Here is a 63661-nt window from a genome sequence, read left to right on the forward strand (position 1 = left end):
GCAGGATGCCCTCCAGGGGCCAGCTTAGGGGCAGCACACCTACTGAATCACACCACAGAGCTCCACCTGTGCAGGGCACTGCCTCTGCGCGTTTTCTCCAAAAGTTCTTTGGTGTAGGCCTTTTTTGAGACCAGTGCATCAGATCACACACCAAAGAACAAAGCGGACCTCTCCTTGCTCCTCATCAGCTGGGATCACACACGCAACCTCCTCCATCATATTTGTTTTTTTCATAAGCAGAAACAGATAAGGCTCAATCTCACTGACAATGTATCAGAATAGCGCCAGCTGAGACCCAAGAGTGGGACTTCTTTACTTAGCTTAGGTAGACAATACTACTGGGTGGAAGTTTTTTGGGTGTGTTTTGCACGCCATGGGCTTTCTTAAAAAAAAAAAGGGAGACAATACTACTGTCACCCTTTAAAAAGAATATAATGACAAGCCTGCCTAATAACCACAAACATTAAACCAATACAAAACTCACCATTTCTTGCTATATTGTGCTGAGAAGCCACACGAACAATTGACAGAACATGTAACACTTGCTCCAAAAAGAGAGGATCTCAACTCAGTCTCACATTGAAGCTTGTAGGCATTATTTGTGGAAGAGTCATATTCTCTGGATCCCACCCAGTAAGGCCCATAAAACCTTCAACCAAAGTCCATAATAGTGACTAAAATTGAGTGGTCAAATGACCCCAACACACCAGGTGAGCAAAAAACTCAATAGGACACAAGAGCAGAAAAAGGACTGATTGCAGGAAGTGTTTTACAGGACCCCCAAGGACAGGTAAAACAGTTATATATGGATCATCTGTAAAGTTTCTAAACAAAGGGCCAGTTTACTGTCCTTCATGCTTTAGGGGGACCAGCCTGTAGCCTTTGGGAGTAAACAATGTCCGATCATTAGCATCAGTGGGAAGAATAGTACCGTGTCAGTGGGATCAATAGGGCTCCATCATTGGTGTCAGTTGAAGGAATAGTACCTCATTGTTGGTATGAGTGGGAGCAATAATGCCCCATTAATTGTGCCAGTTAGAGGAAAAGTGTCCCAAGGGCCACTGTTCTAGCCAACGGCTTTATGGATATCTGATGTATGGAATGGTATTGTTTTTTCAGGTTTTTTTTTATCATTTTATTTTATGCATTTATTTTGAAATGTCAGTTCTTTCTGTTCATTGTCAATTAAATCTAAACGTGGGTATCCTTGATAATTTATTAGTGTACTCTTCCTTTTTCATATATTGACTGGCCAGCCTTGTCCCTGTGCCCTTGAAACCCCTATCTGTGATAGGAATCAACCTAAGACTTGAGTAAACCTACTGTAGGTGCAGGACTGATAACTGGAGGCAAGACATAGAGCTAGTTAAAGTAGAACACCAAAACACTTGGAACTGGATATGAAAAGCACTGGACTCAAAGCATGCTTAGATTATGGCTGCGATAGGATTGCCTATGTTTTGTCTATTTAAGTGGCAATACATGATAAGTAGAATCCCATTACTGTCTATTGGGCCTATTCACATCTTTGTGGTGTCCTTCCATTTGACTTGGAAATTGGAGCACACGCTTCTTTTGGTGTGACATTTTTGGCCCCATAGACTTCAATGGAAACTCATGCATTAACATGTAAATTTAGACTTCCAGCTTGTGTCTTTTTCATACCAATAACAAAGCCACTTGTAGTTAAATAGCTTCTTATCAAAAAGAGTTGACCCTGACGTGATTTGAACACGCAACCTTCTGATCTGGAGTCAGACGCGCTACCGTTGCGCCACAGAGTCACATACAATGTAGCCTTTGCACTATTTTTAGGTATCTACTGTCTGTCCTTACCTCTTAGGTAGACACATGCTATGTAGACTGGTAGCATTTAGAAATGATTTGAGTAGTTAAACGTGCAAACTGGTATATACTCATTAAAGGTTAATAGAAAACATAACAAACTCTGGTTGGTTTGCACACAATGCTAATAACAACAAAGTGTCCAATTATATCTCCGTACAATGCATGGATATTCTTAACCACTTAAGGACCGCCGCATGCCAATGTACGTCATCACAATGGCATGTACAGGCACAAGCACGTACATGTACGTGCTTGCCTTCCAGCGGATGGGGGGTCCGATCGGACCCCCTCCCGCTGGATGCGGCGGTCCATTTCGCTTCAGGAGCAATCCGGGATGAGGGGATGGCCGTTGGTTTCTGGCCATCCCCTCTCGATCGCTCCTGGCGAATGAGAAGCTTCCTCCCACTGTGTATAGTAAACACAGGCAGGGAGGAAGTGATGTCATTCTCCTTGGGGCGGTCTTTTTGACCGGACTACGAGGAGAAGTGAAAGTAAGTGTGCACCAACACTACACTGACATGTAGGCACACACAGGCACACAACCCCCCCCCCCTCCCAGTCACAGTGTCACTGATTGCAGTGATCATTTATTTACTGATCACTGCATTCAGTGTCAGTTGTGACAGTAAAAACTGTCAGGGCAGTTAGTGTTAGGTCCAGGGTAGCCCCCTACCACCCCCCAATAAAGGTTTGACCCCCTGATTGCCCCTAGAGTTAACCCTTTCACCCCCTTTTGCCAGTGTCACTAAGCGATCGTTTTTCTGATCGCTGCATTAGTGTCGCTAGTGTCGCTAGGTAGCTAGTTATTTTTTTAGGTTCACCGCCAGGTTTTTATAGCGCTAGGTACCCCGATATACTACCCAATAATGGTTTTAACCCCCTGATTGCCCCTAGTTAACCCTTTCACCCCCTTTTGCCAGTATCACTAAGCGATCATTTTTCTGATCGCTGCATTAGTGTCACTGATGCCGCTAGGTAGCTAGTTATTTTTTTAGGTTCACCGCCAGGTTTTTATAGCACTAGGTACCCCGATATACTACCCAATAATGGTTTTAACCCCCTGATTGCCCCTAGTTAACCCTTTCACCCCCCTTTTGCCAGTGTCACTAAGCAACCATTTTTCTGATCACTGCATTAGTGTCACTAGTGTCACTAGGTAGCTAGTTATTTTTTTAGGTTCACCGCCAGGTTTTTATAGCGCTAGGTACCCCCATATACTACCCAATAATGGTTTTAACCCCCTGATTGCCCCTAGTTAACCCTTTCACCAGCGATCACAGTATAAGTGTCACTGGTGACGCTGGTTAGCCAGTTAGTTATTTAGGTTCCCCGTCAGGTTTTTATATAGCGCCAGGGACCCCCATATACTACCTAATAAAAATTTGAACCCCCTGATTGCCCCTAGTTAACCCTTTCACCAGTGATCACCGTATAAGTGTTACGGGTGACTCTGGTTAGTTTGCTTTTTATAGCATCAGGGCACCCACCATTTATTACCCAATAAAGTTTTAACCCCCTGATAACCCGGCGGGTGATATCAATTAGGTTTTAGGGTCAGGGTCTGCGTCGCCCCAGGCAGCGCTAGGTTAGGGCCAGTACCGCTAACACCCACGCGCAAAGCATACACCTCCCATAGTGGTATAGAATCTGAACAGATCAATATCTGATCTGATCAGATCTATACTAGTGTCCCCAGCAGTTTAGGGTTCCAAAAAACGCATTATTAGCAGGATCAGCCCAGGATCACCTGCTAGCACCTGCGTTTTGCCCCTCCGCCCAGCCCACCCAAGTGCAGTATCGATCGATCACTGTCACTTACAAAACACTAAACACATAACTGCAGCGTTTGCAGAGTCAGGCCTGATCCCTGCGATCGCTAACAGTTTTTTTGGTAGCGTTTTATATTTAAATCCGGAAGGCAGTGCTTGGTTTTCGGGGTCCCGTACGTAGCTAGACTCCCAAAAAGTCCCCCACATGTGGTATCCCTGTACTCAGGAGAAGCAGGGGTGTAATTTGACTTATGCCCATAGCATGTGTGAGCAATATATCATTTAGTGACAACTTTGTGCAAAAAAAAATAAAAAATTGTAATATTCCTGCAACTTGTGGCAAAATATAAAATATTTCATGGACTCAACATGCCTCTCAGTAAATAGCTTGGGGTGTCTACTTTCCAAAATGGGGTAATTTGGGGGGGGTTTGTGCTATTTTGGCATTTTATGGCCTTCGAAACTGTGATAGGTAGTGAGGAGTGAAATCAAAAATTTGCACCCTTAGAAACCCTGAAGGCAGTGATTGGTTTTCGGGGTGCCGTACGCAGCTAGACTCCCAAAAAGTCCCACATATGTGGTATCCTCGTACTCAGGAGAAGCAGCAGAATATATTTTGGGGTGCAATTCCACATATAACTATGGCATTTGTGAGCAATATATCATTTAGTGACAACTTTTTGTAAACTTTTTTTTTTGTGTCATTATTCAATCACTTGGGACAAAAAAAAAATATTCAATGGGCTCCACATGCCCCTCAGCAATTTCCTTGGGGTGTCTACTTTCCAAAATGGGGTCATTTGGGGGGGGGGGTTTGTGTTATTCTGGCATTTTATGGCCATCGAAACTGTGATAGGTAGTGAGGAGTGAAATCAAAAATTTGCACCCTTAGAAATCCTGAAGGCAGTGATTGGTTTTCGGGATGCCGTACGCGGCTAGACTCCCAAAAAGTCCCACATATGTGGTATCCCCGTACTCAGGAGAAGCAGCAGAATATATTTTGGGGTGCAATTCCACATATAACTATGGCATGTGTGAGCAATATATAATTTAGTGACAACTTTTTGTAAAATTTTTTTTATTTATTTTTTTGTGTCATTCACTTGGGACAAAAAAAATATTCAATGGGCTCAACATGCCCCTCAGCAATTTCCTTGGGGTGTCTACTTTCCAAAATGGGGTCATTTGGGGGGGCGTTTGTACTGCCCTGTCATTTTAGCACCTCAAGAATTGAGATAGGCAGTCGTAAATTAAAAGCTGTGTAAATTCCAGAAAATGTACTCTAGTTTTTAGACGCTATAACTTTTGCGCAAACCAATAAATATACGCTTATTGACATTTTTTTTACTAAAGACATGTGGCTGAATAAATTTTGCCCTAAATGTATGACTAAAATTGAGTTTATTCGATTTTTCTTATAACAAAAAGTAGAAAATATATTTTTTTCTCCAAATTTTCGGTCTTTTTCCATTTATATCGCAAAAAATTAAAATCGCAGAGGCAATCAAATACCATCAAAAGAAAGCTCTATTTGTGGGAAGAAAAGGACGCAAATTTCATTTGGTTACAACATTGCATGACCGCGCAATTACCAGTTAAAGCAGTGCAGTGCGAAATTGGTCCTTAGGCTGAAAATTGGTCCAGGGCTGAAGTGGTTAAAGCTGAATTTGTATAATATTACGGTAATATTTAATAATTTTGAACCACCTTTGTGTTTTTTTCGAATTCTTGATTTTGAAGCCTCATGAAAATACCCTCTCCTATATTGGTACATGTACCTTATGGCAGTGTCAGGGATTGCTGGTACTTATTTCTACAGTTGCTTGCCTATTAGCACTTAAAACAACCAGAATTTACAAATAGGACTAACCTCTATGCTACAGAAGTTTCAAGGGGATATACCAAGCTCTGAGTAAATCAAACCTAGGCAGATTTGACAAACCTTAATCATAATTTATATTATTCATCTACTCTTAAACATGCCATAAACACATCTCAATTATCAGTAAAAGGTCTCAGAATGCCACACTCCGAGTTGTCAATCCAGAGTTGTGGTAGAGATTAGTGTAATCACACACTCATCCTCCTCCATTCATCATGCATGTGTCTCTGTAAGGAGAAACAGGTAAGGATCAACCTCACTGACAATGTCTTATCTCAATTCCAGCTGAGACCCAAGAGTGGGACTTCCTTACTTAGGATAGGGAGACAACATTACTGTCTCCCTGTAAAAAAGAATATCATAACATAATGACAAGGCTGCCTAGTAATAACCACAAACATTAAAACAATATAAAACTCACGCTCTCACTGCTGTATTTTGACAAGAAGACATAAGAACAATAGACAGAAAATGTAAAACTTGCTCCAAAAAGACAGGAGGTTGAGGGAGGCTGAACCTCCCCTAACCGCAGCAGCTCCTAAAATATCCTAAAAGCCTATGTGTACATGGACATACAGGCTTTTGTGGAGTTGAGTTTAGGAGCTTTGGCAAAAAAAAAAAAAAAGCAGCAAAATCTCCTAAACTCAGGTTTAGGAGCTGTAATGTACACAAAAATGAAAAATGACTGAAACTGAGTGGTCAAGTGACCCCAACACACCAGGTGAGTAAAAACTTAATAGGACACAAGAGTATTGGTTATAGAAAGGATGTACAGAGTAGAGATGGCCTTGTGGTTCGTGGCAAATTTTGCTTGTTCGTGATTCGGCAGACTTCTGGCGCTGTTTGCGCAGCGGATATATGCGTTTACATTGTGAAGAACTTTGACCCATGACACATCCATCATGGGGTACAGGACAGCCAATTGAGACATTTCAGAACATGGACAATTGGACCTACCCCCTACCTTATAAATAGACCTGATCTAGGTGGCCATTTTACATTCTGTCTTTTGTCAGTGTAGGGAAAGGACGCTGTGTGGAGCAGGGACAGTCAGTTTAATCACTAGCTATTACTATTAGGTCCACAAAAGTCCTTTTAAGGACTGGTATAGGTGTACAGCATATAGGGTTGTAATACACTTAGAATATACTTTCTTTCAAATATACAAAGTATATTATGGTGCACTGCTGTGCTAACCGATTCTGCAGCTGTCTTTTATCAGTGTAGGGACTGAGGGACAGTTTGGTGTTTTGGAGCAGGGACAGTCTGCAATTCACTAGCTACTAGGTCCACAAAGGTCCTTTTTAGGACTGGTATAGGTGTACAGTATATAGGGTTGTACACGTATAATATACTTTCTTTCAAATATAGAAAGTATATTATGGTGCACTGCTGAATGCTGTGCTGCTGCTAATATATGGGGTGTCTCAGCCAATGGGGAGGGTTTTTCTTGGATCCCTTGGCCTGCTGGGAGGAGTCAGGCGATCAGTGTTCTGTGCCACCTGGATGACTGTCTGGGTGGGACATGTGTTGTATTGCCCGGGCTGCTAGGCCAGAGTTTGGGCCTATCCCGGGCACATCTGGCTGCTAGGCTGTCTGAGGGCCTATCCAGAAGCAAGAAAGCAGTGTAGGGTAGGGATTTTGGCTTGCAGTTCACCTAGAAGTGACGATTCTGCCCGCCAGAGAAGATATTGTCATGGTCGGAGGTAGAGGGGAAGCTGTTGCCAGCAAGGGACCACAGTGAGTAACTGAAGCAAGTACCAGAGCAGTATTTTCACCAACTGGGGACAGTGAGGAAAACTTCAGTGGGTATTAAGCCAGGGACCCAGCCAGCAGAGGTGATGCTTGCAGAGCAGCCTTGTGTGTCAAGCCAGGGACCAAGGGGTGAAGCTTGAGAGGTATCCGTAGTGCCAAGCTAGGGACCCAGCAGAGAAACAGGGGTAACACCTGAGGACAATACCACCATGAAGATTGGAGGAGCTCAAGGGATTCAGTGGCAGTGAATCATCTAGTCCAGTGATGGCAAACCTTGGCACCCCAGATGTTTTGGAACTAAATTTCCCATGATGCTCATGCACTCTGCATTGTAGCTGAGCATCATGGGAAATTTAGTTCCAAAACATCTGGGGTGCCAAGGTTCGCCATCACTGATCTAGTCTATTGAGAGCCTGGGTGCCCAGTGGGCTGAAGAACAACAAGATGTGATTGTGTTAGGAACGGTTAAAGACTGTTGCCATAGGAGACAGCATTCCTACACATGCAGATGTGGCGTCTCTCTGGATGCCTTTTTCTGCATGGCTATCCTCCTGTTGAAGTCTTGGAGGCTGACAATTAATCTTGCAACTACTTAAGGGTGTCCTGGCCCTAACCCTCTTTCCTAAAGTTCTGTTAAGAGAAATAAAATCTCTTTTGCATTCAAGAACTGTCTGGTGACCAATTACTCTGAATACTTTGCACCCACTATGCCTCACAACCCATCATATAACAGAAGGATGTCAGCTATCTCCGGTCCTGGAGGATCTCATTAGACAGAAGGAGGCCGGGGACCTTGCTACATATTATATTATATTATACAGTGAATATCGGAATTGTTATAACATTTTGATTTTACATGAAGCCTTTTCTGAGAAATATTGCCCATACGGAGGTTAAACCCACAAACTTCACATTATTGGCATGCCATTAATTTTTAAATAGTGGGGCACAATTGTGGGATTCAAACACATCCCATTTTATGTCAGTTGAACACCAAATAACACAAAATCTGACATAACCTCCTCAACACTATCATATGAATTCTTGTAATTTTGTTTAAACTCAACCACTCTCTTAAGTTGGTTAGTCTACTATTCTCAAATCTATTTTATGGCAAAAAATATGATAATTATATAAATCATGTACATAATTTTTACATGTAAAAATATAAAAGTAATTATATTTTTATATGTGTAACTATGATGACGTGCCACCAGTGGTCACCTGCAGATGAAGGGCCTCTTGAATAAAGGACCTGTTTAAACAGATTCAAAACGCTTCTATCCAAGACTTTTAACGTTTTAATGATTACAGACCTGCAATGGTTTGCCTATTATGTACCAAAGGCAATCAAACTCATCATCATCCTTACTAGTCCTATTAGGTATCAGTATAAGAACAGTGAGCTCCTAAAAAATTGCATCAGAATTAGTCACATGCACTGCTCACCCTTTATCCAAATCCCAAAAATAAAAGTTAGGCATGCACTGGGTAGGCCTAATATGCCTATTAAATCTTCCGGAGGTCATGTGGTTAAGGCACCCCCCCAAGCCTGTTATTTAAACGATGTGTGTATTTTCAATGTTGCTTTTAAAGCCTCATGAAAATACCTTCTCCCATATTGGTACATGTACTTTATGGCAGTGCCTGAGATATCTGTGACTTTTTTTTTTTTGCAGTTGTTTGCCTATTAGCTCTAAGAAAGGCCAGAATTTACAAATAGGTTTAACCAACAGTTGCCATCAAGCTCTCAGGAAATCAAACCTGTAGAACACCAAAACACTTGGAATTGGATATGAAAGCCACCCCAAACAAGAATGGAGCACTGGACTCACAGCATGCTTACATTATGTCTACAATAAAGGGAGTTTCCTGTAATTTGTCTTGTTAAGTGGTAATGCATGATAAGTGGCATCCTATTACTGTCTATTGGGCCTTTCACACCTATGCAATGTCCCTCCATGGGACTTGGGAATTGGTGCATGCACTTCTTTTGGTGTGATAATTTTGGCCCCATAGATTTCAATGGAAATTCATGAATAAACGCATGTAAATCTAAACTTCCAGCTTGTGTTTTTTTAGCTCCAATAACAAAGTAAATTTTAGTTTAACCTCCTCCCACCTGAGCTATAGCCGAATGCTACAGCGTGGGCCTTAATTGCCAGAAGGGTGTCAATAGACGTCCTCCCGTGCATGAGCTGCCTGCGCGCCCCCTGTCGGGCACGCTCTGTGATCACTGAGTCAATGAGACTTGGCTGATCACAGATCCTGGCCCCTTACCACATGATCAGCTGTCAGCCCATGGCAGCTGATCACTTGATATAAACAGAAGATCGTTAATCAGCACTTTTTCCCCTCACGCTAGCAACGTGAGGGAAAAAAGCCGATCACCGGCTTCTGACAGAGGGACATTGGTCCCAAACAGAGAGAGGCACTGCTGTTATGCAGTGCCCTCCAGTGTCACCTGTCAGTGCCTATCAGTGCCACCTACAGGTGCATATCAGTGCTGCCTACCAGTGCCACCTACCAGTGCCACCCACCTGTCAGTGCCTATCAGTGCCACCTACCAGTGCCACCTACTAGTGCCACCTATCAGTGCCTATCAGTGCTGCCAACCAGTGCCAATCAGTGCCACCTAAAAAGGCTGCCTATCAGTGTTACCTACCAGTGCCCATCAGTGCCACCTATCAGTGCCCTTCAGTGCCACCCATCAGTGCCCTATAGTGCTGCCCATCAGTGCCACCCATCAGTGTCACCTCTCAGTTCCACCTCTCAGTGCCCACCAGTGTCGCCTTATCAGTGCCAATGATCAGTGCCCATCAGTACAGCCTATCAGTGCCCATCACTGCTGCCTCATAAGCGCACATCAATGAAGGAGAAAAATTACCTCTTTTCAACATTTTATAACAAACCTATAGCTTTTAGCAAACAAAAAACCCAGCAGTGATTAAATGGCACCAAAAGAAAGCTCAATTTGTGTGAAAAAAATTATTGCCGGAGGGTGGTTTGCCCTATTTTTAGGCATGTATCACACTGCATGTACTTACTGCTTATGAAGACACATGCTATGTAGACTGGTAGCATTTAGAAATGGTTCCAATAGTTAAACATGCAAACTGGTATATTCTCATTAATGATTAATAAAGAACTTAACAAACTGTGGTTGGTTAGCACACAATGCTAATAACACCAAAGTGTCCAATTATATCTCCATACAATGCATGTAAGATCTTGAAGCTGAATTTGTTTACACTGTAATATTCTTAATCACTTTATGTCTATCTTTGTGTTTTTTCTAATTCTTTTGCTTTTGAAGCTTCATGAAAGTATCCTTTCCTATATTGGTACATGTACCTTATGGCAGTGCCTGGGTTTATGTGAATTTTGTTTGCAGTTGCTTACCTATTAGCTCTAAAAATGGCCAGAATTTACAAATAGGATTAAGCACTAAGCTACAGAACTTCCAACAGAAGCTATCAAGCTCTCAGTAAAACGTGGGCAAATTTGACCAACCTTAATAATCATTTATATTATTACTCTACTCTTAACACTTATGAGAATACCACACACTCTGAAATGTCCATACAGAACAGTGAGAAGATTGGCATAATCACACACTCACCCTCCTCATTTAACTATAAAGAGAAACAGATAAGAATCAACCTCATTGACAATACATTAGAACAGTGCCAGCCAAAACCCAAGAGTGGGACATCCATACTTAGATTAGGGAGACAATACTACTTTCTTCTTTTTTTGAAAAGCCAGTGGCGTGACAAAAAAAGTGCGCACACATAGTGATACAAAAAAACATGCAACGGGTGTCACACTGTCCTCCACTAGGCAAGGACCTTACCCTGACCCCCCAGGGCATTAGGCTCCAGACTGGGACTGAGGTACATCACATGGGTCCACCTGGCCGAAGCCGGACAGACCCCCGCTCTCTGGAGGGTCTGCCGAAACAGACCCACCCAAGTACTAGGTGGGGCTCCCCCGAAGGGAGACCCCATGAGAAAGGGCAAACCAAGCCAGAAGGCCTTTGTCCCCCCCCATCCATCCCAAGACCTTCAGGGTTGGCCCGAGGACCGATACCCTGCTCATCACACTGTGACAAAACGTGACGACACCAAAAAAAAAAAAATACATAAAAAAGACAACACAAGGGATAAATAAAAAGAAAGTTGGGAAAAAGGAAGTAGGAGAGTGAAAGAGTGAAAAGTGACCAAACAATGGGCGGCCCTAGCCAAAAGGCTCATCTCTAGAGCCAGGTGCAAAAAGCATGTTTTGTGGTGAAGTGACCATGGTGCCATAACTCAAAGCGATGAATCACAGTGATTATAGGGCACTCCTGAACTGCCACTTCAGGAACACATTCACCACTGGCTTTTCGTTGCAACCCTGACCACTGCAGCCCCCCCTCCACACAGGAAGGCACAACACAACACAAACACAACACAACACAACACAACACAACACAACACAACACAACACAACACAACACAACACAACACAACACAACACAACACAACACAACACAACACAACACAACACAACACAACACAACACGAAGGGTGACAACCTCTTATCTCAATTCCAGCTGAGACCCAAGAGTGGGACTTCCTTACTTAGGATAGGGAGACAACACTATTGTCCCACTGTAAAAAAGAATATCATGACATAATGACAAGACTGCCCAATAACCAAAAATATTAAAACAATATAAAATTCACCATCTCTTGCTGTGTTGTGCCAAGAAGCTACAAGAACAATTGACAGAACCTGTAAAACTTGCTCCAAAAAGACAGAATTTCAACTCAAGTCAAAGCTTGTGGCCGTTATTTGTGGAGGAGTTATATTCCCTGGAACCCACCCAGTAACATCCACAAAACATTCAACCAATAACAACAATAGTAACTATACAGGACAGAAGAGCAGAAAAGAGACTGATTATAGGAAGGGTTTTACACGACCCCCAAGGATTGACAAAGCAGTTCTATGGATCATCTATGATGATCATGCAGTGTTTGGACTTGCGTTGACAGATGTGCTAATGTCAGCTATCCTAACCCCAACCCATCAGAACCAGCTGGTCCATTTAACCCATGGCCACTTCAAGAGACCAGAATCTCTCAACCCAGCAGGTGAGGTAACACCTCCAAAGGTGATTGGCCAAAGAGGGTAAATCTGTCCTACAACTTTCCTCTATAAATTAAGTAGTCTGAAAAATGTATATTGATTCATCTTAAAAAGTATATTCTACTTAGACCAAGGGCCTCCCAACATTGGGAGCAAATAGTGCCCCATCATTAGTATAAGTGGGAGCAATGGGGCCCCATCATTGGTGTCAGTGGGAGAAATAATGACCGATCAATTGTGTCAGTTCGAGGAAAAGTGTCCCAAGGGCCACAGTTTGGAGACCACTGTACTAGACCACAGCTTTATGGATTTTATGGATGGTAATGTTTTTTCTACCATTTTAATTCATGTATTTATTTCAAAATGTCTGTTCTTTCTATTCATTGTCAATTGAATCTAGACTGCGAATGTGGGTATCCTTGATAATTTACTAGTGTGCTCCTCATTTTTCACATATTGATTGGCCTGCCTTGGCCCTGTACCCCTTGACAAGAATCAATCTAAGACTCGATAAAACCTACTGTAGGTGCTGGACTTATAACCAACTGCACAGAGAAGGTAAGTATAACATGATTATTATTTTAAAAGAAGAAAAAAAAGGGAACCTTTAGTGTCAATGCATGATAAGTGGAATCCCATTACTGTGTCTTGGGCCCATTCACACCTATACAAGGCTTTATGGATATCTGGTGTATGGAATGGTAATGTTTTTTTCTATTTTTCTATCATTTTATTTTATGTATTTTTTTTTCGAAATGTCAGTTCTTTCTATTCATTGTCAATTGAATCTAGACTGGGGAACTTGGGTATCCTTGATAATTTAATGTCCTCTTCATTTTTCACATATTGATTGGCCTGCCTTGTCACTATACCCGTGAACCTCATCTGTGATAGGAATTAAACTAAGACTTGAGAAAACCTACTGTAGGTGCAGGACTGATAACTGGAGGCAAGACATAGAGTTGGTTAAAGTAGAACAGCAAAACACTTGTAACTTGATATGAATATCACCCCAAACCGAAAAGCAGCACTGGACTCACAGCATGCATAGATTATGGTTATAACAGAAGGGTTGCTTATGATTTGTCAATTTAAGCGGCAATACATGATAAGTATACTCTCATTACTGTCTATTAGTTTAGCTCACATCTATGCAATTTCTTCTGAGTGACTTAGAAATTGGTGCATGCACTTCTTTTGGTGTGACATTTTTGGCCCCATAGACTTCAATGGAAACTCATGAATAAACACGTAAACCTAGACTTCCAGGTTGTGTTTTTTTTGGCTCCAATAGCAAAGTCACTTTTAGTTAAGGCCCCTTTCACACTGAGGCACTTTTCAGGCATTTTAGCGCTAAACATATTGCCTGAAAAGTGCCTCTCATGCCTACCCAGTGTGAAAGCCCAAGTCCTTTCACACTGGGGCGGTGCGCTTGCGGGACAGGAAAAAAAGTCCTGCAAGCAGCATCTTAGGGGTGGTTTTGGAGTGGTGTGTACACCGCTCCCAAAATGCCCTGCCCATTGAAATTAATGGGTAGTGCTGCAAAGCGATTTGGCAGCGTCGCAACACGGGTGCTTTTAACCCTTTCTTCGGCTTCTAGCAGGGGTTAAAAGCGTCCTGCTAGTGGCCGAAAAGTGCAGCGAAAACAACGGTAAAGCACCACTAAAACTAGTAGTGCTTTATATGTGAAAGTAGCCTTAACAGCTTCTTATAAAAGAGTTGACCCTGACGTGATTTGAACACGCAACCTTCTGATCTGGAGTCAGACGCGCTACCGTTGCGCCACAGAGTCAGATACAAGATGGCATGTGCACTATTTTTAGGCATCTTTCACACAGTCTGTCTTTACTCCTTAAAGTGGAGGGCCACCCTGAAAAAAAAATACATAAAAAATTAGAAAAAAATCATAATAAAAATGAAAAAAAATTTTTTTTTTAACTTACCAGAAATGCCTGTTGCTAGGCACATCATCCTAATCTGCCTCTTCCTCCTCCGCGGAGATCTTCTTTCTTCTCTCCTCCGTGCGGCGTCTTCTGGGTAATGGGTCGCGCTGTGTTCTGGGAACTGTATGTCCCAGAACACAGCGCGCCCCATTCACAAAGTGCTGCGCGACTCGCGTATGAGCAGTAGGAAACGGGCAGTGAAGCCGCAAGGCTCCACTGCCTGTTTCCCTTACCCAAAATGGCGGCGCCGGGACCCGAGAGCCGAGGGACGGGTCAGCCACGGGCGGCCGACATCGCGGGCGCCCTGGACAGATAAGTGTGCTTATTAAAAGTCAGCAGCTACAGTGTTTGCAGCTGCTGATTTTAAATTTTTTTTTTTTAAACCGGCCCTCCTCTTTAAGAAGATATGCTATGTAGACTGGTAGTATTTAGAAAGACAATACTACTGTCACCCTGTAAAAAAGAAAATCATGACATAGTAACAAGGCTGCCTAGTAATAACCACAAACATTAAAACAATATAAAACTCTCCCTCTGCTGTATTGTGACATGAAGACACAAGAACAACTGACAGAAAAGACAGGAGGTTGAACCTCCCCTAACCACAGCAGTTCCTAAATGATCCTCAAAAGCCTATGTGTACATGGACATACAATCTTTTATGGAGTCGAGTTTAGGAGCTTTGGCAAAAAAAAAACTGCAAAAGCTCTTAAACTCAGGTTTGGGAGCTATAGTATATATGAAGCCTAAAAAATTACCGAAACGGAGTGGTCAAGTGACTCCAACACACCAGGTGAGTATAAACTTAACAGGACACATGAGACTTAATTATAGAAAGGGTTGTACAGATCGCTTAGGGACAGACAAAACACTTATATGGATCCTGTCTGTGGCAATCATGCAACATATGGACTTGCTGTAAAAGGACAATACGCTGATGTTAAAAAAAATTCTAACCTCGACCCATCAGAAGCAGCTAGTTCATTTAACCTATGGGCACATCAGGAGGGCAGAACTCAACCCAGCAGGTGAGGTAACACCTTCCAAGGAGATTGGCCAAAGAGAATAAGTCTGCCCCACAGCCTGGGATTATCCTTACCTTCAGCCCAATACAGCAATGGGACCCAGTCTGCTACACATGCGTGCCATGGTCCTGTTCATTTTAATGAGTAGCTGTACTCATGGTAGTCTACAGTAGGCTTACAAAATCACTGTCATTTTCCACTTAGTCATTCACCACATACTGTATTATATTATACAGTGAAAAACCGAATTGTTATAACATTTTGATTTTATATGAAGTCCCTTCCAAGATACAAGAAATATTGTCCATATAGAGGTTGAATCCACCACCTTCACATTATTGGCAGGCAATTCATTTTTAAATAGTGGGCACCATTGTTGGGTTCAAACACATCCCATTTTACGCCAGTTGTACACCAAAGAAGACAAAATCCTTAACGCTATCGTATGAATCCTTGTAATTTTAGTTAAACTCAACCACCCCTCTTTGACGTTCTCAAGTTGGTCATTCTACTATTCTCAAATCTACCGTCATATTATTGGCATGTCATTAATTTTTAAATAGTGGGCAAACACATCCCATTTTATGCCACTTTAACACCAAAGAACACAAAATCTGACATAACCTCCGCAACACTATCATATGAATCCTTGTCATTTTAATTAAACTCAACCACCCCTCTTTGAAATTCTCAAGTTGGTCATTCTACTATTCTCAAATCTAATTTATAGCAAAAAATATGATAATTATATACATTATGTACATAATTTTTACATGTGTAAATATAATATTATATTTTTATATGTGTAACTATGATGACATACCATCAGTGGTCACCTGCAGATGAAAGGCCTCATGAATAAAGGACTTGTTTAAACAGATTCAAAACACTTCTCAGACCTCTTCTTCTATCCAAGGCTTCTGAAGTTTTGTGGAGGGCCACCCTGAAAAACAAAAGTACATAAAAATTAGCAAAAAATCAAAAAAAAATAAAATGATTTTTTTTTTAACTTACCAGAAATGCCTGTTGCTAGGCATATCGTCCTAATCTGCCTCTTCCTCCTCCGCGGTGATGTTCTGTCTTCTCTCATCCGTGCGGCGTCTTCTGGGTAATGGGTCGCGCTGTGTTCTGGGAACTGTGTGTCCCAGAACACAGTGCACCCCATTCACAAAGCGCTACGTGGCTCGCGCATGCACAGTAGGAAACGGGCAGTGAAGCCGCAAGGCTCCACTGCCTGTTTCCCTTAGTTGAAATGGCGGCGCCGGGACCCGACAGCCGAGCGACGGGTCAGCCTTGGGCGGCCGACATCGCGGGCGCCCTGGACAGGTAAGTCTGCTTATTAACCACTTGCCGACCGCCGCACGACGATGTACGTCGACAGAATGGCACGGGCAGGCATAAGGGCTTACATGTACGTCCTCGCCTGCCCGCCGGGCGGGGGCCCGATCGGGCCCCCGCCCGGTGCCTGCGGCGGTCGGTATTCGTTCGGGAGCGATCCCGGACGAGGGGACGGCCATTCATTCATGGCCACCCCCTCGCGATCGCTCCCGAAGTGATGTATTCTCTCCTCCGTGTCGGTATTTTTCGTTCCGGCACCAAGAAGAGAGGTTCGGTGAGTTGCACCAACACACCACACATACAGTAGAACATGCCAGGCACACTCACACCCCCCCCTTTACCCCCCGATCACCCCCCAATTACCCCTGCCCCCCCAGTCACAGTGACACCAATTGCTTTTTTTTTTTTTTTTGCATTGGTGTCATTTGTGACTGTAATAACTGTTAGGCCGCGTACACACGCGGGGACTGTTCGCCCAACTTTGTCCGTCAAACAGTTTCGGCAAACAGTCCGCTCAAAATTAGCATGGACGGACATGGCCACACACGACGTACGAACAGTTTGCTGAAACCGTGCGCGATGACGTGAACGGCACGTACGACGGGACGAAAAATACGACGTCCTATACACTGCATTATAACTTTCGGCGTGTAAAGCCTTTCTGAGCATGCGCGGAACTTAGTTTGTCGAACAAGCCTACACACGAGGGAACTGTTCGCTGAAACAAGGTTTCAGCGGACAGTTTTTCGGAAATTCCGAAAAACCTTGTTCAGCGGACTGTTCGCTGAAACTGTCCGCTGAACGCCCACACACGGGCGGACTGTCCGCCGAAACACTGTTCAGCGGACAAAGTTGGCCGAACAGTCCCCGCGTGTGTACGCGGCCTCAGGGCAGTTAGGGTTAGCCCCCTTTAGTTCTAATGTGCCCCCCTAACCCCCCCAATAAAGGTTTAACCCCGTGATCACCCCCCGTCGCCAGTGTCACTAAGGCTGGGTTCACATTGCAGCGGTTTATGAGAACGAATGTGATTCGCACCGCACTGCAGTGCAAATCACATCTGATCTCTGTGCGATTCGAGTTCAGCCATACAGATAGTATGGCTGAATTCGTGTCGCACCCGCCGCACCCGCCGCAATCGGCCGCAAATTCGCACGGGACCCTTTTTTTGGCCCGCAGCAGAATCGGATCGCATGGGTGTTCACACCATGCGATCCGAGTTTGCAGATCGCAATGCGATATGCGAACTGATCTGGGGGTGTCATTAACATTTCACTGAAACTCCCAGCAGTTCGCATAGGGCAGTGTGAACTGCCGCCGGGAGGCATGTGATGCGGGAACCCGCCGCGGATTCGTGGCGTTCCCGCATCGCTCCAGTGTGAACCCAGCCTAATAAGCGATCGTTTTTCTGATCACTGTATTAGTGTCACAGGTGACGCTAGTTAGGCAGGTAGGTATTTAGGTTCGCCGCAGCTTTTTATAGCGCCAGGGACCCCCATATACTACCGCATAAAGCCCCCTGATTGCCCCCTAGTTAACCCTTTCACCAGTGATCACCATATAACTGTTACAGATGACGCTGGTTGGTTAGTTATTTTTTTTATAGTTTCAGGGCACCCGCCATTTATTACCTAGTCTCACTAGTGTACCCCTAAATTTAGGGGTGTCTACTTTCCAAAATGGGGTCATTTGGGGGGGGTTTGTGCCATCTTGGCATTTTATGGCCTTCAAAACTGTAACGCCCTTAGAAAGCCTGAAGGCGGTGCTTGGTTTTCGGGGCCCCATACGCGGCTAGGCTCCCAAAAAGTCCCACATATGTGGTATCCCCGTACTCAGGAGAAGCAGAAGAATTTATTTTGGGGTGTCATTTCACATATGCCCATGGCATGCGTGAGCAATATATCATTTAGTGACAACTTTGTGAAAAAAAAAAAAAAAGTTTGTAATTTTCCCGCAACTTGTGGCAAAATATAAAATATTCCATGGACTCAACATGCCTCTCAGCAAATAGCTTGGGGTGTCTACTTTCTAAAATGGGGTCATTTGTGGGGGTTTTGTGCCATCTTGGCATTTTATGGCCTTCAAAACTGTAATAGGTAGTGAGAAGTGAAATCAAAAATTTACGCCCTTAGAAAGCCTGAAGGCGGTGCTTGGTTTTCGGGGCCCCGTACACGGCTAGGCTCACAAAAAGTCCCACATATGTGGTATCCCCGTACTTAGGAGAAGCAGCAGAATTTATTTTGGGGTGTCATTTCACATATGCCCATAGCATGTGTGAGCAATATATCATTTAGTGACAACTTTGTGTAAAAAAAAAAATTTTTTTTTGTCATTATTCAATCGCTTGAGGCAAAAAAAAAAAATATTCAATGGGCTCAACATGCCACTTATCAATTTCCTTAGGGTGTCTACTTTCCAAAATGGGGTCATTTGGGGCGGTTTTGTACTGCCCTGCCATTTTAGCACCTCAAGAAATGAGATAGGCAGTCGTAAACTAAAAGCTGCGTAAATTCCAGAAAACGTACCTTAGTTTGTAGATGTGACAACTTTTGCGCAAACCAATAAATATACAATTATTGACTTTTTTTTTACCAAAGACATGTGGCTGAATACATTTTGGCCTAAATGTATGACTAAAATTGAGTTTATTGGATTTTTCTAATAACAAAAATTAGAAAATATCATTTTTTTTCAAAATTTGCGGTCTTTTTACGTTTATATCGCAAAAAATAAAAATCGCAGAGGCAATCAAATACCATCAAAAGAAAGCTCTATTTGTGGGAAGAAAAGGACGCAAATTTTGTTTGGGTACAACATTGCATGACCGCGCAATTACCAGTTAAAGCAGCGCAGTGCCAAATTGTAAAAAGACCTCTGGTCATTTACCAGCAAAATGGTCCGGTCTGAAGGTGGTTAAAAGTCAGCAGCTACAGTGTTTGCAGCTGCTGACTTTTAAATTTTTTTTTTAAAGCTGGCTCTCCTCTTTAAAGTGGGATTCCGCTCTTTTTTTTTTTTTCTTACCTGCCTCACAGGTGGGCGAGTGCTACCTTCGATTGGCATCCACGTCCGGCGTTTATTTGACCCCCGGCGCGACGAATCTTTTCCTCAGGATGACTTATAAAAACCTGCTCTGGCGTTTTCCATTTTAACTGTGGGCGTCTGAAGCCCACAGGCATTTACTTCCTGGTATACGATGACGTCTGGCTCCCAGCATGCTCCGCTCCATCTTGCACATGCTCAGTGAGAGCAGTGTAATGGCAGATACAGCTGCCTGCCCACTTTAAAAATGGCAAATTCGTACACGTCCTCGTCACGTGACCGGCGTCCTAACGAAATCTCGCGAGATTTCGCAATTTCATTGTCCCCCATGGATTCTTGGGAAATAGCTTACAAATTTCCCAGGGACCATTGGGAGGACGATAGCCACGCCTACTCCCACGGGAGGACAACCCGGAAGTCAGCTGAAACATCAGAAATAAAAGGTAAGTAAATAATATTTTTTTTTTTTCAGGGTTCGTTTAGGTAAGTATGCTATCTGTTGATTTTAATAACATGTACTTTCATTTTTAGGTACCAAACCACTTTAATGATTACAGACCAGAACTGGCTTGCCTATTATGTATCCAAGGCAGTCAAACTTATCATCATCATCACTAGTTTTATTAGGTATAAGAACAATGGGCACTTGAATTGCCTCAAGATTAGTCACATGCCATCCCAACCCAAAAACAAAAGTTAATCATACACTGGGTAGGCCTAATATCCCTGAATAAAACTGCTACTGCTGGCAAGTTTTACACAGCTGTATCTTCTACTGTATATTTAAATCTTGTAGTAAAACCCCAGCCTGTCTTAAGCCTCATACACACAACCAGATAATCTGATTATAAAAATCGCTTTCGGTTTTATTGCACGATAGTCTGATCGTTAGTACACAGCTTTTGACAGCCGATCACGACAGTTCGTCCAACAATATCCGAAGGGATAAACATGAAAACTTTGCTCGGACGATAGCCCAGTGAACGACAATCATTTAATCAGTACAGTATGCGTCCACTAAAAATCGATAGACAAACACCACGCATGATCGGTAACACAAAAATAATCCAGAAGGAGATGGGAGAATATAAATCATGTTAGTACAGCAAAACTGCTCCAACATACGAACAAAAAATTGTTTGCAGCCTATCACAATTTACGTGAATATGCTTCTACAATATGAACAGAAATTTCCAAAAGGTGTGACAGACACAGGGGTCACACATATTTGACATAATTTCCGATACATATCTACAGGAAGATTTTCCAGAATCGTGTGAAAAAAATCGTACATTTCGTAGCGTGCAAAATGCATTGTTGTATTGGATATTAGTGTACCTCCACCAGCTCTTCACTCGCTATTCTTGTCTAGGGGTTCCCAGGGTTGATAACCCAGTAATTGTAGAGACCGACACTTGAGTTCCTTTTTAGGATTTTTATTTGCATAAAACAGTTGAACAAACTCAGTCTCTTTGTTGGGAATAGAGGGTATAAGGATAAGGTTTAGCTCAGATGCTTGGAACTGCTAACTTCAAGAAAAGTCTATCTGTATATAATCCAGAGAATAGCCACTCACAACTGGATCCTTTAACTGCTGGATAAATCCTTGACCTTGGATCTAGCAGCCAAGTGATTCTAGCTTTGCAAAGTCTCTCTCTCAGACTTGGTTGAAAAACTTAGCTGCAAACGGAAGGATAGAGGTAGGAACTTTTCTTACTGTACCAGAATCTTGCATCCGACGATACCATAAGAAATGTGGATTCAAGCAATGTCCATAGCAGCTCAGCTTCCAGGTTCTTACCGAGCAGCCAGCCTCGCGCGTGGCTCTCTTACTGAAGAGTCCTCCCCTGGTTGCATGTAGAGTTTCTGGGCCGCTACAAACCCGAGACGGCACCGGAACACCTTAGAATCCTCCTTCCAGTTACTGCTCCTCAAACTAGCTAGTTCCCGAGGCTCAGAAACAGATGGATCCGCACCCCAGGCCATGAGGGCCTGTGTGGGCTGGTCAGGAGGACCAGGACCACGGAGTCAGCAACAACTTCTGGACCGGAACCCCCGAACCATGTGACTTCAGCACCTTAAGTACCCTCTCCCGGAATACACAGCGAGACAAACGCGCCCACTGATTGGCTCTGAGAAAGAGATCGGTACCCAATGCGTCCAACCAGACTGTGTTCCAATGCCTCTCACAGGTGCAAACCCCACCTATGACCAGGCAGAACTTCAATACAGCCCAGCCAAACTGATGCCAAAGCACAATTTAGAACCATTAACCCCAAAACTTAACTATAGTTTTGGGCAAAAAAATGAATTTACAGACATAGCGGGTACTCATCAGGCGTACCGGCGCTATATTAGTATTGCACAACAAAATGTGAACAATAAGTCATACAATTATCTGATCATGTGTACAAGCCATTTGTCTCTAATAAATTTCGGCCTAGTCTTGCACAGTAAAAATGTCCTGCTGTTAAGAACCTTTTTTCACTGCTGTATTATCTGCAGTCATTTAATTCTTGAAGAAATGTTGATACAAATTGGCCAATGGCAGGACAGTTTGCCATCAGTGAGATAAAAAGATAATGTAAATTAACTAATTTCTATTTGACAGTCAATCAGGTCTATTGCAGCTTGATAAAAAAAAAAAAAAGTACGGTATTTATTGCTGCTAAAGCTACTTGAATTTTTTTTTAAATCTGAACTAAACCAGATTGGGGTGCTGCTGTGTGAGTAAGTCAAGCTATTTAAAAAAATTAAATAATCCACTTCCAAGTATGCACCACTGTTGCTGAGACATGTCCATGAAACACATATTATTCCATGAAACCCCCATACAGCCTTAACGACTTGCTGACCACATCCCAAGGCTGTATGGCAGCAAAGCAGCTCTCCTGCGCTAAATCATGTACCTAGTACGTGATCCAGCACTTCCAGGTAGGGGGAGCGCATGCGCCACTTCTGTTGTGATTTTTCACAGCAGAAGCTGATCAGCAGGTGCCAGTGAATGGATGTCCACCGACACCCACCGATCATTGGGAAAACACACAGATTTTTGTTTTAACAGGGAGAAGGGATGGATTTTCTTTATAAAATCTAACACTTCCCCTAGTGAAAGCAGCACATACAGTACACACAAACACTGGCTAGGCACACATTTAACCCTTTGATCACCCTAGATGTTTAACCCCTTCCCAGCCAGTGTCATTTGTACAGTAACAGTGTATATCTTTAGCACTGATCACTGTATTAGCGTCACTGGTTCCCGCAAAGTGTCAAAAGTGTCAGTTAGTGTTAGAATATCGCAGTCCTGCTATAAGCCACTGATCACTGCTATTACTAGTATAAGAACAAAAAATGCCAGTACATGCTATAACTTTTGTGTAAATACACGCTTATTGCTATTTTTACCCAAAACATGTGGCAGAATACATATTGGCCTACATTTTAGAAGAAATTTGATGTTTTCATTTTTTTTATTGGATGTGTTTTGTAGCAGAAAGTAAAACATTTTTTTTTAATTGTTGGGCTTTTTTCGGTTATAGAGCAAAGAATAAAAAACGCAGTGTTGATCAAATACCACGGAAAGAAAGCTCTATAGGTGGGAAAAAAATGACATACCGGTACATTTTATTTGTATACAGCATTGCTTGATTGCACAATGGTCAGTTAAAGTAACGCTGTGCCGTATCGCAAGAAAAATGATCTGGTCATGAAGGGGGATAAAACTTTCAGAGGTCAAGGGGTTAAGGCATCCCCCCCAAGTCTGTAATTTAAAGGAAGGACGTGTGTATTTTCATTGTTACTTTTGAAGCCTCATGTTATTGGTACATGTACCTTATGGCAGTTCCTGGGCTTTCTGTGACTTTTTTCTTGCAGTTGCTTCTCTATTAGTTCTAAGAAAAAGTTAAAATTTACAAATAGGAATAACCACTTAAATTACAGACGCTCTTAGCCAATAAAAACTGTAGAACACCAAAACACTTGAAATTTGATATGAAAAGGAGCATGCTTACGCTATGGCTGCAACAAAGGGGGTTTCCTATAAGGGCCGGTTCACACAGCGAGGCGTGGCGAGGCGTCTCCGACTTACCTCGCCGCGACCTGCGGGGAGCTCAGCGGCGACTTGCAGAGGACTTCTGTATAGAAGTCAATGCAAGTCGCCCCCGAAGTCGCCCCGAAGTAGTACAGGAACCTTTTTTCTGAGTCGGAGTGACTCGAGTCGCTCCTCTCAGAACGGTTCCATAGTACTGAATGGGGGCGACTTGCGGGAGCGAGGCGAGGCGAGCCGTGTCGCCTCGCCTCGCCTCGCTGTGTGAACCGGCCCTTATTTGTCATGCTTTGGATTTTCAAAGTGGTGTTCCACAGAAAAAAAAAATTCATTAAAATTCCTAAAAAAAAAATGTAAAAAAAATTTGGATTTTTTTTAACTCACCTCTAAATGCCTGTTGCTAGGCATTTAGAGGTGAGTTAAAAAAAATCCAAATTTTTTTTACATTTTTTTTTTAGGAATTTTAATGAATTTTTTTTTTTCTGTTTTTTTCTCGTAGTCTGCCTCCTTCAGTGCCTGGGCTGGTGACATCACTTCCCCCTCGGCGCAGAAAGGGCTCAGCTCTGTCCCCTCCCTCCTGTCAGTCATCTGGGAAACGTGACAGGTCCCAGATGACTGTGCGGCCAATCACGGCGCGCTCAGCTGCTTGCACGTGCGCAGTGGGTGCCCGGCAGTGAAGCCACAGCTGGGTGCCCACAATTAGAATGCCGGCGACGCGGAGAGTAGGGGGGAATGAGCAGGGCTTCTTTCCCCGCATCGCTGGAACTTGGGACAGGTAAGTGTCCGATTATTAAAAGTCAGCAGCTGCAGTATTTGTAGCTGCTGACTTTTTTTTTTTTTTTCAGGGGAACGCCTCTTTAAGTGGCAATGCATAAGTAGAATCCCATTACTGCCTATTGGGCCTTTCACACCTATGCAAAGGTTCTTCCATGCGACCTGGAAATTGGTGCATGGACTTCTTTTGGTGTGATATTTTTGGCCCCATAGATTTCAATGGAAACTCGTAAATAAACATGTGAATCTAGACTTGCAGGCTGTGTCTTTTCTGTTCCAATAACATAGTCACTTTTAGTTTAATTGCATTCTTATCAAAATGGATGACCCTGACGTGATTTGAACACGCAACCTTCTGATCTGGAGTCAGACGCGCTACCGTTGCGCCACAGAGTCACATGTAAGGAATAACATTGCACTATTTTTAGGCATCTACCACATCTACCATATCTAACACATTTGTTTAACCACTTGCTTACTGGGCACTTAAACCCCCCTCAGTCCCAGACCAATTTTCAGCTTTCAGCGCTGATGCACTTTGAGTGACAATTACGCGGTCATACAACACTGTACCCAAATGAAATTTTTATCATTTTTTTCCCACAAATAGAGCTTTCTTTTGGTGGTATTTAGTTACAGCTCGGAGTTTTATTTTTTGCTAAACAAACAAAAAAAGATGCAAAAAAAAAAAAATCATGTTTTAATAGTTTGTTATAAAATTTTGCAAACGGGTCATTTTTCTCCTTCATTGAAGTGCGCTGATTAGGCGGCACTGATAGGCTGCATTGGTGGGCACTGATGGGCTGCATTGGTGGGCACTGATGGGCTGCATTGGTGGGCACTGATAGGCTGCACTGGTGGGCACTGATAGGCATAGTTAAGGCGGCACTAATAGGCACAGATAAGGCGGCACCGATGGGCACAGATAAGGCGGCACTGATGGGCAAAGATGGGCACAGATAAGATGGCACGGATGGGTGGCACGGATAAGTGGCACGGATGGGTGGCACGGATGGGCACTGATAGGTACCACAGATAGATGGGACTGATGGGCACTGATAGGTGGCACTGATAGGTGGCTCTGATAGGTGGCACTGCTGGGCACTGATGGGCGGCACTGCTGGGCACTGATGGGCGGCACTGCTGGGCACTGATGGGCGGCACTGGGGTGCAGCACCTTTGAGGCAGATTTTGGGTGGCACTGTGGGTGGCACTGCTGGGTGGCACTGTGGGTGGCACTGTGGGCACTGCTGGGTGGCACTGTGGGCACTGCTGGGTGGCACTGTGGGCACTATGGGCACTGCTGGGTGGCACTGACAGGGGGCACTTACTTTATCTCAGGATGGCACTGCGGGTGGCAGGTGGGCACTGGTAGGGGGCAGGTGTCCGCTTATATTGCTGGCCGTGATCGGGACTGATGTCCCGAACACGGCCGCCGGCGATCGGCTTTTTTTTTTTCTCCTCGCGCTGTCAGCGCGAGGAGGAATACTAGCCGATTACCGGCTCCGTTTTATCACATGATCAGCTGTCATTGGCTGACAGCTGATCACGTGATAAGGGGTCGGGATCGACCCCTTACACGGATCGGTGATCAGGCGAGTCTCACGGACTCGCCGATCACAGAGCGCGCCGCGCGCGCCCCTCAGGGGGCGCGCAGGCCGCTCGTAACCGGGACGACGTCAATAGACGTAGTCCCGGAAATGTAGGTCCGCGCTAATGCCGTCATTTGGCAATAGCGCGGATCTGTAGTGGTTAAGCCAAACAAAATTGACATAATTTTTCCCACAAATATAGCTTTCCTTCGGTGGTATTTGATCACCTCTGCGGTTTTTATTTTTTGCGCTATGAACAAACAAAGACTGTCAATTTTGCAAAAAAATAAAGCAATATTTTGAACTTTTTTATAATATAAATATAATAATAATAAATATCACCCAAAAAGCATTCTTCTACATATTTTTGGTAAAAAAATCTTAATAAGTGTAAATCGATTGGTTTGCGCAAAAGTTAAGGCATCTATAAAATAGGGGATAGATTTATGCCATTTTTATTATTTTTTTTACTAGTAATGGCGGTGATCTGCGATTTTTAGCAGGACTGTGACATTGCGGCGGACAGATAAGACACTTTTGACACTTTTTTTAGGACCATTGAAATTTATACAGATGTGAGACCTAAAAATAGCCACTGATTACTGTATAAATGTCACTGGCAGGGAAGGCGTTAACACTAGAGGTCGATCAAGGGGTTAAATGTGTGTCCTAGGGAGTAACTGTGGGGGGGGAAGGGATTGCCTGGAGGAAGAGACCGATTGCTGTTCATACTTTGTATAAACAACAGATCTGTCTCCTCTCCCCTGGCAGAACAAAAATCTGTCTGTTTACATTGACAGATCTCTGTTCTGATCTCTGATCTCTGCTGCAGAAAGGTGCTTGACATTTTGCGACCCGATTTGGGGCCCCGTAACTCGGGGTCACTTGGAGCTAAAAAAAAACTAATTCGGGTCGCAAAATGTCATTTTTCGAATTTGATTTTTTTATTTGATTTATTTTTTTTGTATGTGTTTTGTAGCAGAAAGTAAAACTTTTTTTTAATTGTTGGGCTTTTTTCGGTTATAGAGCAAACAATAAAAAACGCAGTGTTGATCAAATACCACGGAAAGAAAGCTCTATTGGTGGGAAAAATCAACCCGTGTTGATCACCCCGTAAGTGCTTGACCCCGAGTTACGGGGCCCCAAATCGGGTCGCAAAATGTCAAGCACTTTTCTGCAGCAGAGATCAGAGACAGAACGAAAATCTGTCTGTTTACATTGACAGATCTCTGTTCTGTCTTTCTAAGGAGCGATCGTGCACGCCTCTTAGTGGTCTTAGTGGTCTTAATGCGTCCGACATACAGCTACAACGATTTGCCGATTTGCAGAGCCAACCTGCTGCAGTATAACTGCGGTGGCTGGTCCTCTAGTGGTTAAAGGATGTGTGCAGTGGTGTCGGGAGGGGGTGTGAGTGGGTCCCCAAAAATCACCCGGGTCTCGGGCATGCAGGATTCTGTTATTAGCCCCAAGCTGATCTGATCCCGAGTGCGGCCGAGTAACATAGCAGGTCCCGCCTTCTGGAGCTTGCAGTACTTATGATGGACGTCCCACTAGTCCAATGGCAGGACCGCAGGACGTGTGACATACATCATAGGCGCTGCAGAAGGCGGGAATTACAATATGGTTGCGGTGACACATCACTATGAGATCCCCACTCCCTGCTCGGCGCTCAGGCGGGCAGGCGGGCAGGCGGGCAGGCGGCTCTCCTCTCCTCCTCTAGCTCTGTCTCTGGCTGCCTGCTGTGATGATGATGATGGGTGCACCGCACACTGCACACTGCAATATTTTGTCTCTGGCCCTATTACTAAACTTAGCGTCAATGATGAGCAAACACCACAAATTTGGGCAGAAAAACTAGAGCCCAAAGGGCAGACAGATAAAGGGAACATAAAATATGTGAACCAAAAGAATAAAAGAAAAGAAGCACTCTACTGTGATGTATGAGCAGTCATATATCAAATATCTCAGAGGGTCAAGTCAAGTCTATGTCACCATCCATTCTTCTGCAGCCATAATATTGTTCCCAAGATAAATACATTCTGAGTGGCTTGGAATTTGGCTCCTTTTCCAGTAAACGGGGATCAACTGCCTAGCTGCATTCAGATGGTGGGACAGCAACGAAAAGTACTATATTTTATATGTAACAATGATGACATGTCATTGTTGGTCACCTGCAGATAAAGGATCTTGTGAATAAAGGACCTTTTTAAACAGATTCAAAACACTTCTCAGACCTTTTTTTTTTTTTACTATCCAAGGCTTCTAAAGTTTTATTGATTACAGACCTGCAATGGCCTGCCTATTATGTACCCAAGGCAATCAAACTCATAATCACTAGTCCTATTAGGTATCAGTATAAGGACAGCGGGCACCTGAATTGCCTCATATATAGTCGCATGCACTGCTCACCCTTTATCCCATCCCAAACATAAAAGTTAGGCACGCACTGGTGTTCCCGATCACGTGCATGCACTGTGCACAGTGGGGGTGGAACCATCTGTGATCGGCCATGACTTCATAACTGGCCGATCACGTGGTAAACAACCATACCCAATGGCTGTTCACCCGCCTTGGTGGTGAGCGGTGTCTCCGTGACACACGCCGCCACCGAAGGAACAGGGATGTGCGCAGACGATCGCGTGCATTCCCTGTTTAAATGGGAGGACGTCATATGATGCCCTCCTGCAACGAGAGCCGCGCCACTTGGCCGTCATTTTGAAAAAATTCAAAAACTTGGGCAACACAGCAAGACTTGACGAGGTGGCCGAGTGGTTAAGGCGATGGACTGCTAATCCATTGTGCTCTGCACGCGTGGGTTCGAATCCCATCCTCGTCGAACAGTTTTCTTCCTGTGATTCAACCCTTAAACTAGGGTTTTTTCTGTTAAAGTACTAAATATCATTTCAAAAGCAGATCTCCTAATTTAGTGTTAACAAAATAGGTTGCACATCCTACAAAAGCCAGTCAAAATCATCACCATCACTAGTTCTCTTTGGTATCAGTATGACTTCATAATAAGTCAATAGTTCGTGAATTTACCAAGATGTTGTAATAGAATTAATAGAAATAGAAAATAATAGAAAACTTTGCATAGAATATTTTTCTTTAAAGGGGTTGTAAAGTTAAATATTTTTTCACCTTAATACATTCTATGCATTAAGGTGAAAAAACATCTGACAGTGCCGACTCCCCCCAACCCCCCCGTTTTACTTACCTGACCCCTCTAAAATCCCAGCCCCCCCCCCCCTGACGTCCTCTTCGCCACTCAGCCTGGCCGTTGATTGGCTAGAGTGGATGGATTGAAAGCAGCGCAGCCACTGGCTCGCTCTGCTATCAATCACATCCAATGTAGCTGCGCGCCGGGGGCGGGGCCGAGTGATACAGTGAGCCGGCTGTATCACGGGAGCGCGCCCGCAAGTGCTTCTCACCATGCGATGGAACTCACATGAACGTGGGAAGTACTTCCGGGAGGAAGCCGAGACAGCCACCGAGGGACCCCAGAAGAGCAGGTTCGGGGCCACTCTGTGCAAAACGAGCTGCACAGTGGAGGTAAGTATAACATGTTTGTTATTTAACCACTTGCCGCCCGCCCTATAGCAGAAACATGGCGGCAAAGTGGTTTCAAAATCCTGACTGGACATCTTATGATTTTGACCCCGGGGGCGCGCATCGCGGCGATCGTTGTTGCGGGGTGTCAGTCTGACACCCCGCAACTACGATCTTGGTAAAGAGTCTCTGACGGAGACTCTTTACCACGTGATCAGCCGTGTCCAATCACGGCTGATCACAGTGTAAATAGGAAGAGCCGGATGCCAATCAGTGCCCACAATGGATGCCAATCAGTGCCCACAATGGGCATCACTGATTGACATGCATTATTGTTTGGCACTGATTGGCATCCATCAGTACATTATAATACAATACAATGCCACCTATCAGTGCCCATCCGTGCCACCTATCAGTGCCCATCCGTGCCACCTATTAGTGCCCATCCATGCCCATCTGTGCCGCCTATCCATGCCTATCCATGCCAATCCGTGCCAGCTATCAGTGCCAATTTGTGCCACCTATCAGTGCCCATCTGTGTCGCCCATCAGTGCCACCCATCAGTGCCTATCAGTGCCACATGTTAGTGTCCATCAATGCCACCTCATTGGTGCCCATCAGTGCCGCCTTATCAGTGCCCGTCAGTGCAGCCCCATCAGTACCCATCAGTGAAAGAGAAAACTTACTTATTTACAAAGTTTTGAAACTGACACAAAAAAAATATTTTTTTTTCAAAATTTTCTGTATTTTTTTTATTTGTTTAGCAAAAAATTAAAACCGTACAGGTGATCAAATACCACAAAAATAAAGCTCTATTTGTGGGAAAAAATATGATAAAAATTTCATTTGGGTACAGTGTAGCATGTCCGCGCAATTGTCATTCAAAATGCGACAGCGCTGAAAGCTCAAAATTGGTCTGGGCAGGAAGGTATTTAAGTGCCCTGTATTGAAGTGGTTAAAAAAAAAATATAACTTTACAACCCCTTTAAGTCCAAGTAGAGGATTGTGTATGTGAAGGTTTTCTAGATTTTTTTTCTTTTGGTTAGACCAGATGGACTTTATTTTTCAACCGGAGTAACTGTGACATAATGATAAGACGGTCTGGTAACTATCTAATAACAGTAAGGCCTCCAGTTAGATCTCCCTACAGGTTTTGTAAACTCTAATTTCCAAATTTTGTTTTGTTTTGTTTTGTTTTGTTTTGTTTTGTTTTGTTTTGTTTTGTTTTGTTTTGTTTTGTTTTGTTTTGTTTTGTTTTGTTTTGATATGGTTTACTGCCACCTATCTAGACGAGGTGGCCGAGTGGTTAAGGCGATGGACTGCTAATCCATTGTGCTCTGCACGCGTGGGTTCGAATCCCATCCTTGTCGAGAGAGGTTGCTTTTCTGGTCGATATGGCTTCTTCTGTACAACATTTGTAAAAATATTTTTCAATCTGCCAATTTTAACTTTAAAAAAACTCAAACATTTCTGGCAGCTAGAATTCTTTCAACAAGGTGGCTGAGTGGTTAAGTTCATGCACTGTAGATCCATGCATGGATTAAAATCCCATCCTCCATCAGTGTTGATGCTTTTGTTCCTGTGCTGTATTTATTCACTAATGCGGTACACTCGATCCGATTATCAGACGAATGATCATCCGTTTTTTTTTTTTTTTTGCATGCTAATCTCACGCCGAATCTGATGAGTTTAATAAAGTCACGAAAAAATTCACGTACGACAGAATAAAAAATCGGAAGTGATGTCATGTGTTGCATTGCATTTTTGAACGACAGCTGTACTGTTTAATCGTACAATCTAGCATCATAGGGAAGAATTTTCCGTGCATGTCCGATAAGAATAATATCAGATGAACTGTCCTGATCGGCTCTGGAAAGCTCTGTACTAACGATCCGCTTATCGTACGATCGATTCAAAAGCGGCAGGAGGGAAGGTATGAATTCTGCGTCTCTGTAAAGCAGGAACATGGATCCATGTCTTCACCTAGTAAAAGCACCTCCCCCACTGTACTAAAACACTGGCTAGGCACACATTTAACCCTCCAATTGCCCCTGATGTTAACCCCTTCCCAGCCAGTGTCATTAATCCAGTGACAGTGGATATTTTTTAGCACTGATCACTGTATTAGGGTCACTGGTTCCACAGTGACAAGCAGGCTTTACTGCATATACAGACTGATTTTACGGTTGTGGGTTTAGTAACACTTTAATACCATAAATAATAACATGATATTAGATTTTTTTTTACTACATTAGTATATAATGAGAAAGGCTTAAAGTGTTACTAAACCCACAACAGTAAAATCAGTCTGTATATGCAGTAAAGCATGCTTGTCATACTCACTGTGGAACCTAAGGGGTTAATTATATGCATTTTGTAAAAAGACCGTTTGGTCCTGTCTTCTCTAATCCTCTCCTTCTTCCACTGTCCCCAATCCATCTGCGATAGAATAGAGCCATAGGGGGCACTCTGCACATGCTCAATTTGGTGTGTATTGCTAGAGATTTTCCTTTTTTGTTGAGGGAGGGGATGTGATCAGCACTAGTGATGGACAAACTTCCGACGGGACGTTTCGCGAATGCGAACTGCAAACGTGACCATGGGGCGAAGTGCAGTATATGTGGAAGAAGGTATATAACACCCCGCTTCAATCTGTCGTTTTGGGGGGCCACTGGTCTATCACACCAGTTATAATACTTTTTTCTAATTGCGTTTGTCACTCTTTGAGTTTCGCTGCAGAACCGCTCAGCAGTCACAATGCTGCACAGTGGAAATGCACTATACTATGCTTTCTATATGTGCAAGTATTTTATACGTGTATTGCACCCCTATATACTGCACACCAAATAGTACACCTATACCAGTCCTTAGAAGGACCTTTGTGGATCTAGTAGTGTAAAATAAAAAGGTTATGGCGCTAAACCCTATCAGTGATGTGAATTAACCTATCACCAAAACCTAGTGTTTTTTTTTTTAAAAAAGAAAAAGCTATTGGCAATAGCGTGCAAAGATTTCCTAAAACAATTTTGTATCCTAATTGAAAAAATATATGTGTGATCAATATTGAATCAACATTCGTGTTCCATCATAATTATATCCAAAATAGATATTAAGTTATCTTATACGTGTCAGCCTGCTATGAGTGAATACCAAAAATATATAAACATTCATTTAGATATACAAAATGGTGAAAATGTTGTTTGTATCCAACAATGTGCTAGTTCAGAACAAACTGTGCAAACATGTGCAAAATAAGTGCAAAAAAGCGACTAGGGATCAGAACAGCCAGGGATCAGAAATATGTTCAACCAATAATCGCATGAAGACGCATCTATGTCCAATATAAGTCCAAAATTAATGTTTGGCTTAATGATACTGCCTCCTCAGATTATTGCTGTAATTGATGCGTAAAGTCAATAGGGAATATTTCATTCACTCGTGCAAACAGTGCGGGTCTTCAATTAGAAAACTTCATCCCCGGTGCGCCACTCAGTGCTATAATATGTAAATGCTCTCACCAGAGTTAATGCCCCTTATGGGGCTGGATGGACCTTCACAATGTAAGCCACTGTGCTGCTCTCTGGCTGCTGCTGGTGCACTGGGTGAAGCTTCGCTATTCCGTCCGTATGGTCTCCAACGTTAATTATATATGAGGAAAGACATATCCATAGTGTAATACATTCTTAACCAGATCGCTCGTTTATTAATATTAAAAAACTACTCACATTTGACATTAAAAGCATATGCGTATGGAAAAAACTCAGCCGTTCGTCTCTATCCGTTCAAACGAGTGGCCACGTTGTGTGCACTCGTTTGAACGGATAGAGACGAACGGCTGAGTTTTTTCCATACGCATATGCTTTTAATGTCAAATGTGAGTAGTTTTTTAATATTAATAAACGAACGATCTGGTTAAGAATGTATTACACTATGGATATGTCTTTCCTCATATATAATTAACGTTGGAGACCATACGGACGGAATAGCGAAGCTTCACCCAGTGCACCAGCAGCAGCCAGAGAGCAGCACAGTGGCTTACATTGTGAAGGTCCATCCAGCCCCATAAGGGGCATTAACTCTGGTGAGAGCATTTACATATTATAGCACTGAGTGGCGCACCGGGGATGAAGTTTTCTAATTGAAGACCCGCACTGTTTGCACGAGTGAATGAAATATTCCCTATTGACTTTACGCATCAATTACAGCAATAATCTGAGGAGGCAGTATCATTAAGCCAAACATTAATTTTGGACTTATATTGGACATAGATGCGTCTTCATGCGATTATTGGTTGAACATATTTCTGATCCCTGGCTGTTCTGATCCCTAGTCGCTTTTTTGCACTTATTTTGCACATGTTTGCACAGTTTGTTCTGAACTAGCACATTGTTGGATACAAACAACATTTTCACCATTTTGTATATCTAAATGAATGTTTATATATTTTTGGTATTCACTCATAGCAGGCTGACACGTATAAGATAACTTAATATCTATTTTGGATATAATTATGATGGAACACGAATGTTGATTCAATATTGATCACACATATATTTTTTCAATTAGGATACAAAATTGTTTTAGGAAATCTTTGCACGCTATTGCCAATAGCTTTTTCTTTTTAAAAAAAAAAAACACTAGGTTTTGGTGATAGGTTAATTCACATCACTGATAGGGTTTAGCGCCATAACCTTTTTATTTTACACTTTTCATTTCCCTCTCCTCCCCACTAAGGAAGTGAGGGCTTCAGGCACAGGCAGCTCTAACCCAGTATATTTTCTTTTCTTCCTTCACTTTTTATTTTTTTATATTTTTATCACATTGGAGATCTTGCTTTGTTTTTGGTTTCTCCATAGCGCGACTTTATTTATTTATTTATGGATCTAGTAGTAGCTAGCTAGTAGCTAGTGAATTGCAGACTGTCCCTGCTCCAAAAACCAAACTGTCCCTACACTGAGAAACGACAGCTGCAGAATCGGTCAGCACTGCATGCAGTGCACTATAATATGCTTTCTATATTTGAAAGAAAGTATATTATACGTGTATTACAACCCTATATACTGTACACCTATACCAGTCCTTAAAATGACCTTTGTGGACCTAGTAGCTAGTGAATTGCAGACTGTCCCTGCGAACCGACCGCCGGGCGAACCGCAAGGCCATCTCTAATCAGCACAGGGCCAATCAGCACTGTCCAGACAGAGGGTCAGGGGTCCTGCTGCCCCATAGAAGGAAGAATGAAAACACCTCCTACAAGCTTTAACCAGATACTGATAGAAGCCACAAGACTGCTATATACTGCTGATGAAAAAAAGGTATTTAGCCGTTTATATTTACTAAAATAATTGCATCTCTGTGTTCTGTGATATAGATATAGCGAATGCAGACTCCTGGGTAGGGATGAGCCAAACACCCCCCTGTTCGGTTCGCACCAGAACCTGCGAACAGACCTAAACTTCGTGTGAACTTTAGAACCCTATTAAAGTCTATGGGACTCGAACGTTCACAATCTAAAGTGCTCATTTTAAAGGGTAATATGCAGGTTACTGTCCTAAAAAGTGTTTGGGGACCCGGGTCCTGCCCCAGGGGACATGGATCAATGCAAAAAGAAGTTTTAAAAACGGACGTTTTTTCAGGAGCAGTGATTTTAATAATGATTAAAGTGAAACAATAAAAGTGTAATATTCCTTTACATTTCGTAGCTGGGGGGTATCTATAGTATGCCTGTAAAGGGGCGCATGTTTCTGGGGCTTAGAACTGTCCCTGCACAAAGTGTCATTTGTGCAGGAAAAATGTCTTTTAAAATCACTTGCGGCTAAATTGTCGGCTCCCCGTAATACAGAGAACACTCAATGAGTATTCTTTGTATTAGCCGACAATTCATTCATTCATTGATTAAATTTTAAAAAATTAAATAAAATTTTTTTTTTAATTTGACACGGGGTTCCCCTTAATATCCATGTCAGACCTGAAGGGCCTGGTAATTGAATTTAGGGGAACCCCCACGCTTTATTTTTTTTTTTTTTTTTTTTTTTTTAATCAATGAATGAAAGAATTGTCGGCTAATACAGAGAACACTCATTGAGTGTTCTCTGTATTACGGGACCCGACAATATAGCCGCAAGTGATTTTAAAAGACTTTTTTTCCTGCACAAATGACACTTTGTGCAGGGACAGTTCTAAGCACCAGAAACATGCACCCCTTCACAGGCATACTATAGATACCCCCCAGCTACGAAATTTAAAGGAATATTACACTTTTATTGTTTCACTTTAATTTAATTTAATTTACTGCAGATTTTAGTCGACTAAAATACGACTAAAACTAAAAAAATTCAGATGACTAAAATACGAATAAAACGAAAACAATTCAGATGACTAAAATACACTAAAACGAAAACAATTCAGATGACTAAAATATGACTAAAACGAAAACAAGTCAGATGACTAAAATACGACTAAAAGGAAAACAATTCAGATGAATAAATTCTACCAAAAAAGAAAACAATTCAGATGACTAAAATATGTCTAAAATGAAAAAATTCAGATTACTAAAATACGACTAAGACAAAAAATTGTATTTTAGTCAAAAGACTATGACTAAAACTAAAGCAAACTTTGATGCAAAGATTAACACTGCCATAAACACAGGTCCCAACAGAGAATGATATAAGAAACTGACCCTATAGTCCCATAATTCCACTTACTGGTTCTTCCTCCAGCAAGTCAACTCATCCATCAATTATTTAAGCCTGCAGACTTTAAAAAATTGCTGTAGGTGTTAGCATTGGGAATCATCTAGACTGCAAGTGATGTGTTGGCAGCAGAACAATCTCTCAATTACTCACTAAATGGTTTGCAAAACAGCTTGGTGAACACTGAGCCGCACATGCGATGGTCAGTTTACGGTGCCTACATGCAGGTTAGAAAAATGAATGCAGTAGAGACATACCGCGTCTCTTCTGCATTAAAAATCGTGCCTGCATTTCCTTTATGTCATTGTTCCTCTTTTTGGAACAAGACTTATCAAAACTCACATGACCCTGACGTGATTTGAACACGCAACCTTCTGATCTGGAGTCAGACGCGCTACCGTTGCGCCACAGAGTCTCATATAAAGGACACTTCTAACACTATTTTTATACATTTAGCACTCCATCCATCTTTTTCCCTTTAATAAGTAGATATGGACGAACTTCCAACGGGACGTTTCGCGAACCGCGAACGCGGCGGAAAGTTCACGAACCGCAAAGTTCATGGCGGGCCCCATTGACTTCAATGGCAGGCGAACTTTAAAAACCTACAGGTCATATTTCCAGCCACAAAATAATTACTAGCTGTGCACACATAGTCCCACCACATGGCCACTGACATAATACATGTATGAAGTGAATCTGGGATCGACAACTACAAGCATTCTTTTTTTATATGTGAAATTTTGACAATTCAGGACTCAGGAGCGCATGAAGGCAATGGAGGAGAGGAAAGGTCAGGGTGGGCTATGACGAGGGTGCAGGAGATGATCACCAGCACCGTGATATAGAGCACTGACACCAGCACCGTAATAGAGTGCACTGACACCAGCACCGTGATATAGAGCACTGACACCAGCACCGTGATATAGAGCACTAACACCAGCACCGTGATAGAGTGCACTGACACCAGCACCGTGATATAGAGCACTGACACCAGCACTGTGATATAGAGCACTGACACCAGCACCGTGATAGAGTGCACTGACACCAGCACCGTGATATAGAGCACTGACACCAGCACTGTGATATAGAGCACTGACACCAGCACCGTGATAGAGTGCACTGACACCAGCACCGTGATATATAGAGCACTGACACAAGCCATATGATATAGAGCACTGACACCAGCACCGTGATAGAGTGCACTGACACCAGCACCGTGAGAGAGTGCACTGACACCAGCACCATGATACATAGAGCACTGACACAAGCACCGCGATATAGAGCACTGACACCAGCACCGTGATAGAGTGCACTGACACCACACCAGCACCGTGATAGAGAGCACTGACACCAGCACCATGATAGAGAGCACTGAGACCAGCACCGAGATAGAGTGCACTGACACCAGCACCGTGATATAGAGCACTGACAAAAGCACCGTGATAGAGTGCACTGACACCACCACCGTGATATAGAGCACTGACACCAGCACTGTGATAGAGTGCACTGACACCAGCACCGTGATATAGAGCACTGACACCAGCACCGTGATATAGAGCACTGACACCAGCACCATGATATAGAGCACTGACACCAGCACCGTGATAGAGTGCACTGACACCAGCACCGTGATATAGAGCACTGACACCAGCCCTTACAAGGACCTTTGTGGACCAAGTAGCTAGGGATTTGCAGACTGTACCCCAGTCCCTACACTGATAAAGGACTGCTGCAGTATAGGGCAGAAATCTGCAGCAGTGCACCACAACCCTATATATTGTACACCTATACCAGTCCTTACAAGGACCTTTGTGGACCAAGTAGCTAGTTATTTGCAGACTGTACCTCAGTCCCTACACTGATAAAGGACTGCTGCAGAATAGGGCAGCAATCTGCAGCAGTGCATCACAACCCTCCAAATAGTACACCTATACCAGTCCTTACAAGGACCTTTGTGGACCAAGTAGCTAGTGATTTGCAGACTGTACCTCAGTCCCTACACTGATAAAGGACTGCTGCAGAATAGGGCAGAAATCAGCAGCAGTGCACCACAACCCTATATATTGGACACCTATACCAGTCCTTACAAGGACCTTTGTGGACCAAGTAGCTAGTGATTTGCAGACTGTACCTCAGTCCCTACACTGATAAAGGACTGCTGCAGAATAGGGCAGAAATCTGCAGCAGTGCACCACAATCCTCCAAATAGTACACCTATACCAGTCCTTACAAGGACCTTTGTGGACCAAGTAGCCAGTGATTTGTAGACTGTACCTCAGTCCCTACACTGATAAAGGACTGCTGCAGAATAGGGCAGTAATCTGCAGCAGTGCACCACAACCCTATATATTGTACACCTATACCAGTCCTTACAAGGACCTTTGTGGACCAAGTAGCTAGTGATTTGCAGACTGTACCTCAGTCCCTACACTGATAAAGGACTGCTGCAGAATAGGGCAGCAGTCAAGTATAATATTCTTTCTATATTTCGAAGAAAGTATATTATACGTGTACAACCCTATATACTGTACACCTATACCAGTCCTAAAAGGACCTTTGTGCACCTAATAGTAATAGCTAGTCATTAAACTGACTGCCCCTGCTGCACACAGCGTCCCGTCCCTCCCTGCACTGACAAAAGACAGGCTGCTGCAATCACTAGCACAGCAGTGCACTTAACCCTATATACTGTAAACCTATACCAGTCCTTAAAAGGACTTTTGTGGACCTAATAGTAATAGCTAGTGATTAAACTGACTGCCCCTGCTGCAAACAGCGTCCTGTCCCTCCCTGCACTGACAAAAGACAGGCTGCTGCAATCACCAGCACAGCAGTGCACTTAACCCTATATACTGTACTACACCTATGCCATACCAGTCCTTAAAAGGACTTTTGTGGACCTAATAGCTAGCGATTTGTGTCACTACAGTCTCTCCCTGCTCCACACAGCATCCTGTGCCTACACTGAAATAAGACAGAATGTAAAATGGCCACCAAATCAGGTCTATTTATAAGGTAGGGGGAATGTCCACTTGTCCATGTGCTGACATGTCTCAATTGGCTGTCCTGTACCACATGATGGATGTGTCATCATGGGTCAAAGTTCTTTCACACTGTAAACACATATGTCCTCCGGGTGAACTAGTCCACCGATCGGGCGAATCGCGAACACGCAAACAGTTCGGCCATCCCTATTAATAAGACCCTTGCTATGTAGACCAATAGCATTTAGAAGGGACATCCAATAGTTTGAACATGAAAACTGGTATATACTCATTCATGGTCCATGAAAAACCCAGAAAACTCTGGTCGGTTAGCCGTGGTACTAATAATGCCAAGGCTGCTGTTTAGAGCTCTATAAAAGCTATGCAAATTCTTGAAGTTGAATTTGTTTATGATGTAACATTCGTAATCTTTTTGTGTCCACCTTTGCATTTATTCTAATTCTCTAGCCCCTCGCCGACCACAGTATGTCTATATATATGTTGTGGCTTGCAGGTGGTTTACCAGGGTTATGGCTGAAGCTATCAGCCATAACCCTGGAACTTCTTTTTTCAATCAACTGTCTCATTAAAGGAGTTTGAGTGGCTAATTGGCCATTGGATCCTGCCGCTCAGCAGTGTTTCTTAGGCTTACCGTTATTACCGGAACGCACGTGAAATGATCCAACAGGTCACGCAGCTTCCCATAAAGGTTACTAGAGACCAGATCGTCTCTGATCACCTCTATGGTCTTGGAGGACCGGAGCAAAGACATGACGTCACTTCTGGTTTAGAGCGGGAGTACACAATCTTTTGCTTTTTAAGGTAAAGGAGAGATTTAGGGTCTTATTGACCTAGGCTAGACCTCCTCTGTAGCGCTAAACAGGTAACCTGTAGACATGTGCAATTCGTTTCATTATGAATTATTTTTTTAAGGAATTTTGACAAATTTGTTCATTCGTAAATATCCAAAAAACCTGTTTAAAACATTTTTTTACTAATATTCGTAAATTTAAATAATCGTAAAATCGAAAGTTTTTAGATTTGTCAATTTGGAAATTTGAATATCCGATATCCGAAAATTCGATAAAATCTGAAAATAATAACTAACTAATGTGAAAGAAAATGGGAATACCACAGCGCAAACAAGCTTAATTGGGTAATAGTAAAGTGCTAGTGCTAATATAGAATAAATGTGTGAAAAACACACAATGAATTCGTGAAAATTCATTAAACAAGCATGCAGTGAAAATTCAAAATGTGCAAAAATGCATATATACAACTCCAATTACGAAATTGCTTTATCAAGTGCTAGGCTTGAACTAAATGTGCCAAAAAAAAACTATATAGATATCTATTTACTCTGTGCAACATCATCTTACATTTTTTTTTACAAAGAATTGGGGTATATATTATGTATTGTTTTTTTAATTCATTAAAGTGTCTTTTTTTCTTAAGAATTGCGTTTGAAAAACCGCTGCACAAATACCATGTGACATAAAATATTGCAACGATCGATCGCCATTTTATTCTCTAGGGTCTTTGCTGAAAAAAATAATAATAATAATGTTTGGTTGCTTAGTTTATATAGAAATATCAGACTGCCTCTGATAGGATACCAGACAATGATTTACCTTCCTAGTGTTCTCTTGGTGTTTACATCTCCAGCAATAGAATGTCATTCATTTCTAAAAAATATTCTAAATCTGATAATTTCTTTGATTTAAAAAAAAACAAAAATTTTAAAAACAGCCAATAAGTAGACGAGGTGGCCGAGTGGTTAAGGCGATGGACTGCTAATCCATTGTGCTCTGCATGCGTGGGTTCGAATCCCATCCTCGTCGAGTGAGACCTTTTTCCTAACCAGGCCAATTTTCAGCGCTCTCACACTTTGAATGACATTTACTAACTCATGCAACACTGTACCCATATGACATTTTCGTCCTTTTTTTTTCACACAAATAGAGCTTTCTTTTGGTGGTATTTAATCACCAGTGTTTTTTTTTTTTTTCTAAAAATGAAAACAATAAAGATGACTAAAATACGACTAAAACTAAAACAATTCAGATGAATAAAAAACGACTAAGACTAAAAACTACATTTTAGTTAAAAGACTATGACTAAAACGAAAGCAAACTTTGACGTAAAGATTAACACTGCTGTAAACACAGGTCCCAACAGAGAGTGTTTTTTTAATGTTATAAATAATAAAACATCGAAAATTTTGTAAAACATGCCTTTTTCTTCATTCCTGTTTACAAATTGTGCAAATTGGTACATTTTCATCAAAAATTTTGACCAAAATTTATACTGCTACATTCCTTTGGCAAAAATAACCCATATAAGTGTATATCATTTGTTCTTTGAGAGAGTTATAGCATCCACAAGCTATGGCGCCAATCACTGTAAATTGATCACACCTGATGTTCTGACGGCCTATCTCATTTATTGAGACCCTAACAAGCCAGGAAAGGACAAATATCCCCCAAATGAACTTGGACCTTGGAAGGTAGATTTCTAAGCTATTTTTTAAGAGGCATGGTGAGTTTTTTGACGTTGTTATTTTTTCCCACAATTCTTTGCAAAATGAAGATTTTTTTTCACAAAATTGTCATATTAATAGGTTATTTCTCTCACAAGGCATAGGCATACTTGCAACTACACCCCAAAATACATTCTGCTACTCCTCCTGAGTATGGCGATACCTCATGTGTGAGACTTTTTCACAGCCTGGCCACATACAAAGGCCCAACATTCAAGGAGCACCATCAGGGGTTCTAGGAGCATAAATTACACATCTAATTTCCTGACTACCTATTACAATTTTGAAGGCCCTGCAGCACCAGGGGAATGAAAACGCCCATAAAATTACTCCATTTTGGAAAGCAAACACCCCAAAGTATATTCTATGAGGCATTATGAGTCTTTTGAACACGTAATTTTTTTCCACAAGTTTTTGGAATTTTTTAAACACATTCTTTACACATTTTTACGGCGCTGATGAGGAACCACTGATAGGGTGGCACTAATGAGCACTCACTGATGAGCACTAATGTGCACTGTTGGACACTGATGAGCACTAATAGGGCACTGTAGTGGCACTGATGGCCCTGTAGGGCACTGATGAGCACTCACTGATGTGCACTGTATGGCACTGATTCCTCCAACAGTGGGAGGAATAATGTCCCATCACTGGTTTCAGTGGGAGGAATAGTGTCCAATCATTAATATTATTTGGAGGAATAGTGCCCATCATTGATATCAGTGGAAGGAATAGTGTGCCATTACAATTCCTTTGCGCAAAAGCTATCGCGTCTACTAATTATGGGATATTTTTATGGCATTTTTACTTTTTTATTTTTTTACTAGTAATGGTGCCAATCAGCGATTTTTAGTGGGACTGCGACATTGCAGCGGACAAATCGCATTCCTAACGGACACTTTTGACACTTTTTTGGGAACCGGTGACAATATTACAGTGAACAGTGCTAAAAATATGCACTGTTATTGTACTAATGACACTGGCAGGAAAGGGGCGATCAAAGGGTTAAGTGTGCCCCTAGGAGGTGCTTGCTTACTGTGTGGGGGATGGACTCACTGGATGAACACAGAGATCCGTGTTCACTCTTAGCAGGAACAGAAGATCTCTGTGTCCTTCCCTGTCAGAATGGAGATCTGCCTTGTTTACATTGACAGATCCCTGTTCTGCCTCTCTGTGGAGCTGACATCACTGTTTGGTTCCCCCTCTGGCCAATCCGTGTGCACCTCTGGCGGTGCACGTGCGACATACTGTCTATTGCACGGAATAACGCACAGGTACGTAGTTTTGCGCAATAGAGCCGACCTGCCGCAGTATATATACTGTGGCTGGTTGGCAAGCGGTTAACTTAAAATGTTATTAACCATCTCAATACTGGCCACTTTCACCCCCTTCTTGCCCAGGCCATTTTTCAGCTTTCAGTGCTATCACACTTTCAATGACAATTGCGCGGTCATTCTACACTGTACCCATGTGAAATTGTTATTATTTTGTATACACAAATAGAGCTTTATTTTGGTGGTATTTAATCACTTCTGAGTTTTTTTTTTTTTTCCTAAAAAAAGACCAACATTTTTTTTTCTTTTAAGTTTTTTAGTTTCTGTCAGTAAATTTTGTAAATGACTAATTTTTCTCCTTCACTGATGGGCGCTGATGAGGTGGCACTTATGGGCACTGATAAGGAATAGTGTCCAATCATTAATATTAGTGGGAGGAATAGTGCCCAACATTGATCTCAGTGGAAGGGCACTGTCACTTATGGGCACTGATTAGGTGGCACTGATGAGGAGGCATGAATATGCCACACTTATGGGCACTGATATGTGGCACTGATGAGCACTGATGGGTGGCAATTATGGGTGGCACTGGTGGGAACTGGGCACAGATAGGTGGCACTGGTGGGCACAGATATGCAGCACTGGTGGGCACAGATAGGCGACACGGATAGGCGACACTGATGGGCATTGATAGGCAGCAGTGATGATTATTGATGGGCAGCAGTGATGGGCATTGATGGGCAGCTCTGATAGCCAGCCCTGACTGGAATTACTAATGGCCACTGATTGCTGACACTTGTGGGCACTGGTTTCTGGCATTTCTGGGCACAGATTGAGGCAATTGTGGGTACTGGTTGGCACTGATTGCTGGCACTGGTGGGCACTTAATTGTAATCAGGGCACTGATGATGAAAAATCGCTGATCACCGCCATTACTAGTAAAAAATATTATAATAAAAATGCCATAAATCTATCCCCTATTTTCTAGATCCCCAATCAATGCAAACTTATTGCGATTTATTTTTTGGACCAAAAATATGTAGACTAATACATATTGGCCTAAACTGATGAAGAAATTCGTTTTTTTTAAAACTTTTTTTGGATATTTATTATAGCAAAAAGTACAAAACATTTTTTTTTCCAAATTGTCACTGTTTTTTGTTTATAGCGCCAAAAAACCCCCCAAAAAAACACAGAGCAGATCAAACACCCCCAAAAAAAAGCTCTATTTGTGGGGAAAAAAAGGACGTCACTTTTGTTTGGGTACAAAGTTGCACGACCACGCAATTGTCAGTTAAAACGGCGCAGTGCCGTATCGCAAACAAATACCCCGTGTCATTAAGCATTCCTCCGAGGCTGAAGTGGTTAAGGCAAAAAAACAAACAAACCTGCAAATGTATTTAAATGCATAGTGTAGTTGAACGCATTGTTATCAGTCACTAGAAGTTACTTAAAGCAAAGGAATGTGTCAAAACAATTGGCCCGTACGGGGATCGAACCCGCGACCTTGGCGTTATTAGCACCACGCTCTAACCAACTGAGCTAACCGGCCATAGGACAAAATGCCTGTGAAAGGGCTTTTTATATGCATTGATCTTTGTTTGAATAGCAATTAATAAGAGGTTATTTTTTTTTTTTTGGATAGAGCGGTGTCAGAGATTTTCCCTCTCTATATATCCCATTTACCAATAAAAAATGTAAAGTTGTCTCCAGAACAGGAATAAAGGAGAAATTTTCCAAAAGGCACACCAGCTCAGATGATAAGTAGAGGATCCATCACTTTCTCTTTCAGATAAGAATCAGGAAGAGAAGGAAAATCGCATTTTAGCCCCTACCTAATAAGTCAATATACCTATTCTGTTCTTGTTTTTAAACCAATGAAGATTGTGATCGTCAGTGATTGGTGTCAGAATCACACCACCCTGAGTTGTCATTCAGAGCAGTGGGGGAGATTTGTGTAATCAGCACTCATCATCCTCCATTCATCATTTCTGTTTCTCCATAAAGGAGGAACAGGTAAGGATTGACCTCACTGACAATACCATATAATAGGCTCACATAAGACCCAATATTATGACATCACCACTCAGCTCGCGGAGACATTATTACTGCCAGGCTCTATTATTTATTTTATTTTCCAAAATTACAAATTCCCCGTTTTTACATTTTTATTGAGGCTATTCCTTTTAATGCAATTCAAACCAATCTAATATAAATTACCCAGGCAAAAAAATGAATAAAAAAATAACCCTATAATAATAACCCTATAATAAAATAATAAAAAAATAATAGTAATAAATAAAAAATAACCCTATAATAAAATAATAAAAAAATAACCCGGGTCAACACTTACGCGTTGACAGACATTGCATGTGATTCACACTGGGTTACTGTGCACATCACATGCAATGCGAATTCAGCCCTACAGTTTCTATGGCTGAAATCGCATTGCATCGCATCGCATCACATCAAAACGGTGCAGGACCCTTTTTATTTTGTTCACACTCACAACTCAATTCCATCCGATTTCACAGATTGCACTGCGTTCCAAGAACTGATTTGGGGGCTTTGTCAACTTTATATTGACTCACACAGCAGTTTGTAGAGAACTGCCTACGATTTAGAGACCCACACAAGAATTACCACAGCTGCTACCTCACACCAGCATCATTCTTTTTATTAATTAGAACAATTACTCTGCAGTTAAACCAATGAAGTATGTGTTTGGTGTTCATAATCACACCACTCTGAGTTGTTACTCAGAGCAGTGGGGAAGATATGTGTAATCAGCACTCATCCTCCTCCATTTCTCATTTCTGTTTCTCCATAAGAAGGAACAGGTAAGGATTGACCTCACCAAAAATATCACTTATCAATCTCACAAAAGACCCAATATTATGACATCATCACTCAGCTCAGGGAGACATTATTACTGCCAGGCTCTATGATTTGTTTTATTTTCCAAAATTAGAAATTTACACTTTTTTTGAGTCTATTCCTTTTAATACAATTCAAACCGATCTAATATAAATGACCCAGGCTACAAATAAAAAATAACTAGGGCTGTGGAAATTAAAGATTAATTCCTCGATTAATCCATACATTTTTTTGATTGATCAAAATTCTTTCAATCGGTGCTCACCTCTCCGCCGGCTTCCGGGTCTTGAGGGAGTTCCGTCGGAGATCCGGTGACGTCACGGATATCGACGTCACCAGACTCCTCCCCTCCTTCCCCAAGTGCCTCCATCTGCTAACGAAGGGAAGGGGGGAGGAGTCCGGTGACGTTGAAATTCTGATTGAACGTAGCACGTAAGGGGGAGGAGCTACGCATGACGTCAAGCACTGCTGCCCTACGGAACTAACACGATTGTCGGCTTTACATGCTGTGTTTTTATCATCTTTATGTGAGTAGTTTGTGTTTGAACACAAAAATGAAATCTTATACTTAAGCGGTGAGCACATAGATCTTTTCTTTCTACCCATGACCTGGCATCCTTGCTGAGATCTAAGGAGACATGAGAGAAGTTTATGGTCCATATTAACCCTTTTGATACCTGCTTGCATGACCACCTGTTTGCACAGGGCTCCATGCCATAAGGTGAGAGTGATTAGTTAGACCGGAGGTGGAGGGATTTTTTTTTTTTTTTTAAAAGCCTATGGTGAGCAAAACACACCCCAAAAAACTTCCACCTGGTGCCAAAAAAAGTGGACACACAAAAACGTGCAACGGGTGTCTCCTGTCCTCCACAAGGAAAGACCTTACCCTGACCCCGGGGCGTTAGGCTCCAGACGGGGACTGAGGTACCAAATACATGGCCCATCCAGCCGAAGCCGGACGACCGCCTTTCTCTGGAAAGGTCCGCCGAAACAGACCGACCCAGGTACTAGGGTAGGGGCTCCCCTGATGGGAGACCCCCCAAAGAGAGAGCGAACCAAGCCAGAAGGCCTATGTCCACCCTCCCACAAGACGTTCAGGGTTGGCCCGAGGACTGATACCCTACTAGCCAAACATGCAGGTGACAAACATAAAAAGTGACACACAACACAAATAAAATAAATAAAAAGTGAGGAAAGGGATAACGAAGAGGAGAGTGAAAAGGTGGCCATTGTGCAATACAATGGCCAGGCGGAGGGATTGTCACGCTACTGTGGAAAAAAATAAAAATGTCAGTGCTACATTTTGAATTTAAATCGTATTTGTGTGAACTGTGAAGTTAAGTCATGAATTGTGGAAACTAGTGTCGGGTGATTGTATATAGTGTATACCACATTTAACACTGACTAATGCAGAGTTGCAATGCAAGGAGATCAGTTAAAAGTAGTTGGATCTGTATGTGTTATAATTTTTTTTTTTTTAACCAAGTCAGAGTTTATTGAGCATTCAAAAAAAAGGAGTAGACATAAGGATACACAGTCGGGAACAGGTGCAACAGGCACCAAACATCAGGGAGGAGCACATAGTCCATGTCTGACATAATAAAAGAGAAGACATAGTGTACAAGGTGCAATATCCATAAGCAGTATACAAGTGAACCCCACAAGTCCCCCAGAAGGATACCCTGAGGGGTGACAATACACCCCCTTCCCACATCCCCGCCATCTCATCACACACAGCTGAGGGAACTCTCTAGCCACCTATCCCAGATCTTGTGGAATTTCTGTGGGCACCCACGATTAGAATAGATGATTTTTTTATATGGTATAGTTCGGTTGATGGCACTCTTCCACTGCTGAATCGTTGGGGATTGGGGTCGAAGCCATAGTTGAGCTATTTGCATCCTAGCAGTGAAGAGAACCTCTTGAAGAAATATCCTAAGATATTTGCTCTCTTCGCGGGTAGGGAGAAGGCCAAGAATACATTGGCGAGGGCATAGAGTGAGGGGGGAGCCCATGTGATCGTGCAGAAATTGAATTATTTGTGCCCAGTACCGCTGTATGGGGGGGCAGGTCCAGATAAGATGATAATAAGTGCTAGCCGCGTCGCCACATCTAGGGCACACAGGGTCAAAATCGGGTTTATATTTTGCTAGCCGGGTGGGGGTGACATAAGAACGGTGTAGTATGTAAAGGTGAGTGAGTCTGTCCGACAGCTTGGGAGAGACCTCGACGGACACCGCCAGGGCCTCCCCCCATTGCTCGTCATCCACCTGCCCAACGTCAGCCTCCCATCTTGGCTTGAGGTTATAAGCATAAGCTGTGGCCGCAGGGGTAAGGAGATGCGAATATATGGCAGAGATAAGTTTACGGGAGTCATCACCAAGAATCAGTTGCACCAGGGGCGAGCGCGGCAGGGGCGGGGGCGCATTCCCAAACTGGGCCTGCAAGGCATGGCGAACCTGTAAATAACGAAAAAACGCGTGGTTGGGGAGGCCGAATTCATCCTTAAGCATCTGGAATGACTTGACACCGTGAGGCTCGTAGACCTGGGACAAATAGACGACCCCCCTGCATATCCACACCTTATAGTCCGGTATCCCCAGCAATTCAGGCAGATCCAGGTTGTCCCAAAGGGGCGTGTGCGCATGCAGGGGGGTGGCGCCAGCCCTGAGCTGCGCCTCCCGCCAAACACGGGCATGATGCCCAAGCATGATACGTCCAGTCCCCAGTCCGGAGAGACCCCGGTGTTTACAAAAGATAATTTGGTAGGGGTGCGCTATTACATCCGTCACCGAGGTGCACACCAGGTGGGAATATCTCAGTTTGTCGTAGGAATTGAGGTAGTACAGGTGAGAAAGCTGGGAGGCCAGATAGTACAACTCCAGATCCGGCAACGCAGCTCCCCCAAGGTGGACAGGGCATTTGAGGGTCCGCCAGGCCAACTTGTGCCTGGAGGAGCCCCAAATGAAGGAGTTGAGAATGGACTCCATGTCACGGAATAAGTGACGTGGTAGATAAAGCGGGGCGTGCCAGAATAAATAGAGCAACTTGGGCAGGAGGATCATTTTTACAAGACCCAGTCGGCCCATGACCCCGATAGGGAGTCTGGGCCAGACCTGGGTCCTGCGCTTCAGAAGTGGGAACATGGGTTCCACATTAAGGCTAGCATAGTCCGCGGGGGAGCGAGAGCAGTGAACGCCAAGGTACTTAATCTGAGCCGTACACTCGAGGGGTAGCAGGGACTGCTCTCTCGTGGGAACGGAAACGTCAATGGGGAGAATTTGGGACTTAGACCAATTGATGCGAAGGCCCGAGTAAAAACCGAAGCGACGAATCACATCCAGCACCGCCGTCAGAGAGGGGCCTGCGTCTTCCAAGTACAGCAGCATGTCATCCGCATAAAGGCTGATAACCTCTGAGAGCTGCCCCATGCGGAGACCGCAGATGCCCGGGTGCGCTCTAATGGCAATAGCCAGGGGCTCCACTGCCAGTGCGTAAAGCAGTGGCGAGATGGGACACCCCTGTCGCGTGCCCCTGGAAAGGGAGAAGGGGCTGGAAATCTGTCCGTTCACCAAAATACGGGCAGAGGGGTCCTGATATAGAAGTTGTATCCAGCGCACAAACCTGGGGCCGAACCCAAACCTATGCAGGCATTCCCACAAATACGCCCACTCCACCGAATCAAATGCCTGTATGTGTTATAATTAATCGAAATTAGCCGATTAAAAAAAACAAAACAATTAGTCGAACACGAAAATTTTAATCAGTAACAGCCCTAAAATTAACCCTTTTACCTGGCCGGGTCAACACTTATGCGTTGGCAGACATCACTTGCGATGCAAATTCAGCCATAGTTTTTATGGCTAAAATCGCATCGCATCAAAATGGTGCAGGACCCTTTTTTTTTTGGCCACACTGGAATTGGATTTTCACACTCACGCGACTCAATTCCATCCGATGTCACAGGTCACACTGCGTTCTTTGGGGGGCATGATCAGCTTTATATTGACGCATGCAGCAGTTTGCAGAGAACTGCCTGCAATCTGGGAACCCACACAAGCCTTGCCATCATACTGGTCTTATTCCATTTATTAATTAGAACGATTATTCTGCTTTTAATACAATATATATTGTGATTGTCAGCGATAAGTGTTCAGAATCGCACCACCCTGAGTTGTCATTCAGAGCAGTGGGGGAGATTTGTGTAATCAGCACTCATCATCCTCCATTCATCATTTCTGTTTCTCCATAAAGGAGGAACAGGTAAGGATTGACCTCACTGACAATACCATATAATAGGCTCACATAAGACCCAATATTATGACATCACCACTCAGCTCGCGGAGACATTATTACTGCCAGGCTCTATTATTTATTTTATTTTCCAAAATTACAAATTCCCCGTTTTTACATTTTTATTGAGGCTATTCCTTTTAATGCAATTCAAACCAATCTAATATAAATTATCCAGGCAAAAAAATGAATAAAAAAATAACCCTATAATAATAACCCTATAATAAAATAATAAAAAAATAATAATAATAAATAAAAAATAAAAAAATAACCCTATAATAAAAAAATAACCCGGGTCAACACTTATGCGTTGACAGACATTGCATGTGATTCACACTGGGTTACTGTGCACATCACATGCAATGCGAATTCAGCCCTACAGTTTCTATGGCTGAAATCGCATTGCATCGCATCGCATCACATCAAAACGGTGCAGGACCCTTTTTATTTTGTTCACACTCACAACTCAATTCCATCCGATTTCACAGATTGCACTGCGTTCCAAGAACTGATTTGGGGGCTTTGTAAACTTTATATTGACTCACACAGCAGTTTGTAGAGAACTGCCTACGATTTAGAGACCCACACAAGAATTACCACAGCTGCTACCTCACACCAGCATCATTCTTTTTATTAATTAGAACAATTACTCTGCAGTTAAACCAATGAAGTATGTGTTTGGTGTTCATAATCACACCACTCTGAGTTGTTACTCAGAGCAGTGGGGAAGATATGTGTAATCAGCACTCATCCTCCTCCATTCATCATTTCTGTTTCTCCATAAGAAGGAACAGGTAAGGATTGACCTCACCAAAAATATCACCTATCAATCTCACAAAAGACCCAATATTATAAAATCATCACTCAGCTCAGGGAGACATTATTACTGCCAGGCTCTATGATTTGTTTTATTTTCCAAAATTAGAAATTTACACTTTTTTTGAGTCTATTCCTTTTAATACAATTCAAACCGATCTAATATAAATGACCCAGGCTACAAATAAAAAATAACTAGGGCTGTGGAAATTAAAGATTAATTCCTCGATTAATCCATACATTTTTTTGATTGATCAAAATTCTTTCAATCGGTGCTCACCTCTCCGCCGGCTTCCGGGTCTTGAGGGAGTTCCGTCGGAGATCCGGTGACGTCACGGATATCGACGTCACCAGACTCCTCCCCTCCTTCCCCAAGTGCCTCCGTCTGCTAACGAAGGGAAGGGGGGAGGAGTCCGGTGACGTTGAAATTCTGATTGAACGTAGCACGTAAGGGGGAGGAGCTACGCATGACGTCACCCACTGCTGCCCTACGGAACTAACACGATTGTCGGCTTTACATGCTGTGTTTTTATCATCTTTATGTGAGTAGTTTGTGTTTGAACACAAAAATGAAATCTTATACTTAAGCGGTGAGCACATAGCTCTTTTCTTTCTACCCATGACCTGGCGTCCTTGCTGAGATCTAAGGAGACGTGAGAGAAGTTTATGGTCCATATTAACCCTTTTGATACCTGCTTGCATGACCACCTGTTTGCACAGGGGTCCATGCCATAAGGTGAGAGTGATTAGTTAGACCGGAGGTGGAGGGATTTTTTTTTTTTTTTAAAAGCCTATGGTGAGCAAAACACACCCCAAAAAACTTCCACCTGGTGCCAAAAAAAGTGGACACACAAAAACGTGCAACGGGTGTCTCCTGTCCTCCACAAGGAAAGACCTTACCCTGACCCCGGGGCGTTAGGCTCCAGACGGGGACTGAGGTACCAAATACATGGCCCATCCAGCCGAAGCCGGACGACCGCCTTTCTCTGGAAAGGTCCGCCGAAACAGACCGACCCAGGTACTAGGGTAGGGGCTCCCCTGATGGGAGACCCCCCAAAGAGAGAGCGAACCAAGCCAGAAGGCCTATGTCCACCCTCCCACAAGACGTTCAGGGTTGGCCCGAGGACCGATACCCTACTAGCCAAACATGCAGGTGACAAACATAAAAAGTGACACACAACACAAATAAAATAAATAAAAAGTGAGGAAAGGGATAACGAAGAGGAGAGTGAAAAGGTGGCCATTGTGCAATACAATGGCCAGGCGGAGGGATTGTCACGCTACTGTGGAAAAAAATAAAAATGTCAGTGCTACATTTTGAATTTAAATGGTATTTGTGTGAACTGTGAAGTTAAGTCATGAATTGTGGAAACTAGTGTCGGGTGATTGTATATAGTGTATACCACATTTAACACTGACTAATGCAGAGTTGCAATGCAAGGAGATCAGTTAAAAGTAGTTGGATCTGTATGTGTTATAATTAATCGAAATTAGCCGATTAAAAAAAAAACAATTAGTCGAACACGAAAATTTTAATCAGTAACAGCCCTAAAATTAACCCTTTTACCTGGCCGGGTCAACACTTATGCGTTGGCAGACATCACTTGCGATGCAAATTCAGCCATAGTTTTTATGGCTAAAATCGCATCGCATCAAAATGGTGCAGGACCCTTTTTTTTTTGGCCACACTGGAATTGGATTTTCACACTCACGCGACTCAATTCCATCCGATGTCACAGGTCACACTGCGTTCTTTGGGGGGCATGATCAGCTTTATATTGACGCATGCAGCAGTTTGCAGAGAACTGCCTGCAATCTGGGAACCCACACAAGACTTGCGGTCATACTGGTCTTATTCTATTTATTAATTAGAATGATTATTCTGCTTTTAATACAAAATATATTGCGATTGTCAGCAATTAGTGTTCAGAATCACACCACCCTGAGTTGTCATTCAGAGCAGTGGGGGGAGATTTGTGTAATCAGCACTCATCGTCCTCCATTCATCATTTCTGTTTCTCCATAAAGGAGGAACAGGTAAGGATTGACCTCACTGACAATACCATGTAACAATCTCACATAAGACCCAATATTATGACATCATCACTCAGCTCAGGGAGACATTATTACTGTTCAGTGCTATTATTTATTTTACTTTTCAAAATTACAAATTTCCCCTTTTTACACTTTTTTTGAGTCTATTCCTTTTAATACAATTCAAATCAATCTAATATAAATGACCCAGGATTCCTTTCCCATGATCTCTGTGTGATATTTACATACAGGAAGTGACACGCAAGAGGATGCGGCCAAATTGCTTGTTATATCACTTTCACCCCTAAAAATAGCCATCATTTACCCCCCCCCCCCCCAATTAAATTTGACATTAAGGAGTCTATGTATAAAAACTCCACACAGTGAGAATGAAAATTTTCTGTATTTTCCCTAATATGATTTGATCCACTATCATCTGCGCCATCTAGTGGCTTTAATGTGTTTTTCTACTGTTTGCCTAATTTCTGAGGGAAAAAAGCACTATGGCCACTAGATGGCGCTGATGATATAGGAACTATGTGCATCAGAGACAATACAGCAATTTTTGCTCTGAGTATGTGAATATTTTATACATACAGTAGATTCCTACATTTGAGATTCCCAAGACTAATCAAATGGAGCTAGATTTGTTCATCTCATAACAATGCAATATAACGTCAGCTGAGACTTTGATCGTGTGGCATCTTGACTACAGTCATGCTTTAAAACATTATTTTAAAAAATTGTTTGTATTTAACCACTTTCAGACCGGACCAATTTGCTGGTCAAAGACCAGACCACTTTTTGCGATTCGGCACTGCGTCGCTTTAACTGACAATTGCGCGGTCGTGCGACGTGGCTCCCAAACAAAATTGACGTCCTTTTTTTCCCATAAATAGAGCTTTCTTTTGGTGGTATTTGATCACCCCTGCGGTTTTTATTTTTTGCGCTATAAACAAAAATAGAGCGACAATTTTGAAAAAAACGCATTATTTTTTACTTTTTGTTATAATAAATATCCCCCAAAAATATATAAAAAAACATTTTTTTCCCTCAGTTTAGGCCGATACGTATTCTTCTACATATTTTTGGTAAAAAACATCGCAATAAGCGATTATTGATTGGTTTGCGCAAAAGTTATAGCGTTTACAAAATAGGGATAGTTTTATAGCATTTTTATTAATAATTTTTTATTATTTTTTTTCTTTACTAGTAATGGCGGCGATCTGCGATTTTTATTGTGACTGCGACATTGTGGGGGACCCATCGGACATTTTTGACACATTTTTGGGACCATTGTCATTTATACAGTAATCACTGCTATACAAATGCAGTAATTCCTGTGTAAATGACACTAGCAGTGAAAGGGTTAACCAGTGGGTGGCAGTGTAGGGGTTAAGTGTTCCTAGGGGTGTGTTACTAACTGTGGGGGGGTTGGGCTTTCATTTAGTGAACACTGATTTCTGCTCCAATCACATGGAGCAGAGATCAGCGTCACTAGTTGCTAGGCAGAATGGAGAAATGTTGTTTACACAGCATTTCCTCCATTCGGCCGCTCCGTGAGATGATCGCAGGGATGCCCGCGGCGATCGAGTCCGCAAGTCCCGCGACCAGACTCACGGGGGTCCCGACCAGCGCTGGAGCGCGCCGCCGGCGGCGCGCTCCCGATGGCAGGGCGGCAAATTTAAAGGGACGTACATATACGCCCATTTGCCTGCCCGTGCCATTCTGTCGACGTACATCGTCGTGCGCTGGTCGGCAAGTGGTTAATCTTACTTACTACTGCTTTTATGCATTTAAATCTGATGTCCAGAACTAAAAAAAAAAAAAAAAAAAAATACCCTTTCAGTGCCCCACCCACTGCAAAGGTTAATAATAGAGCAGTGATGGAAAACCTTGGCACCCCGGATGTTTTGGAACTACATTTCCCATGATGCTCATTCACTCTGCAGTGTAGTTGAGCATCATGGGAAATGTAGTTTCAAAACATTTGGGGTGCCAAGGTTCGTCATCACTGCAAACGAGTGCCTGTACTCCGATCCCTCTTCCTCTAAGGAACTGCCTTGTATTTCTGTCAATGAATACTGGGCTCTGATTGGGCAATGTGGAGATCATGATGTCATCCATCCCACCTCTCCACCTTCGCCAATCAGAGCCTGCAGATGCTTTATTGCAGGCAATGGCGTCTCCTAAGAAAAATACAAAGAGAGGGGCGCCTCTGGGTGTAGACATAACACACAATTTTATTTATAAGTTATATATACACAGGCAACTCACATTTGATAAGATTATCAAGAGCATGTAAGGTTAAAAGTCATCCATCGGGGGAGATCTTCAGATTCAACAGAGGCTCTTCCTGTCTGCTGGGCTCTGTTGCCATCTGTTGTGTACACCGCGCGATAAAACTGCCGGCCGCGGTGGAGAGAATCTCAGAACGAGGCTTGGAGCATGGTGAGCAGCAGACGCGGCTTCATCAGCATACGGGCTACAATGACGTGGTAGCCGCGCTCCTTTATCAAGCTGTACCAACCGCAGGGGTCCTCGGCACTCTTGTTGGTGGCCTGTGTCACTCCGTGTGAGTATCGTGAGGCCTTTAACACATGTCTGATGGCATCCTCATAGCGATAACCTTATTATAGTGTCTATATTAAATAGATATATATTTTAGCCCTTCCCCCCTCTCCCTTCCCCTTTTTGCTATATAAACAGTTTTTTTGCCTGGAAAAGGGTCTTTTTACAATATATATTACCAGTTATTTGCGCGTTTGCTTGTGTAAATGGCATCTCCTATGCGGGGGGGGGGGGGGGGGGTGGATCAGTTGGCATTTGGTGATGAGGACATTATTAATGATGTGCCTGATAATGTCAAGCCTAAAGCAGGGGATTTGTGCCATTTAACACCATGAGTAATGCTGAAATGCTGTGCCCAGTGACAATCAAGTTGCCAATCCTGTGAGCAATGCTGTGCCTGCTGATGCTGCAGTGCATCAAAAGTTACATTTAAAAAATGTAATTTCTGTAGAGGAACAACAAGTATCAGCCAAACCTATTAACCCTCCAAAGCTGTTTGCCCCACAGCTGCTGAAGACTCTGCAGCGCAGCTTCAGGAGACAGCTGGTATTGCAGCAGAAACTGTAACTATTCCTGATGGCAAATTGAATGTGTGTGTGACTGATAGCAATCGTCCCAGCTCAGTCCAAGCAACTAATGATAATATACAGACTACTGTGACATCAGTGTGGGGCCTTGGCCCTGATAAGCCTACTTTTGCCCAGGTGGTATGCTGTGCTCCTGGTAACTCTACTCCCAAGCGGTCTTTCCCCCTACAAGCTACCACTTTACGCACCCCAGGATCTGGTCTTGGGTCCCTAGCTTCTGCTGGGGGTCCGAGATTAAATGTAGTCATTCTTAAATGGGAAGGTGGTGCAATCCCTCCAACATGGCATGCGGTGGTGGACATGATTTTGGAGATGGGTTTTGGGGCAAATGATCTGTATGCCCTAATACACGTAGCTGGGACACAGGAATATACTATTAGCTTCACCAGGCCAGAGGGTCTTGACCTGTTCTGGGAGCGATATGAGGCTCGGTGCAGGTCAAGACCCGAATGGGAAGGTCTGGTCCCAGTTGCAGTTTCACAGAAGTCAACATTGAAAAAAAAGATCACAATTATTCTCACTAATGAGAGCATTCCTGCTTGGGATCTAGAGATCTGGTTAAAGCGGGAGTCCACCGGGACTCCGCGATTTTTTTTTTTTTTTTTAAAAGCCAGCAGCTACAAATACTGCAGCTGCTGACTTTTAAATAGTGACACTTACCTGTCCAGCGCGCCCGCGATGTCGGCACCCGAAGCCGATCGCTCGCTCGGCTGCCGGGTCCCGCCGCCATCTTGGGTATGGGAATCAGGAAATGGAGCCTTTCGGCTTCATTTCCCGGTTCCCTACTGCGCATGCGCGAGCCGCGCGGCGCAATCCGGACGGTCCCCGCTGCCTCTGGGAGCTGTGTGTTTCCCAGCAGGCAGCGGGGCACTTGCTGAAGGGGGCGGGCGCTTGCGGAACGGAGGCGTAACCTACGCTCGTTCCGCAGAGCGCTAGCCCGGAAGTGGGTGCAGTTACCTGGATTATCCAGGTAACTGCACCCCCCTCCCCCCTGAAAGGTGCCGATTGTGGCGCCGGAGGGGGGGGGGATTCCGATGAGCGGAGGTCCATTTTAGGGTGGACCTCCGCTTTAAGGGATTATGGTGAGATTTTGATCAAGCTTGTTGTGAATTCATAAAGAAATACATTTAATATTCACTGGTAGAGATGAGAGATTTCAGTAGGCCTCAAAAAGTGGATGAACTATAATTTTGATATTATTGAACTGTTATCCTCTTGGAGACCTTTAAAGCAAAATACATGATCTCACATGTTTTTCCAAATGTTCAGGGGATTAGTTATCTTTTAAAGTTTTACAAACCCTGTGTTGAAACAAGAGACTTTAACAATGGTAACTTTTGTCACCAAACAAAAAGATGTGTATTTATCTTTGTTGGTTAGATTGAGGAGACCAAACCTGCATAGGGAATGACTAAGTATTTATCACATGGAAATAATCCTTAACTGGAAAAAAAAACATTGTGCTCAAGTAAAGACTGGACAATATACAACCCTGAAGACAAAAGGTTATTGGACTACTTTCACATCGAAATCAACCTCACATGGCCTAAACTATTGTGTAAGAGTAAGGAATTGTTTAAATAGCTGACACCTTGTCCAACAAAACCCATTGTGTGAATTTTTAGAAACTTTTGGACACAGCTAAGCTATCTAAATATTTATTGGACTGCTCAAAGTCCATCTCAACACATGGTGTTAGGCTGGATTCACCCCTATGCATTTTTAGTGCTTTTTGCATTTTGCAGATTTTCACCACAGAACGTGTTCCATAGGAAACCATGTTAAATGCACTATAGTGAAAATCTGCAAAATGCAAAAAGCACTAAAAATGCATAGGTGTGAATCAGGCCTTAGAGAGATGCGAATGGATATGCAAGTCAGACATATATAGTGATATAAGTCATTCAAATTACCGTATTTATTGGCGTATAACACGCACCCCAAGTTTAGGAGGGAATTTAAAAGAAAAAAACTTTAAGGAGGGAAGATTAACCACCTCAATACAGTGCATTTACATCCCCTTCCTGACCAGACCAATTTTCAGCTTTCTGCGCTCTCACAGTTTGAATGACAATTACTCAGTCATGCAACACTGTTCCCATATGAAACTTGTTTCCTTTTTTCCACACAAATAGAGCTTTCTTTTAGTGGTATTTAATCACTAGTGGGTTTTTTATTTTTTGTGCTATAAATAAAATAAAACGTAAATTTTGTGAAAAAAAATCCCTTTTCTTTGTTTCTGTCATACATTTTTGCTAATTAGTAATTTTTCTTTATACATTTTGGCCAAAATGTATACTGCCACATATCTTTGGTAAAAAAAAAAAATAACCCACATTAGTGTATATTATTTGGTCTGTGTGAAAGTTATAGAGTCTACAAACCATGGTGCCAATCACTGAAAATTGATCACATCTGATCAGGCCTTCAGTACATCAGGTGTACCTCATTTCTTGAGACACTAACAAGTCAGGAAAGTACAAATGACCCCTTTTTAGAAAGTAGACATTCCAAGGTATTAAGTAAGTAACATGGTGAGTTTTTTTAAGTTGTCATTTTTTCACAGAATTCTTTGCAAAATGAAGATTTTTTTTATTATTTTTTTTTTTTTTACAAAATTGTCATATTATCAGGTTATTTCTCACACACAGCATATGCATACAACAAATTACACCCCAACATACATTCTGCTATTACTCCCGAGTATGGCGATACCACATGTGTGAGACTTTTACACAGCCTGGCCACATACAGAGCACCAACATTGAAGTAGTACCTTCAGGCGTTCTACGAGCAAAAATGACAATCTCATGTCACAGCCACCTATTACAGTTTTGAAGGCCCTGGCGTGCCAGGACAATGGAATTGCCCATAAAATGACCCCATTTTGGAAAGCTAACACCCCAACGTATAATCTGTGAGGCATAATGAGTCTTTTGAATGGTTCATTTTTTTCCAGAAGTTTTTGGAAAATGTGGAAAAAAAATGAAAATGCATTTTTTTACACAAAGTTGTCAATTTATAAGATATTTCTAACACATAGCATGTATATAGCAAACATTACACCCCAAAACACATTCTGCTACTCCTCCTCAGTATGGCGATACCACATGTGTAGAACTTTTACACAGCCTGGTCACATAGAGAGGCCGAACATTGAAGTAGTACCTTCAGGCGTTCTAGGAGCATAAATGACACATCTCATTTCATTCCTACCTATCACAATTTTGCAGGCCCTGGAGCACCAGGACAGTGAAATTACCCACAAAATGACCCCATTTTGGAAAGCAAACACCCCAATGTATATTCTATGAGGCATGGGCTGCAAATAGGTACTCGGGTACTCTGATGGGCTGCAGCTAGGTATTCTGGTACTCTGATGGCCTGGTGACAGGTACTCGGATACTCTGATGGCCTGGTGACAGGTACTCGGGTACTCTGATGGCCTGGTGACAGGTACTCGGGTACTCTGATGGCCTGGTGACAGGTTCTCTGTTGGGCTGGTGACAGGTACTTGAGTACTCTGATGGCCTGGTGACAGGTACTCGGATACACGGAAGCCGCAGAGAGCGGCAGAAAGGGATGGAAACAACGGGGGATCGGCGTATAACACGCACCCCCGATTTCCCCCTGATTTTAAGGGGAAAAAAGTGCGTGCTATACACCGATAAATACGGTATACATGATATTTGTAGGTCACAAAAGAGATAATTATAATTTTAGTATCCGATGATATAAGAAATATATTATAATAAGAAAATATATATAAAAGTGTGATTATGAGTAGAAGTGTTTTAGCAACGAATTAGTATTATGAAATACATATAATCGTGATTATAACTGTATAAGAATTTAAACTATGTTTAGATAAACAAATATTAATTTGATATATCAGAATTATCCAGTTATCCATATAAATAATTGTATGTGATATTGATTGATATATATAACTTGTGTCATTTCTAAATAGACTAAATTTTATTTATATACATTGATATACATATATATAACCATTTTATATAATAATTATGTTAAGCATATTTTCTATTATGTCGGTTACTAACATCCCTGAATATTGGATCTATATATAAATTCTTTTCACTAAGATACAAATAATACACATTATAAATATAAAATACATTAACTTAAAGAAATAAACACCAAACACATGTGAGACCCCTGGTGGTTGAAGGTGCTATTATCTTAAAATCATTAGGCTCCTGGGAAAGGTTAATTATTACATTTTGCCTGCCAATGAGGAGGGAACGCATACCTTTTGGGCAGAACTTAGTATAATGTTATGATCTTATTGTTTAAGAGGATATTTAAGAAGCAAGGAAGATGCCATAGAGAGGAAGCTCAGGGACCCACCCTGAGAAGGGACACTGGGAGATACACACACTCCCAGATGGACTGACACTCATGCACCATGCACGAATACATATTTTTACATTGAAAGACATTTTGTGCTCTACAGACTACTACTACCTTGTCTCTTCCCATAGTTATCTAATTTATTAAACCCTACTAAACACACTGATATAAAGTTACTTATGAAAACACACACATTGCTGCTAGTAAAACACTATCTTATTTATTTCCCATTAAATTAGGAAAGCTAACATAAATTAATAAAAGGACATTACAATATCACGCAGCTTACATTCAGAACATACAATACAATAATATGAAAGATACTTATCACACGGTCCTCTGCGAGGCTTTGCTGCATCAGCTAGGCTCAGACCAGGACAGGGCCTTCACCATGAGGTTTAGGCCGGAGCCATCTCCCAAATTAGGCTGAATCACCACATGGCAGGGTCTTACAGCAAACAGGAAACATTGTCTGTATGTGAGCCTTTTTCATACAAACGTACACACCCACTCGTAGCCACCCCCATTTGCCTTCCATCCAATAGATTTCGCCAAGAGGCATTCCTTCACATGTATGTCCATTCCTCAGGAAGCATGCTGTATTGTCTCTTACTCCCTTTTAAGCCTGCAACCACACACACATCACAGCAGGGGGGGTTCGAGTCCAGCTATTGTTCTTCTGATTACAAAGCTTTCATGTGGTTCATTCATTTGAGGCTAAGTGGTTACCTCAACAATAAACAGATAACATAAGTATCATGTGAATTTAATCCAACATATGCCGCTTTGCGCCTGAAAGGCGCATACAACCCCTCTTCAGACACGGTTCCTATTAAACAGTCCATAACTGTAGCTGTGTAATGTGTTGTGGTTTTCAACATATGCTTCAGAAACCGCTCCCGTGGAACAGTCCATAATGGTCTTACCATATTGTGTTTTTCAACATGTGCAGAAACAGGTTCTATGGAGCAGTCCATAATTGTGTTACCGTGTGGTGCTTCCCAACACGTGCTGCTTTGCCACTGAGTGATACACCATCATCATTCTTCAGCGACAGCTTCCATGCCACCATTCTGTATCTTCGGTATCTTCAGGACGGCAATACGGGCAGGGGGTGTCCATTCACTCACCAGCACACATTCAGAGTAACAGATCAACCAGCTTTCAAATACCGAGTCTTGAGGAGGGCCTTTCTTGCCCATATTACTAGCCTACAATACCCATAGGTCACACTCTACCACAAACATAAATCAACTTATTACCATAATATATATACCTATATATGTATTACGCACCCTGCTCCCAACCTCCTATAACCTTTTACTGTAAATACGGGTCGGGATTAGGCAGGCTTGCTCGCAGCGGCGTTGCAGGGCTCTGACTTGGCAGCAACGTCTCCAATTTGTACACAGAGAGCTCACCGTCAAATCGTCCCTCAACTTGCATAGACAACTGGGAGACCCTTCTAGATAAATATCGCTTAACTACACATATAAGTTTACAACAATTACCAAACCCACACAATTCCACCCCTGTGCCTGGATTTCAGAGATCATGCCCATTGTACCATGCACCTCTACCTACGGTTAGGTTCAAGGAACCCTCTAGTCCCTTGACTAACACTACACCGGTATTCTTTAGGACAAAGAAACAAAAACTCGCCTATGTCCTAAATAATACCTGGGTGCCTTCCCAGCAATGACCTCTCCATCCAGAATACAGAGAGAAATAACCTCCCAACATTATTCGTTCATCCCCATGTATTGACCTGGCCTACAAAGGACATCATGGTCATGCTTCCGACAAAGGGAAATATCAACCTGCCTCCAGCGTTCATCTTCTCTGATCACATGTGTGATATAGCCTCAAATGCAACAAGATAGAGTCCCCAGTCAGTAAGCCCATTGATGCCACCAAATATACAGACCAAGTCTGCACTTCTGTATATGAGAACATACAGCATAACACCTTTCACAATCCAACTTAGTACCACCCATACAGGCATTCGACCACTATTTTGGATTAGTGTAAGCAACGTGTTTTGGCAAAATCTTACTGAGCGGTGACGCTAACTCATCAGGCCACTGCCCCTCATACAGAGACAGTACAATCAGCTTGATGTTGGCTGATATTTCCACCTGCCACAGAGTGCGCGCCAGAGCCAATGACAGGTTTCTGTCCTCCCTACCAACCTCTCAACATGGTTGACAGAATCCGGAGCCACTCTAACCTGAGTGTTTCTGTGACTTCATTGAATGTTATCAAGGATACCACCAATCTCCCGGGGTAACAAAGTCACGCTCCTTCTCTGAAGCTATGGCTGTGAGTTTGTTCCTCAGGAGGCTGATGTCCACTCCATTAACAACACCCATCCCAGCTATTGTTCCCCCCCAATATAGTGCTGAATACAACCCTCCTCTTTCGGGTTACTCCTCAGCAATAAGCATCCTGCATGGACCTCATTCTCATCTCTGGGAGTAAGTCACTGGTACAATAACCGCACCTGATTCAGTGTATACTCAGCACATATAGGGTGATAGGTTTTTGTCAACCACCATGAGATGTTGCAGCACCATGTGGTGAAGTCCTACGGTACCCTGGTAGCCAGCGTTTGTTCCCTTTATTTTAACGGAGCATGCTCCTGTGTGTATTTACTGGCATTATCTGTGCAGGGTTTCAACCTCTCAGGTGAGACACCAACCGGGCGTATCTTCCTCATGTCTAGTTCTGGTGTCCCGCATGTCCTGTAACCGAAAGCTTCTCTCTAGGACCGCTAGGATTGAGACACCACCCCTACGAGGAAGTTTTCACCCCAGTGATGTATCACCTGGCACCCTTTAGTCTGATCCACAGCTACCTTATTATGCATAAGCGCCAGTATGCCTCCTGGGTACCTGCACCATATTAACTCCGTTACACCAA

General features: G+C 42.8%; 14 non-coding genes across 14 annotated transcripts; 3 read left to right on the plus strand and 11 right to left on the minus strand.

Annotated features, from left to right (window-relative positions):
* Positions 1-1712: 1712 nt before the first annotated feature.
* Positions 1713-1784, minus strand: TRNAW-CCA (transfer RNA tryptophan (anticodon CCA)). The gene has a single exon. It is a non-coding gene; the product is annotated as a tRNA-Trp (tRNA).
* A 3847-nt stretch (positions 1785-5631) lies between these two features.
* On the minus strand, positions 5632-5765 carry LOC143965182 (U8 small nucleolar RNA). Its single transcript, XR_013271571.1, has one exon. It is a non-coding gene; the product is annotated as a U8 small nucleolar RNA (small nucleolar RNA).
* Positions 5766-14110: 8345 nt separating this feature from the next.
* TRNAW-CCA (transfer RNA tryptophan (anticodon CCA)) lies at positions 14111-14182 on the minus strand. The gene has a single exon. It is a non-coding gene; the product is annotated as a tRNA-Trp (tRNA).
* Positions 14183-24878: 10696 nt separating this feature from the next.
* Positions 24879-24950, minus strand: TRNAW-CCA (transfer RNA tryptophan (anticodon CCA)). Its single transcript has one exon. It is a non-coding gene; the product is annotated as a tRNA-Trp (tRNA).
* A 3950-nt stretch (positions 24951-28900) lies between these two features.
* On the plus strand, positions 28901-28982 carry TRNAS-GCU (transfer RNA serine (anticodon GCU)). Its single transcript has one exon. It is a non-coding gene; the product is annotated as a tRNA-Ser (tRNA).
* Positions 28983-30980: 1998 nt separating this feature from the next.
* TRNAS-GCU (transfer RNA serine (anticodon GCU)) lies at positions 30981-31062 on the plus strand. Its single transcript has one exon. It is a non-coding gene; the product is annotated as a tRNA-Ser (tRNA).
* Positions 31063-36730: 5668 nt separating this feature from the next.
* Positions 36731-36802, minus strand: TRNAW-CCA (transfer RNA tryptophan (anticodon CCA)). Its single transcript has one exon. It is a non-coding gene; the product is annotated as a tRNA-Trp (tRNA).
* Positions 36803-41133: 4331 nt separating this feature from the next.
* On the plus strand, positions 41134-41215 carry TRNAS-GCU (transfer RNA serine (anticodon GCU)). Its single transcript has one exon. It is a non-coding gene; the product is annotated as a tRNA-Ser (tRNA).
* Positions 41216-44665: 3450 nt separating this feature from the next.
* TRNAI-AAU (transfer RNA isoleucine (anticodon AAU)) lies at positions 44666-44739 on the minus strand. Its single transcript has one exon. It is a non-coding gene; the product is annotated as a tRNA-Ile (tRNA).
* A 353-nt stretch (positions 44740-45092) lies between these two features.
* Positions 45093-45226, minus strand: LOC143965177 (U8 small nucleolar RNA). The gene has a single exon (XR_013271567.1). It is a non-coding gene; the product is annotated as a U8 small nucleolar RNA (small nucleolar RNA).
* Positions 45227-45917: 691 nt separating this feature from the next.
* On the minus strand, positions 45918-46050 carry LOC143965184 (U8 small nucleolar RNA). The gene has a single exon (XR_013271573.1). It is a non-coding gene; the product is annotated as a U8 small nucleolar RNA (small nucleolar RNA).
* Positions 46051-50216: 4166 nt separating this feature from the next.
* Positions 50217-50350, minus strand: LOC143965175 (U8 small nucleolar RNA). Its single transcript, XR_013271565.1, has one exon. It is a non-coding gene; the product is annotated as a U8 small nucleolar RNA (small nucleolar RNA).
* A 691-nt stretch (positions 50351-51041) lies between these two features.
* LOC143965180 (U8 small nucleolar RNA) lies at positions 51042-51174 on the minus strand. Its single transcript, XR_013271570.1, has one exon. It is a non-coding gene; the product is annotated as a U8 small nucleolar RNA (small nucleolar RNA).
* Positions 51175-53098: 1924 nt separating this feature from the next.
* Positions 53099-53233, minus strand: LOC143965178 (U8 small nucleolar RNA). Its single transcript, XR_013271568.1, has one exon. It is a non-coding gene; the product is annotated as a U8 small nucleolar RNA (small nucleolar RNA).
* Positions 53234-63661: the final 10428 nt, after the last annotated feature.

This window comes from Lithobates pipiens, unplaced genomic scaffold (assembly GCF_037356315.1).
Source record: "Lithobates pipiens isolate NorthernLeopardFrog02 unplaced genomic scaffold, aLitPip1_a1.2 Scaffold_8, whole genome shotgun sequence".
NCBI classification, from domain to species: Eukaryota; Metazoa; Chordata; class Amphibia; order Anura; family Ranidae; genus Lithobates; species Lithobates pipiens.